The 72,089-nt window shown below is 35.5% G+C and overlaps 1 protein-coding gene across 1 annotated transcript; it reads left to right on the forward strand.

The window, feature by feature from the left end:
* The first annotated feature begins 26,202 nt into the window (after positions 1–26,202).
* On the forward strand, positions 26,203–57,776 carry LOC131074494 (plant intracellular Ras-group-related LRR protein 4). The gene is made up of 3 exons (XM_058011124.2): positions 26,203–27,450; positions 56,024–56,946; positions 57,070–57,776. Exons 1-3 carry the CDS (start codon positions 26,736–26,738, stop codon positions 57,220–57,222), a joined length of 1,791 nt encoding a protein of 596 aa, XP_057867107.2. The 5' UTR covers positions 26,203–26,735; the 3' UTR covers positions 57,223–57,776.
* Positions 57,777–72,089: the final 14,313 nt, after the last annotated feature.

Below are 72,089 nucleotides of genomic sequence, written 5' to 3' on the forward strand. Positions count from 1 at the left end.
AATAAATTGCAAATAATTTTTTTAATCATTAATAATACAAGCAAAATTAATGATATTAAGCAAAAAATGAAGGGCTCTGAATTCAATAGAGTGCCCACAAAAGATGACATGAAAATTGCCTTCTGGGAGGGCTATAGAGCCGTGGTTGAACATCTAAAAGGATTGAGTGGGTAAATAGAAGAATCCAGTGCATCCGTCAATCATGTAAATAAGCTAAATGAAAATTATTTAAAATTGAATACTTCAACAATAATCTATTCGATGTTAATTTTCAACATAATGTGACTATATTTGTTTTAAATAATCAAGCAATCATAACAATGCACATGACATTGGAATGCAGTCTACATAGGGTGGAACACAACTTGCACATGATGAAGGTCATGGTGTGCATCCCAGTACTAGAGGTATTCACATGCTAAACAATATTTTTTTATGTAATGATTATTACAATTAAACATCTTTAATTGAAATTGGTCTAGTAATTAATGTAACATTTTTTAAAATTTTTTTAGAGCATATAGACCACGGTGAGCAAGTTGAGCATGGTCCAGGTAGACAACATCAGGAACGTGATGGGGCCCCACTAGGTAAAGAGGACCATTGTTATTCCTTTAAACGAATTTAATTGCAACTGGTGTATTGATTAATGTAACCTTTCATGTTTCAACTCCAGAGGATTTAGAGGGTGTTCAGGATGTTGAGGATGAACATGTAATGATTATTACAATTAAACATCTTTAATTGAAATTGGTGTAGTAATTAATATAACCTTTTTAATTTTTTATTTTAGAGCATGTAGATCATGGTGAGAAAGTTGAGCATGATCCAAGTAGACAACATCAGGAACGTGATGGGGCCCCACCAGGTAAAGAGGACCACTGTTATTCCTTTAAATGAATTTAATTGCAATTGGTGTATTGATTAATGTAACCTTTCATGTTTCAACTCCAGATGATTTAGAGGGTGTTCAAGATGTTAAGGATGAGTATGTAATGATTATTACAATTAAATATCTTTAATTGAAATTGGTTTAGTAATTAATATAACATTTTTTGTTTTTATTTTAGAGCATGTAGATCGTGGTGAGAAAGTTGAGCATGATCCAAGTAGACAACATCAGGAACGTGATGGGGCCCCACTAGGTAAAGAGGACCACTGCTATTCCTTTAAATGAATTTAATTGAAATTGGTGTATTGATTAATGTAACCTTTCGTGTTTCAACTCCAGAGGATTTAGAGGGTGTTCAGGATGTTGAGGATGAGGCTAGAGAAAATGATTAGGAAGATGATGTGGCCCCATCAGGTAAAGAGCACCCTTGTAATTTTCTTTTTAATTAATGAAATACTTGTAACAATAATAATAAAACTTATGAATTTAACCCATTTCTTTGTTATTGCAGTGGACCCCCCTTTGTATACGTGTCCTCATCGTGAGTACAGAACTAGGTATACATTAACTAGATCACGAGCAGAGGGCGGATGAACTGAAGAGGGGACAAATGATTAAGACAAGGATCGTCCACTTAGTCTTTACCTCCAAGCTTCAAAAAGAAAGAAAAAAAAATGATTGTAATCTTATTATATGTTAACAACTGAATTTTATGTGTTAATGAATTTAATTATGTGTTAATGAATGTTGATGAATGATATGTGTTAATGAATGTTACTTCTTAATGAATATTAATGAATGATATGTGTTAATGAATGTTGATGAATGTTACATGTTAATGAATGCTAATGAATGTTATGTGTTAATGAATGTTACGTGATAATGAATGAATAGTAAACTATTCTTGAAACAAAGAGAAGCTCAATAAGGTAATGCACTTTTTAATATTTCATTATGCTCCATTGTTAATCTTATTGATGCTAAGAATATTGTTTGCAGGTTACATATTTAGTGTTGTAGGTTGTGAACATGCTTCTACGAGACAATTCCCCATTACAAGTGAATGCATGCATCATTGGTTTTGTGAGTTTATTTTGTTCTAGAATAGACACACTTTCTCTGATCATTCTTTAACATTTGTTCATTTTGTTTTAGAATAGACACACTGCCTCATTTTGTTCATTCATTGTTCATTTTGAGTTTATTTTGGGTTTAATTTGAAGAAAGAGCATGCATAAAAGGAGGTGGAACTGTTGGAAAGTGACTGTTAAACTAAGTTACTGATTCTTCACTAAAACCCCTGGATCCTGATTCTGATTCTGCCTGGGTCCTAGTCTGAGCTTGATTCCCCTTAGATTCCTCCAGGTTCCTTCTTATTTGGCTGGGTCTTCACACAATTATCAACTTATTTTGAACTTTAACCCACAGGATTACCAACTTACCCTTCAACACTAAGCCCTTTCAAGGGACCAAAACTTGACTTCAACCTTCCCAACCTGGTTTGCCACATCCTAGGGTCTTCTCATACCCCAAACAAAATTTTTCAACATAATTAAAACTCCCAAATGACTGGTTTATACCCAAACCCCAAACTAGGTATCAACTAGCCTTATTTCCCCAATTAGGTCTCCAAAACCTATTTTTTGGACTTAACTTCCAAACTTCCCAAAACATTTGGAAAAATAATCACATATTAAGATACCCTTTTCATAGTTACACAAAATATAAAAAATAATCACACTACTTCTTTGGACCAATTATACGAAATGATGACTTTTACCCCAAAAATAGTCCTAATTAGGCCACTTTTACAAAGCAAGTACCCACAAAAATTACAAACAAGAATGAAAAATCAAAAAAATTCTTGATCTACCTTCCAAAACAAAGTATTTTCATGCCCATTCAAAGAGACATTCTCATTTGTTAACCCAAAACACAAACCCTCTTTTCTAGGAACAAAAACTAGGGCCTTCTCAAAATGAACCCCACAAACACTTCCAAACCAAAAAAAAGGTTGTATTACCTTGAATTAAACATATCTTCACATATTTCATTAGAAAAACATACCCTCATTAAGAAAAATCTTCAAATCAAATACATGGTACCATGCATCCCCTACTCACACAACACACAACTTGCTCATTTGGTGATCACCATTCAAACATTCATGCTTCTCCTGCACACATATGGTTAGTGTTAGATACTTGATCAGTACCAAAGAAACTGAGAGGGGGGGGGGGGAGGGGGTGTAAATCAGTGTCTAACCGGTAGATGAAAGATTTAAACTTATTTGCAACTTTATAACCCAAATTAATATTCTGGTAAGCAAATAATAATGCAGTAGAGAGAAACAAAAGAATAAGAATCAATGCACACCATAACACATATATTTTAATGAGGAAACCCGATAGGGGAAAAACCTTAGTGGGATTTGTGACCCATAATATTTACTCACTAGGCAATATGAATAAATATTACTTGTACAATAGGGGCCTGCACATGCAGGAAGGCCAACAGCCTAGAGCTCACTGCTCAACACAAAAATGGAGTCCCACTGACTACAATTGGATGGCTAAATCCAATAACAATGTACTGCTCAAAATAGCATCTGCAATGCTGGATTTAGTACTGGTTTAAGCTTTGTCGGATACCTCTGCCATAAACCTTGCTTCGCTCTTCTCAGCTCTTATTCGCTCATAACATAATTACATCAAAATGCATATACAGTTATTCACTCTCATATACCACTTACATTTATTACCTAATTGCATTCTTTCACTCTAAAATGACCTACAAGATATCATACATATATGAGTCTTTACAATGTATCATGTTGGCTATACAAATATAATATTACATTACAAAACATTTCGGATAAACAATATTAATTCCATGTCGGCTCTGGATGCCGGTGTGAATAACCTTTGTAGTAACTACCAATGTCGGTAGGTGAAGTCTATAACTAGTATAACATGTGAACCATGTCTACCAGTTGGTTGCCATCAATGACAACATCAACTATTCTCATCTGAGTGTATAATGCCAACAATCTCCCCCTTTGGCATTGATGGCAACACTCATGAGAAAAATCCAAAAACTGATATCCAAAACAGAAGTCCAAAAAATAAGTGTGCTCCCCCTGAGCAAATGATTTCCTTCAGTATATTTTTCTCATACACCACTACTCCCCCTTTGACATCAATGACAAAGGATGTCAAAAGAATAAAAAATATTCAAAATTTACCTTGAAACCTGTAGTCGGTTATGTACAATCTGGAAAATGTTTGCCAAAACTAAGTTAAGACCTTGCAAAAACTTAGTATCTTCAGAAATTATGGTCTCAGTATGTTGGATCATACCAGTGAGATAATGCATTTGTTTCTCCGGTGATCTCTCTCCTTGAATAGTCGTTTTAGACAGCTCATCCAGTGTGTTAATAAGTTGTCCAATCTAGGACCAAGCTTGTTCTTTAACTCTCGAGTTTTCATTCTTAGCCTTTCTTTCTCCCTTTCCAATTTCTCAATCTTCTCTTCATAGGTTGCCATTTCCTGATCCAAAACTGAAGTAAGTTCTGAAGAACCAGTCATATTATTAGCTATATCATCAATTTTATTATGTGTTTTCCTTATTTCCTTATCAATATCCTTAGTTAGATGGTGAGGCTTACATGCTTCCCTGTACAACTCTTTGTATTCCAGAATGGTGGAATTTAGTGTCGGTGACAAAGAATCAATCTGTCATGTACAGTCTTTTATTGTCCTGTCAAAGAATTCATCTTTCTCCTTATTCAATCTTTCCTTAACGGTCTCCTCATTTATTTTATCCACAGTTTGAATGTTAGAAGCAATGAATTTGGACAAAGTGTCCAATTTACCTATAGATCCATCAATATGATAAACTTTACATGTCGGTGCAATCATTTGCAAAATTGGTAAAGTATCATGAATGGCCTTAAATGCAAAGGCATTGCATTTTGTAATCCTCTTTATTGGATCTAAAAGAACATTTATAACATTCATTGGTCTATAATCCATAGTAGAAGTTCTAGGATCTGCAATAGCTTTCTTCTCTTCTCTAGATACCTGTCCAATTGCCTTAACCACTTCTTCTTTGTCCACTTTTTCTTCCTTCTTATCTTCATTCTTATCCTCGTTCTTATTTTTTGTCTTACTTTTTTTCTTACTATCTGCCTGTTCAGATATATTCTATCCATGCCCTGTTTCTTTTCTAGTTACTGCTTCTGTCGATATTTCAGTGTTAAGCTGAGAGTCAACAGTGTTGACCGATGACTCAGAGACCTCAACATTTGTAGCTTCAACTTTCTTTACCTCTGCAGTTTCCTTATCCAATACAATATTAAAATCCTGAGTGTCCATATTCATGGTAAAAAGAATATCTGACTTCAGATTAATGTCATCTTTTGTTACTTTACCTTCTCTTCTTCAGGCTGACTATCCATTTGTGTTGATGCCTCTGAAATTATTGGAGGGGTGTCCTGTGCTGGTGGCGGTAAGTTGTCCTTAACTGTGATATCAGGTACACTACCAATCTTGCCTTTACCTTTATCTTTCTGATATACTTTTGTAAATGATTTATCAATCTTTTGTCTGTCTTTCTCTCCTTTCTTCTCCTTCTCAACAAAAAATATATCCCATTTATCCACTGTTTCATCTACAATTTCTTTCACTCTGTCGGCCATAAGACTAACTTGTCAGTGACCACTCACAAAAATAGTTCTATTGGCTTCAAATATAAGGTCATCAATTTCCTGCTTGGAATTAACAGGATGCAAAGCTAATAGAGCTTCTACCTTCAATTTCTTGTCTAACTCCATAACATACATTCTCTTTGCTTCAAGTCTTAAGTATAAATCATTAGGTAGAACATCTACAACTTCAATAAGGACCTTTTTATATATATCCAGATACAAAATAATACTTTCCTCTATATTATCCTTATCTGAATCCTTAAAAGAATGATAAAATTTATTAACATTACTAAGATTACCATCCTAAGTAATTTTATTTACCAATTCTTCCGATGAAAGAGTATCCGGTTCCTTTTGTTCAGATTTCTTCTTTGGAGTAACTTTCTTCTTCTAACCGCTGGGCTCTCTCATAACCTGTTGTTTCTTTCTCAGTGTTCTTGATTTCTTAAGAGATGGAGTAGGTGTCGGTGAGGGTTTTCTTTTCTTTCTGTCCACTCTCTTGAATTCAGTTGCCCTATCACTGTTAGAATCAGATGAAGTAGCCACAAGAGAGATATGTGCTACTGGTTGTTGTTCTGATTTGCTTTCATCTTCCTCGGCTTCTTAACTTCAACACCTTTCTCAATAGTTTCTGCATTTCCAAATATTTCCTCTATCAGTTTCAGTGGAGAATCTAGGATTATTTTAGCATATGAATCCAAGATGTGAGAATCTACCTCATAGCCCATCTCTGTCATCCAGACAATTCTAGGTCTAACTACCTCCATCCAAATTTCATCTTTTAATCACAAAGCATATTTGTTTATCATACTTGTCAACAATTCTTTGAGGAATCCTTTCCCTTTGTCTCATTTTTGCTTGAAAATCCTTGAAGTACTCTTTTACCAGTTTTTCACTATCAGATCCCATACCGGTAATTGCCTCCTTTATCTGTTTTCCAACAGAGATATCATAGGCAAAATCCTTATGTCCAATACCGGGAATCTCCTTTGAGAAGTAAAGCATTAAACACACAATCAAATTTCCAAATTTAAAGGTTCCCTTCTTATCTCCTTTGATCTTCTTCAAATTATCTAACAGTTCATCTTTTAACCATTCATAGATGTCAATTTTAGCATTATTCATAATCATCTCATAGGCACTATGAATGCATAAATTAGATACATAATTCAGTCTGTTAGTATGAGCAACTTTATATCCAATGATCATGCTTGCAAATTTAACATTGTTATTTGTTATATCATTGACCCTAAGTGATCTATTGTCATATGTAGCTCCGGTCAAGCTCATAACTTCCTTGTTTGGAATTTTCTTTTTCTTGTTAGGCCTAGTGCCGGTGGAGGGTAAACCAGTAGAAACTCTTATAGCTTCCTTAGTGATCTTAAATACTGAGTTTAACCACATAAATTCACCATGAACCCTGCTAAGAACATAGCGGACGGTTTTATCAAAGAATTATGGCATATGGAGGATGTTAATGAACCCTAGATCTTCAATAACCTTGTGTTCTCGTTTAGCTACCCCATGCTTGTCAAAGATGACATTCATGAACATATTCCTTAAATCTTCAGACCCTAAACTTTCAATGTACCAATTTATGTATGCCCTAGGGTCTTCAGCAAATGCAACTCCTTTTAGGATTTTTGAAATTGCACCAATGGAGTCATCCAGTTTTGCTATCTTAGGGATGATTTTGAAGACGGTTCTAGGTCATTTTATATTCTCCACAATAGTAGGGTTTGCAACAAATTTAAGAACATAAAATGAAGATGCCATTACATGAGATAAATACCTTTTAGCTGAGAAATCCTTGAATGCTCTGAAAAACCTTTGTTGCTTCGCCTTTGGGATGCCTTTTCTCAATTTCACTCTGCTTCAAATGCTTGAATGCTTTGGTGAATTGAAATGAGAAGTTACCAAGCTTTATACCCAAAAAGTTAACTTACAGTCACATTAAATGCTTCGCCGGTGAAGTGAATATTCCACATGTCTGTCGATAAAGAAGATATATAACTTCTTACCACCAACTGAGGGTAAATGCATGATCTTCAATTAGTTGCCTTACCCCTAAGGATTATTCCTTAGTTGGATGAAAAATCTCCTACCGGTGCAGGATTACCCTGTTCTGTCGGTGCAGAGACAGATTCATCATTTTTCAAAACTCTCTTCCTAATCCATTGTTTAGAAAATTCTTGCTTGATTTCAGTCACCTTTTCTTTTCCTTTGTTATTAGATCCTTTATTGTTCATTGGTACAGTCTTACTTCTACAAAAATTTGCAATATGTCCAATCTTGTTGCATGCATAACAAGTTACATTGTTTCTCTGAATAGCTTTTCCATAACCTTGACTGGTTTGAGTTTCACATTGATTAGATAAATGTCCAAATTTAGCACAAACATAGCATTTCACATTCATTCTGCAATTATCTGAGTTATGACCATTTTTATTGCATTTGGAACATTGATCGGTGGATGAGTTTGTATTCTGATTATTCCTAAATCTGCACTGATTTGCTCTATGACCAAATTTGTTGCAATTAAAAATTTTTCCATTGAATTTATAAGCATTAGGTTGCCTTACCGGTTTGCTGTGTATCAAAACTTTCTCCATGTTCAAATCCAAGTCCAACTATTTCTCCATTAGGTTTCTGACTTTTCAACATATCATCAAGCTTGTCTGAACTATTCTTGAATTTGTCTTTGTATTCATTTGCAGTGACCAACTCACTTTCCAAAGTGTTAACTTGTCTCATAAGTTCCCCTTTATCATGTTGCATGTGAATCAAATATGTTTTAAGCATATCATTTTCATAACCAAGCCTTATAGATTCATTCGATCTTTCATTAAGTCTTCTGGCCAAACCTTCCTCATTCCTCTTTCTATCTTCAATATCCTTGCATAGTCTCATGGTTAAATCTTGCATCTCATTCTTCATGTTACTATTCTCTTGTCTCAATTTCTCTGCAATATCTCAGAGAGTTTCTTTTTCTTCATCATCTTGATTTTGCAATTGCACATGTAATTATTTACTCTTATTCTTTGTTATCGCCAGGTTTTTTTGAAGTGCTTTGATAAGTTCCCGAGCAGTTCTAAGTTCATCTTCTAGTTTGATATTCTTCAATTTTTCTACATCAAAATCTTCAAGAGCTCCTTCCAACTGTCGTCTCAAGCTTTCCATCGATACCGGTTTCAGAATCTTCCTCAAGTTGTTAGGCTTCTGTAAATAGAGGACTAGGCTCTGATACCAATTGTTAGATACTTGATCAGTCCCAAAGACACTGAGAGGGGGGGTGAATCAATGTCTAACCGGGAGATGAAATATTTAAACTTGTTTGCAAATTTATAACCCAAATTAATATGTCGGTAAGCAAATAATAATGCAGTAGAGAGAAACAAAAGAATAAACATCAATGCACACCATAACACAGGTATTTTAACGAGAAAACTTGGTAGGGGAAAAACCTCGGTGGGATTTGTGACCCACAATATTTACTCACTGGCCAATCTGAATAAATATTACTTGTACAATAGGGGCCTGCACATGCAGAAAGGCCAACAGCCTAGAGCTCACTGATCAACACAAAAATGGAGTTCCACTGACTACAATTGGATGGCTAATTCCAATAACAATGTATTGCTCAAAATAGCATCTGCAATGCTAGATTTAGCACCGGTTTAAGCTCTGTCAGATACCTCTACCATAAACCTTGCTTCACTCTGCTCTGCTCTTATTCGCTCATAACATAATTACATCAAAATGCATATATAGTTATTCGCTCTCATATACTACTTACATTCATTACCTAATTACATTATTTCACTCCAAAATGACCTATAAGATCTCATATATATATATGAGTCTTTATAATGCATCATGTCCGCTATACAAATATAATATTACATTACAAAACATTTCGCATAAATAATATTAATTCCATGTTGGCTCTAGATGCCAGTATAATCTGCTGCCAGTGTAACTGGATGCCAGTGTGAATAACCTTTGTAGTAACTGCCGGTGCCGGTAGGTGAAGTCTACTGCCGGTATAACTTGTGAACCATGTCTACCAGTTGGTTGCCATCAATGATAACATCAACTATTCTCATCTGAGTGTATAATGCCAACAGTTAGTATCTATTATTCTAAAACATATTGGACCCATTCCACAAGCCACAATAGAAACAAAAAGTGGAATGGGTCATTCATCCATAATAAACCCCAAAATCCAATAAAAACTGTCAAATAATAGCCTTGAGGATAGTCAATGTTTTGGTGCACAAAATGATTGATTAAACCTTCAAAATGAATTTAAATTATTCTCAGAACATCCACCAAACACTTTCCAATGGGTACAGATCAATATGAAAAAATAAAACCACAATACGCTTCAGATTTCACTCATGAAATGCAAAGAAAACATTGAATTCTTATTACAGCAGTTTGTTTTCACATAGATCAACCTTAAAATCAACATCAACGACCTCTCCACGTGTGAGAATGAGGTTTTTAAACACTATCATGATTCCTTATGATAAGTCTTCTCATGCATTATTGTAGCTTTTTCATCTTTATCTTCCTGATAATGAAGTACCTACTGTGCTTAATCCTTTGTAAGCTCACTGATGTTAATGTTGTTGATATTAATCCTTTGTAATCTGCAAAAGTCAACCCGATGGTAACACTGACAAGTAGAAGCATGTGATTGGTATAGCATACACCGTTTAAGTCCATTGATAGAACACACACTAGCGGCAATGGAGAAATCTGTTGGCTTGATGATGATTTTTGTAATGGATGACTTCATGTGTTGTCATTGATGGCACATGTATACACACATATGTTCACATTGCCTTAGTCATCTTGGTTAAGATAAACCGATATTACTCCTAAGTCTTTGTATTGCAAAACTGGTATTATATGCATAGTAAAGTTCAAACGGTTTTGAGGGTGTCTAAATGGTATACGTAGACAACTAGTATATGCAGGAATGACATGACACTAGCTTGGAGATTCAGTGAAGATCAACAAAGAAGCAATTGGAGGATAATCGATCTATGAGTTGGAAGAGATTAACTCTTGACTAGTATCGGTGTTCCAATCGGTTTCACTGATTATGTGATGAGTTATCACCGATCGTGATGAGTTATCCCTAACTAACAGATTTGGCGGCAATCTATGATGGGTTATGTTAGATTGTCCAGATACACTGCACCTAGGAAATTATTATACGATTCCCGAGCCAACATGAAATCTAATGTCTATATAATGACATTGTGATGAGCTATTTTAATGATGTGAGATAGAAGTGTTAAGTTGTTGCGATTTACTGAAGGCATTGCAGATTATGTTAGTGATGCAGTTTTGAGTGAGCATAAGAGATTCTATTCAAGCAAGTTGTGCGACTTCTAGATCACATCACCTGTTGTTTTCTAATCACTACAACAGTCAAATCCTCTACCCGGGTAAGCTCTAACAAGCTTCATTGTACAAATCCTCTAACAAGGTGATCCAATAGTTTGAGTTTGAAATCCTCTACTGAGGTTACTCCTAACAGGTACTACCTTTAACAGGGTATAGCTCCTAACAGGACTTTGGGATCTTTAACAGGATTCGCTCCTAGAAGAGCACTTTGTAGACCTTAACCGGTCAGTTACCTATTACTGCAGATAGTTAACTTGTGAGTCCCATCTCACCGTGGTTTTTCCCAGTTGGGTTTTCCACATATAAACACTTGTGTTATGGTGGATGTTTTACTTGTTGTGGATGCTTTAATATTATTTTGGATTGCATGCATAGTATTCAGTAAGTTGGTTAACTGTCTTTACCGGTCAGTATTTTAACTGGTATTGTTTTTGCTGTCATTGATTCACCCCCCCCTCTCAATGCTTTATAAGTCTATCAATTGGTATCAAAGTCAAACTTCCTTAAGTCTTAATCACTTGGAAGGAAACCCTCAAGCCACCATGGGGGATATGAGTTATTTAGAGATGACTAGAGTGCTTGATGCGACTAAGGAAGAGCTTGAAACCCTAAGGGTTAGATTTAAAGCTTCACAAGTCAAAAGGAGAGAGTTGGTTGAGCAACTATTGGAGATATCTGATAATAGCTCTTCAGATGAGGCTAACATTGATGCATTAGTTAAAGAAGTTGAAAATCTGAACAGTGAAAAGCTAAATCTAAGGAGAGAGCTTGAAGCCCTAACCATCCGCATGAGCCAAGAGCTTGAAGCAAGAAGGACAGTTGAAGACCTAATAAAAGAGAGAGATCATGAGATTTTCAAAATCAAGCAGGAGAATGCAACTTTGCATGAACATTGGCATGACGAGAAGGAAGAGAAGGAGGATTTGCAGCTAGATCTTGAAATGGAAACATCTCTAAGAGAAACTCTGACAAAACACAATTAAGATATTATCAGAGAGCTCACTAAGGCTAGTGGAAAGCTAGAAAAGGTCAATAAGAGTTCTTCTATGCTGGATGAGCAGATCCAATCTCAGAGGATGAAAGGTGACACATTTGGACTAGGTTTTAATACATCTGATAAAGGAGAATCTTCCGGTACAAAGAGCAACATACACAAAGGTAAAACTACTCCTAAGGCTAACAAGCCTACTGGTAAGAAATATTTCAAACGTTTTCTTTATCTGTCACAAACCTAGACATACTACTAATGTGTGTAGAAGAAGACCTAATGAGAATACAGGCTACAATGCAAATGCTAGGTATGTAAGATTTGAAGGTCATTGTTTTACATGCAACATGTATGGCCATAGATCAGTTGAATGCGGATATGGAGCAAACAATCTGGCACCTCACATGAATCCAAGATCTAATGGTGACTGAAAAAGAACCTATGACAACCAAGGAAACATGAAGTGGTAGAAACCCTATGTAAACTAGTTTAGTCCATTTGAAATGGAAAAGGTAACTAATGTGATTTGAGCCATTTGTAACAATTATGGAGATGTGGCTATGAATTGTAGAAGAAGAACTGGAAGAGGTAATGCATGACCTTGGAGATCATCTGGGATAGCTTGCTATCATTGTCACAAATCGGGACACATGGCAAAATTCTGTAGAACTAACAAGAACAAACCAATCAACCACTCTGAAGATCAGAAAGGTAAGCAGAAGGTCAATGTTGAGGAAACCAGAGAGGAGATGAACATAATCTAGAAAAAGAATAGTGAGGACAAGCCTGCAGAAGAATCTATCCCTTCACCTAGTGTGGAGAATTTTGCACCGGTGAATTAAGCCTTTTAAAAAGGCCTAAGGGGAGCATAGCGATAAATCTACTTTTGGATCCCTTGAAGAATGTGTGGTAAGATAGTTTTGCATTTTGAGTTGTTTTGTGAGAATTCATGATATCATTGTCTATCAATTTTTCAAAGGATTGTCAACCGGTTATATACCTATCGGTATAAATGAGTTTTGTTCAGCGGTATATTAGGGTTTGTTACCTTATCAGTGAAGTAATTAATGTAGTGGGTAAGTTTATAAAAGCAAGTTTTACTATGTTATTTTTACCCTAATCGCATTCGAGGAAGAGTTCTTGAGCACCTGCAGAGCAAAAAAAGAGAATTGGTAGCTAATTGTAGACGGATTTGTGTTGTGGATCAAAAGATTGAATCAGATTTGAAGATCCGAGAAGGTGAAACGGGTGTACATTCAAGAGATCAACCGAAAACCTTGCCAACGCAAAGGAATTAAGGTATTCTTTTGTTAACATTTCTCAAATCGAGTTTATCCAGAATGGCATTGTCTTCTAAGAAAGTAGAGAGACTTATGATTACTGTTGAACCTATGGAGTCTATGGAATCAGAGAAAATAGTATCATTTAATGCATTGTCTCAAGTTCCTGATGGTGTTATGATCAAAGGTGATTTATTTGGTTACATTGACTGTGTAATTGAGGATTTAGGATCACTATCAATTTATTCTCAATTGAAATCCTTGTGTGATAAAAGCAGCAAAATCAAACCCGAGTTCATTAGGGTTTATGAAAAGGGTTTTCACAATGCGGCATATTTTCTTGAAGATTTTGAAGAAGAACATGTTAGGATAATTCTTAGTCGTGTGCCTGGAGAAAATATGTATCTTGACAGGTCGCACACAATCACGAAGGAAGCAATTCATGCAATGACTAGTTTTTGGCAAATCGGCGAAGTTCCAAAGCTGAGGAAAATTTCAAAAGAGACTTTGATTGTGCTAACTCATACCACCTTTGACGGTCGTGCATTTTCAGTCAACAACATTAAAGACCCAACAGTTAGACTTGCAACTATGGTCAATGGTTATAGGATATTTTATTCTAGCAGGATGAACAATGTGCCATTTGTTGTTGTGCATGCAGCTTACATGATGATTACTCAGAATGCAGATTATGACCTATGAGAGGTAATAAGGAGCCAATTGATGTTGAACCTACAATCAATTAAGAAAGACAACAGTCAAAGGTTCAAATATGGTCAACTATTGATTGGTCTATTCTTTTATTTTCACAATTTCCTACCGAGAATTGGTGACATTCAATGGTCAAAGGACATACCGGTAACAACTCAAATCAAGAACAACATTAAGGTTGTAAAAAACATATTTTATGTTGTTGTAAACAGATATTTTAACAAGTTCCAAAATAAAATGAGCATGAGATTGATGCTACCTGAAGATGTGGTGAAACACTTTGCAAAAGACATCTATTTCACATTTACCACAGACTTTTGTCTTATGGAGGTCGTAGAACCCAGGGAAGATGAGATGGAAGAAATGAGTTAAGAAGTCAACTATGACTTATTAATTGGATATGTCAATAACCTTCTGGAATCTCCCAAGGATAAGAAGAAGAAAAGACTAGGAACCAACGAGGAAAGAAATGCACTTGCTGAACCCAGTATTGCCAAAGAGAAGAAGAAGAAGAAAGTTGAGCAAGTACCTTCAGTGACTACCGGTACAAGGGTGACAAGAAGTGTTCAGGTCAAAAAGGAATCGACACCCAAAGTATATGCTAAGAAGAAGACTACAACGAAGAAGAGAGGTAGGCAACTTATTCTTCAAGCAGAATCTGAGGATACCGACACTGAAGAGGAACCAAAGAAGATGAAAGCAACCAATAAGAAAGCCAAACCAAGTATTCCTATTAATGTTTTATCTTACAAGCCTATGACTGATTTTGAGAAGACAATGAAAACATTAGGGAGGAAAAGGTTTGATAATGTGAAAGAATGTTATGATTCATTTAATGATGAACAAAAGAAACAAATTGTTCAAGAGGTAATCAGCTACTTGTGTCAATACAATCGGTTGCCTCGGGATATTGAAAAGGATATTTCTGATTCTTTGTATTTTATTCTTGCAAATAAGTGGAAAATGGTTGTTGAACATGATCAAGAAATTATTTATAGTATTTTCATTCAATATTTTTTTGAATTACCTAGAGATGAATTATTAGCATTGCTTGATAATTTCAAAGGACAATTTCATTCTAAGGTAAGAAGATTGAAGTTATTGAATGGAAAGGTTCAATTTGTTGAAGTTGAAACTCATCATATAGCTAGAAATATTCAAAGGATGCATGAGCAAATGAAGTCTCATAAAACTGATCAAACAGAGACTAAAGCTCAACCGGAGTTAGATTAAGAAGAAATTATTGCACCAGATATTGTCTATCCTATCAAGCATAAGGATGACACTACTTCTCTACCGATTATCTTTGTAGATGACACTGATGAAATCCAAGATACAATGATACAACTAGTAATATCATTGAACCAAATATGGAACCTTTACAACAACCGGTCATTACTATTACATAGAAAGCAACTGCAACATCGATCATTCAACCTAGTGTGGATATTCAACCACCACCAGAAAAAGAACACCATGTGAAAAATCAATTGCCACCAGTTATAATAGATACACAAGAAAAACAAACAAAGACAGAAATAGAGAAAGAGAAACCAGAGAAAGAGGTTGAAGTGAAGGAAACTGGACAGAAAAAGGAGGAAGTGAAAGAGAAAACAGAGGAGAAGATAGCAGAGAAAATAGATGAAAAGGAAAAAGCAAAGATAAAGCAACAAATTGATGATGAGGATGACACAATAGGCATCAAAGGGCCTATAGATGTAGATAATATGAGTGCATCTGAACTCATGGAGATTGCAACAATGGTGCAATCTAGAGTTCAAAAGAAAAGATTGAAAGAGCAGAGGAAGGAAGCATAAACAATACAAACTGTCGTTGAGATCCTGTCAAGTCTTCTACCAGAGACTGACATTGGAAATTTGTCAACTCCTATCGGTAAGCTTGGCCACTTGGTTGCTGATGCTTTTGACCAACTGAAGTCTCTTGAAGAAGCTACTCAGACTTTAGCTGAGAAGAATTACAGAAAGAAGAGAGGAGAGCAAATAATGAAAGATATTGATACATGGAAGATTGCCTTATCTCTGAATAAAGATCTTTTGAAGACTGCTATTGAAATTGGAGAGAGGATATTGGCCTATACATCTAACATTTCATTTTTCTATACGGATTTGATTAAGAGGCATGAAGAGACAGAACAAGAACTGGAAAGGATATGTAATGCCTACACGCCTTTACAGGATTCAACCTTAGCATTTGGCAAATCAATTGATGATTAGTAAAATCAGTTAGATGTCTATGATTATGAATAGGCTAAGAGACTCTGATCCTTGAAAGAACTAAAGAACCAGTTGAGACCTAAAGTGGATATCTTACAACGGGCATACAGGGATGCAGAAGCGGTTTTGGCAACTCCAGAGATGAGCACAATGGATGCAATAGAAGAATTCGCTGCATAGGTTATGACAACCATTGAGATCACTGAAACATTATTGAAAACATGGGAAAATGATTTTACTCATTTGAAGATCATTTTTAGTGAGATTTTCTTGAAAATTGTAGTGAACACTCCTTGAAAAGACTTATATTTTTGTATATCTAGTTTTTGATGCAACTTTTGATATAATATACATGTATTTTACTTTTTAATTTCGCATTGTTGTCAAAGGGGGAGTAGAAATATGTATGTGTTGTGAAAAAATTGTATGTATTGGTAAGGGGGAGTAAAAATATGTTTGTACAAATTTTGTAAGCACACTTGGTTGTAAAGTTGTAAAATTTTGTAAGTGTTGTCATCAATGCCAAAGGGGGAGATTGTTGGCTTGATGATGATTTTTGTAATGGCAGACTTCATGTTTTGTCATTAATGGCACATGTATACACACACATATGTTCACATTGTCTTAGTCATCTTAGTTAAGACAAACTGGTATTACTTCTAAGTCTTTATGTTGCAAAACCGGTAGTATATGCATAGTAAAGTTCAAGCGGTTTTGAGGGTGTCTAACCAGTATATGTAGACAACCAGTATATGCAGGAATGTTGTGACACCAGCTTGGAGATTCAATGGAGATCAACAAAGAAGCAATTGGAGGAAAATCGCTCTATGAGTTGGAAGAGGTTAACTCTTAATCGATATCGGTGTTCCAACCAGTTTCACTGATTTTGTGATGATTTATCACCAATCGTGATGAGTTATCCCTAACCGACAGATTTGGTGGCAATTTGTGATGTGTTATGTTAGATTGTCCAGATACACTGCACCTAGAAAATTGTTATATGATTCCTGAGCCGACATGAAATCTAATGTCTGTATAAGAACATTGTGATGAACTATTTTTATGATGCGAGATAGAAGTGTTAAGTTGTTGCGATAACTGAAGGCGTTGCAGAGTATGTCGGTGATGCAGTTTTGAGTGAGCAGAAGAGGATCTATTCAAGAAAGTTGTGCGACTTCTAGATCACATCACCTGTTGTTTTCTAATCACTACAACAGTAAAATCTCCTAACCGGGTAAGCTCTAACAAGCTTCATTGTACAAATCCTCTAACAAGGTGATCCATTAGTTTGGGTTTGAAATCCTCTACCGAGGTTACTCCCAACAAGGTAATACCTTTAATAGGGTATAACTCCTAACAGGGCTTTGGGATCTTTAACATGATTCACTCCTAGTAGAGCACTTTGTAGACCTTAACCAGTTAGTTATCTATTATTACCGATAGTTAACTTGTGAGTCCCATCTCACCGTGATTTTTCCCAGTTGGGTTTTCCACATATAAACACTTGTGTTATGGTGGATGTTTTACTTGTTATGGATGCTTTAATATTATTTTGGATTGCATGCATAGTATTTAGTAAGTTGGTTAACTGTCTTTACCGGTCAATGTTTCAAGTGGTATTGTTTTTGTTGTCACTGATTCACACCCCCCCCTCTTAGTGCTTTATAAGTCTATCAAAATCTTGTCTTGCCGATAGCCGATGAGGCTATCGGTAAGACTTATCCCGATGGACACTGGCAAAAAGTAAAATGCATCGGCAAAGGTTACGATGATAAAGGGTCATCGGTGTAGGCAAAAGTACTCTGGATTTTTTTTTAAAATGTTGGGGAAGGTCAGAATTCCGATGAACACCTCAAGACAACTGACGATGTTTCCATACCTGTGACAAAAACGTTGCAGGATGCAGCCTCGTCTGTCATCGTAATTGTCAAAATTCTGACATCTCCTTGAAGATGGTCCATCGACAGAACACACACTAGCGGCAATGGAGAAATCATGTCTTACCGATAGCCGATGAGGCTTTCGGTAAGATTTATCCCAATGGACACTACCAAAGTAAAATGCATCGGCAAAGGTTACAACAATAAATAAAGGGTCATCGACAAAAGGTTACAACGATAAAGGATGCAACGAGATCATAATTTTGACATCTCCTCGTAAAAAAAACATGTCGCAGGTGTATAAAAAGTTTCAACGTGGTGTCGTCTAAATTTCAACGTTAATCCCATCGTCGGAATCACCGACGAAAAAATAGCGACGAACAAATACGTCAGAATTCTGATATTTGCTTGTATGAGTTTCGACAAACGGTCGTCGGAAAACTGCTCCAAATGTACTAGTGTGTAATCTGATTAAAATAAGATTTATGAATGCAAAACTGAAATAAAATGTTCACAAATCAGATCTGAAACAATTAATCCAAATTAGACAACTCATAAGCTCAATTTCAGAATTAAAAATTAAGGTTTTGTGAATTTAACCTATAAATTTATGAAATTCAATTGGAAATTAAACTTGTGTGTAATAACCCACCATAAATGAATCAACAAAATTGAGTATTCTTCTTCTTTTTTGTTTTGTTTAATGTAATCATTATATTTTATTCAATTGCATACTCTGGGCATCCATCCATTTAGGATTAGGCATTCATCCATCTGGGATGAGCATCTAACCATACGGGTTAGGCAATTGTCCATACAGGACATAAGAGTCCATCTATCCAATACGGGATAGGCATCTACCCATACGGGGTAGGCATCTATCCAAACGGGATAGGAGATGCTCTGGCCAGAGACTTAGACTCATCGGGACCATTCAGGTCCTGAGCCACTCACTAAGTACTACACTCTTCTAACAAGAGTGCACCAAGGTCGCCGTCCTTAGGAGTAATTAAAATAATACAAGCTTGAATTCCGCCTTGGAATTTGGCTTAAAGCCTCGGGAAGTCAAGCGAATCCATACAGGATTCCTTCCGAGTATGCATTGAATTTCTTTTTCAATTTAATTATCTTATCTTTCAATTAGGATTCTTACTCAACCAAGCCTAGATCCCACCCATGAACGCCTGAGTACGAGGGACAACTCCGTCCCAAGACTGCCTACATACCCGCTTCGGCACGGGATCAAGGCGTAAAGTATGTAGTTCTATTTTCTATTCTATGGTTTGATGTAAACTGGTTTGTGGGTACGCAACCCTTTCTAGGGTCAGTGTCCCATACAGTTTCTCTGCGGTTGCTACCCACGATGGTAGTGCTTAAGCGAAGGCTCAAGGTGGCCTATCGCTTGTGGCCTAAAAATAACTAGATCCTAATTCTTATCATGAGCATCACCCTTGACCCAATTGTAAATCACCAATATACCTTCAAGATAAAAAAGAAATCAATTCTATGCGAGCATTTAACTTGACCATCCCTAAAAAGGGGTTTACTATGGTTTATCTCAACGGATGTGAAAATCATTTAAAAGTTATCTTATTAAATTATCAATCCAAGGGGGATTACCCACCCCTTGGATTTTAACTTCCAAGTGTCCCTTATTACTCCCTGACGATTTATAGGGACGATGCCACAGATGTCGTTAATGCAACTTTATTAGGCGTTAAGTGCAGTAGTTCAACATGATGGCATTACCCGTAAGCATGACCCATAGGCACCGTATATACCGAACGCTGCTAGTTTTGGTTTTCCAACTTCCTTTGTTTAGTTTCTAAACTAAGAGCTTATGAACATCATGCTTGAAATATAATTATGAAATGGATGTACATAATTTAAACTTTAAATACTATTTGAAAAGAGAAATATCCTTATTCTACAATTAAACGAATTAATACATGTATTGGCATGGTAATGATAATTGTGAACTTATGAGTAATTGCATGAAGATAAAGAATGTGAAATAATATAAATGCAATGCAAAAATAACGTCATTTACATACAAAATACAGAAATGTTTTCTCTTATCGCGAGACTAATTAATTATAGAGTTACAAATTCCCCATGAGGGATTAGCTTATACTTTCGAAATTTTGGATCAAATTGAAATAATAAGACTTATTTGTTTTTTTTAAGTAAATCAAAATCATTGATTAAAAAAATCCAATAATTCCCTAAAGGAATTGAAACAATAATTTGATTTCCATCTTTTGCTAATTTTTTTTTAAAGGAATAAATTTAACTAACCAATTATATAAAATAAAAAAATTAACTTAAATTAAATTTGAAATGATATAAAAAAAGTAACTTAAATTTTTAATTAATTTTTTTTTATTATTAATTTCATCAAAATTAATCATTAACAAGTTTAAAAGTAGTAATTAGGGGGAGGTGGGGACCACGGGTCCCATCATCCCCTATGGTCCTGCATGTGCAGACCCGTAGGGAATGAGGGGGCCGTGTGGTCCCCTCCACTCCCCTGCGGCCACTTATGGTGACCGTAGGGTAGTGGGGGTACCATTAACCCCGCGGTTTCCAATAAAACTTGCGGCGGTTGCATTAAATACCGTGCGTGCATGCCTATGTCAATTTTTGAATGCCGTGTGTTACCATGGTTTAAAGTTTGAAAATAAATTTTTATGTTATATATGTGTGTGTGTGTGTGTGTGTGTGTGTGTGTGTGTGTGTGTGTGTGTGCGTGCATTTTTATATGCAAGAGAATTACATGTCCAGATTATTGAAATTCACACAAAGAAGAATAGATAACAGGTATGTAAAAAAAAAACATATTAATGTTAGAGAGAATACAGATTAAGTTCTAGGAACAACATAAATAGAGAAGTAACCAGAGATGGATTATTTATTCCTTTGTTCTTTACACAGGGAGATTTATTCACAGAGAAGAGGGATAAATTTATTTGTACACACAGAGAAGAAATGTTAATTATATTTTTACAGAGGATTTAGATAACCAGAAAATGAGAAATCATAGAGAGAATGATCACAGCGAGATCTCTTCAAATATACGTTTCAGATTTTAAATCAATAACCAGAGAAATGATTTTGGAGAAAGAAGATAAAGATAGTTCTGATTTTAGTTCTTCAGCAAGAATCAATCTAAACTTAATAAGAAATTTTAAACGATTTAATCTAATTCCTATCAAGAATTTGGAGTATATGGATCTAACTTCTTAAACAATGGATCTAATACTCATCAAAATTTGGAACTAATGGATCTAATTCTTATCAAGAATCTGAAAATAAATGAATCTAATACTCATCGAAATTTGAACAAATGATTCTAATTTCTTAAACAATTTAGTCTACTTCTAATTCTTATCAAGAATTTGAAAATAAATGAATCTATTTCTCATCAAAATTTGAAACAAATGATTCTAATTTCTTTAAACAATTTAATCTACTTCTAATTCTTATCAAGAATCTAAAAATAAATGAATCTATTTCTCATCAAAATTTGAAACAAATGATTCTAATTTCTTCAAACAATTTAATCTACTTCTAATTCTTATCAAGAATCTGAAAATAAATGAATCTATTTCTCATCAAAATTTGAAACAAATAATTTAATCTACTCTAATTTGCAGCAAGAATAAGTTGCATGAAAAAAACTAAATTTGAAAGAACTTGGGTGCTTGAAGATGGTGTAGAATCCTCTATGGATCTCCCTTGATCCTTCAAACTTGAAGAGAAGTCCTCCAAAACAAAAATCTTAGCTGAAAAATGAAAATATGACTAAAAGAGGAAATTTTTTTTGAAGAATTTCTCTATGGAATTACCAACTCCTTTTTTTTGAAAACTTGTGCATCTTTTATAAGAAAAAACTCCAAATTCCACTACCTAATTTTTAATAAAAAAAATAGAGATTCTCTCCCAATTTGGCCTTCATGCAAATTGATTAGACTTAGTGGGAGGAGTTACATGCAAGGTGGTGGAGAAGCCTCTAGAAGCTTCTTATTCCTCCTACAACATCTGCCATAATTTGGGTGAGGAAATTTAAATAAATAATTAAAAAAAAGTATATTTTCCATGTGTGTGTGTGATTTATTATTTTTATTCCTTTATAATAATCATTCAATAGTTTAGCCAAAAGAAATATAATAGAGTTTGTATTTTAATCCAAAGGTGATAAAGGAGGGTTGTGACATTGTGAATGTAAATTTTAATTTTAAATTGCATAAACACTCAGATATGAGAGCATAAATCAGAATTAAGGGTGTAATGAGTTGGGCTCACCAAAATGTAATGGTGAAAAATTAGGGTTTTCAACACTAGATGTAGTAGAAACCACTAATTTTAGGCTTAGGAACCACTACATTAAAGAGGGGTGAACCTAATAGATCTAGCCACAAATCAACAAGGAAAGGGCCTAGAATCCTTATTAGATTCACTAGGGTTGGATATTGATTCCCTCTTTTAAGTTGAATTGTTGAAATGTTGAAATTAGTGTAAATGTACTGAAATTGAAGTAATTATGTGCAAATAGTGAGTTACAGTCATCAGATTGAGCCACAAACTTAGATATGAGTAATATAAGAGTATTTGGACCTATTCCCAAAAGGAGCTACTGATTCGTTGGGACCACAATGCTTGTCGCTATGGTGCTCCAGCACTTTTCTCCATCCAAAGGGGAACCTATTTGTCTTTGTAAATAAAGCCAATTTTGAAGATTGTAGCTTTGTACATGTTCCTGCACACACTAGAGAAGAGAAATAGGTTGGGAATAGGGGTTTTCTTAAGTCAAACTTTGGTTTAGGAATTAAGCTTCAATGAAAGATTGCAAATACTAAAATAAATAATGAAAAGGTATACATTAGATCAACAATTGTTGATGATGATGCTTTGCTTCTTAAATATAATCACATATGTTGTATGAAATGGCATGAACATGACAAAACCCTAATTGCACACACATGCTTGCATATGAAAGATGTAATTTTGCTCCACAATGGTTGAATGAAGAATATGCAGCCTTAAAGATCTTTGAAAATGCTTGATGATGAATGCTTCACTAATGCAAGGATGGTAGGTTGATCACTTGGAGACTTAGATTGAAATGAATTGATTAATGTCTATATATAGGGGATCCTAGGTCAATTTGTCGATTAGGCCAAAATCCAATGGTCATGTTGAGCCACTGATTTCATTTCCCACTAGAGAGATAGGGTCCAACTTATATTTCAAAATAAGGCCTGCCCAAGGGGGACCAAGGTGCTAGCGCCCTAGTCCTCGTCAACTAGGGACTTGAATAAGCCCCAAGGAGAAGGATATCCCTCTAGGAAATAAGCTGGCAGGTGCACATGGTATTAGAAATGGAGTCAAGGCACTGAACGAACCCATATAGGAGATGAGGGGGAGACATGCTAAAGTAGGGGTGCTAACATGAGGTATAAATTGGCCTAGTGATAATTTACGACGCTATAGTTTAGACTTATTATCACATGCATTAACTAAAATATTTTTAATGATATAAGATTTCCTCAATCCATAATTTGTTTAATGTTGCTTCCAGATTAGACTGCGTGCAAGTTCTTAGAACAACAAGATCCTTCATAAGAAAGGCATTCATTGTGCTTTCAAACCTTGTGCTACATTGAAAAATCATCTTCCCTCGCTTAAAGACTCAAGGGACATATTTCTAGACTCAAGTGTCTACAAGGTGGTTTGTTCCTATGGCATCCCCTACATAGGTGAAACAAGAAATTCCTTCTCCACCAAAATTAAGGAAAATTGTGCAGACATCAAGCATGATTGAGTTTACAAGTTGGGCCTTACAAGAACTCATCTTCCACCAAACACCACATTTGTTTAGAGAACACCCAAATCTTATTCAAGGAAGATAATTTCTTCAAAAGGAAGCTTAAGGAAGCCATTGAAATCAACAATCATCCCACTAACTTTGATAGAGATGATGAGTGGAGTCTCAGCCTATCCTAGCGACCCTTACTCTCTAGCCTTATTAAGTGTCATCCCCCCTCCTTAGTTGTTCTTTTTCATCCTTGCACAATGCTTTCTTTTTTGTCGTCTTATTCTCTTTTCCCTCTCCCTCTTCTTGTGCCCCTCCTTTCTCACCCCCTTTTGGTTCTATTCCTCAAGCCTCCATTGTTTGTATCTCCTTCAATCTTCTCCTTTTGTTTTCTTGTAGCTCTCTTTTTAGGTTTAATTATATTCTTGGGGTTGTTTTTCTTTTTGCCTTGGCCTTTGGTAGTTGTTAGTTTCTTCTTCTCTTTTTCTTTGTTTTTGTTTCATTTAGTTATTTTGACGTGTCATTATATTATTAGGATTAGTGTGTTCTATGTTGGTAATTTATTCATTTTTTCTCTTTTGTATTTTTATTTATTGTTTGTTTAGCCTTTATTCTATTTTTATTTTTGTTTCTTATTCTTTTTAGTTTTGTAATTTTATAGCTTTTGTTTTATTTATGTTGTTTATTTCTATTATATTTATTTTTTCTCTTTTGTATTTTTATTTATTGTTTGTTTAGCCTCTATTTTGTTTTTATTTTTATTTCCTATTCTTTTTTAGTTTTTTAATTTTATAGCTTTTGTTTTATTTATTTTGTTTATTTCTATTATCTTCATTTGTATCCCTTTTTTTATTGGCTTGGTTCATTTTATTTGTATTTTTATTTACTTTTATTTCTCTTTCATGTTAATTTTTTGTTGTTTGATTTTCCTTCATTTATATTTATATTGTTCACTTTTGAGTTTTATTTTTATTGCTTTTGTTTTTATATTTGTTATTTATTTCTATTATTTTTTGATCTTTACCTCTCTTTTGTTATTTTATATTAGCTTCTCTTGTTGCTTTATTAATTGTATTTGTATTAGTCAATTTTTAATATGTTATTTTAAAATAGTTTATTTAATTTATATTCTTATTTTTATTTTTCTATCATGAGTATTGATTATTTAGTTCTTTTTATCTTTTGGTAGCATTTCCTTATTTTTGTTTTAGCATTTCCTTATTTCCTATCCTTTCTATTTCTTTCTAAAAAGATTTAAATATTACTTTTTTTTTTTTGGTTTTTCTAACTTGTTATTTTTTTTTGTTATTGTTCAATTTTATTTTATTTTGATTCATATTTTTGTGTTCTTATGTTCTTTGTTTCCATTTTATGTCACTTCTTTCTTGGTTTGTTATTTTGTGCTATTGTTGGTTTTTCTAGTTTAGTTCTTTCTATTTATTTTTTTGGCTTTGCCTTTCTTCTTTTTATTTTTTAATATTTTCCTTGTTGTGCCTTGATCCTTGTGTCACCTTTTTTCTACTCTTTCCTTTTATTTAATCTTGGCTTGCAACTTTTCATCTTTTGTATTTCTTAGCTCTCTTTCATCCAGAGTGTGATTTGAAACATTGATTTAAAAACTTACACGCACTCATTACTATAAGCAATATTAAATAAATTTTTTATTTTAATAAAAAAATAATAAATTTTATTTTTTTATGTAAACTTATGTTTAATTAGAATAAATAAAAAATATTAATTTCTAAATTTAAAAATATAATCATCATGAAAAATTCCTATCTAAAATATCTTTAAGATCTTTTCTTTAAATTGACAAAAAATTGATGGTAGAAAACTCTCACACAATCAATCTAGCATCAACCAACATATAGAGGGGATCACCTATTAGTGTAACGATGAAATGGTTGCATTGTTTGTAGTGCAACCTAGGTTCAAGTCTCCCCCTGGACCAAAGCGGGAAAATAGACTAACATCAAAACTTTCTCTCGTGATGCTGACCAAGTCCCTTATAGTGTGAGAGCCTTACACTCAAGAAACTTCACTAACATTAAAGAACCCATTAACAAAACTTTGAATTAATTAATTAACTCAAATTATTAATATATTGGATATAAACTTTAAATTAATTTAAGGTATGTAAGCTTATCCTTGAAGATTTATAATTATGAAGCGACATCAGTTAAATTTTTTAATATTCCTCAAGGTTTTAACAGTTATAAAACTATTAGCTCCCTGGAAATTCTCCAACAACTTGTATATTTTAATATCAGATATTGCTATAAAATTCATGAGAGCACCTATTGTAAAAGACCCCTGATTTTCCGGTTCCTCCATGTAGGACTGATATTCCACCATCCACGTTTCAGGTTGTCAACCATGGCACGCCAACTACATACTAGGCGTGCGTTTCAACGGTTTGAGAGCATTTCAACTAATTGGGCACGTTAAGAAAGTAGTGATATGTAAAACCCAGATTGATCTTCTTGTGGAATTGATCTTGGAGCAGAAAGAAAGTCTACAGAGTGATGAAAGATTGAAGGCTACAGGGAAGAAGAGGAGCTGTGAAACTTTTGTGTTCATGGTGGGCTTCATGTGATGAGATAAAGTTTTCACACCACCAATTTTCACGTTGCAGACATGGAGAACGTGAGAGGGTAGATCGGGTTGTTGGGAAGCAAACAAAACGAGATATAAAAGGACGGTGTGGGTCTTTCTGTGAAAAGCAATTCACTTGTGGGTTTTGGTCGCCTTGTTGGTCCCGGGTTCGAGTCACAAGAACGCACAAGAGTTTGCATCCAAATGCAGGATGAGGAACTTGGAGGAGTTAGTGGAGGAGATCACAAGAACGCACAAGAGTTTGCCTCCCAGGCCGAGTGGAGACGAGGTGGAAGCAGCGCTGTTTCTGATACGAAATGTGGACTCTACAAAGGACATACGGTTGCAGACTTTGAAGAGGCAGGCAAAGCCTCCAGATGCGCCGGAGGAGCTGTTTGCAGTGATGCAAGAAATGCGAAGAATTCGAGCTGAGATAGAGGCAGAAGAGGAGAAGCGCGAGGCCTTGGCATTGCTACTGCTGGAGGATCACCATAGGCTTTTTGATTATCTTGTCCAAAAAGCATTTTGTGCTCTGCCTTCTTCCTCTTCTGCTCCTACTTATGTTCCGGACGCCCCTTTTTCTGTCAGGAATTCTGGCAAAAGAATTGCAAATGGTGCTGATGCTGATTTTGTAGGGAACTCAGAGCACAGGGAGAAAGAGATTTTGTATGTGCCTGATGTGAATTCTAGCAAAAGAATTGTGAACGGTAATTCTGCTGACTTCGCAGTTAGCGCAGAGCACAGGCAGATTGAAATTTTGGGCAGGGATTCAAAGCAATCTAGAGACGATAGTTTTATACAAAAGCCCAGGTCCGTTTTCCCTGATGGAAGGTCAGAGGCGGCACCCATAAATCTGCTGGCAAAATCAAGAAGGATTACTTTAGAAGAGCGCCAGTCTTTTGGAAGACTTTCGGGAACTATCACTGGTGGGTTGGAATCTCTTTACCATTTGCTTTTTAAAGGCTTGCAAATTTGTATATCTCTTTCTTTACAAATATCAAGAGACCCTGATGCAACAAACTTGAAATTGTATTTGACTTTCTTTACTGCAAACATGTTAGGCCCATATATGACTTTCTTTATACTGTAGCGAATCTCACTTACATTCACAAAAGCCTATTAACCAGCAGTTTGGAGTTTGTAACTTGGTCAGGACTGGGACTAGTAGGCTTTTTGATTCGATGCAAAAGGAAAATTCTGAACCCTATTTTTGATCTGAACCCTATTTTTGATCGTTAAAAAGGTCTATCAATCACTAGTTTTGGAATTTGTAAAACAGGGAAGACTAGGATTAATAGCATTCTGACGTGAGGCACAAGGAGAATCCTGAACTCCTTTTTTGAGCTGTTCAAAAGTCTATTAACCAGTAGTTTTGGAAGTTGCCACGAGACTTTTTGACTTGAGGTGAAAGGAGAATCCTAAATCCCTTTCTTTGAGCTGTAAAAAATTCTATGAACCAGACATTTTGGAGTTTGTATCTTAGGCAGGATTAGTATTAGCAGGCTTTTTGATTCAAGGCACAAGGAGAATTCTGACTCCTTTTCTTTAGCTCTAAAATTTACTGTTCGTTACGAAATAGGGGATATACTATGCAACCAATTATACCTACTGTGAATATGCACGCTGTATTTAAAGTCTAGAAGAAAAATCATACGATTTGGAGTATATCATCATTTGCAAATTTCGGCTTCATATATCAGTAATTTTAATTTGCATATAAAAATCGCCCACTTGCTAGTTATTACATCAAAATCAACTCATAACTGAAATGAAAAGCACGTTCAACATGTTCTTAGAAGAAAAGATGGCACATGCAATAGCTTCTGTTTGAAAGGCAAAACATCAGTTAAAGCAATGATTGAAACATTGGGTACAGTGATAACTAAAACCTCTTATTTAGATAATCAGATATCAGATTCTCTTGGACTCTTAGATCTTATGTAAAATTGCTCAGCAGGATCTAGTAGGAGGTGGTATCTGAATTCGGAGTCCTATGACTGAGATCTCATATTGAAATCCCGGCAAATGCTTGGCAAACAAGAAGATACATAACATATTAAAAAAGAAATCCTCCTAATCAAGTGTTATATCATATGGGGCTATAGCCTGAAAGCAGTATATATTGCTGATTTAACCAAAAAATGCTATATAGCATTTTATATGCACAATACTATATGAATGCTATTGTTACGAAGCGGTCATACATGTAACATTTCAAATGTCGTATAGCCACACAAGGATTAGATTATTGACAAGGATTCATTTGTAATACAACAAACAGCAGTGGCAACCCATAATATGTTACCTATGAAACATTCTACAAATTTAATAATTTTACAAATCTAACAGTTTGACTAAGGACCATCCACTATTAGAAACTGCTGATTCCGAACAGTAGATAAAAAATAAATTAAACATGTCAATCTACAAACATAAACAAGCACGTAAGCCTTGTGGACAATTTCTTTCTATTTCTCTGAAACAAAGTATTGTATCCCATCTACTAACAATATTTTGCACTCAAAAACAAAATTCAAGAGTTATCAACTCTCCTTTGCTTCTTAAATCAAACATAACATCATTCATGTTGGAAACCTAATATAAGTATGTCCAGGTTTTGGTTCAATAGTCAACAGACCCATAGGCCCATTAACAATTTGCTTGTCAAGAACCGACGAGCAGAATATACGGATGGAGGTAATTCTGGAAGTTCATGCATGACATTGTGCATGGCTTGAAGCATCTTCCTTAGAAGGTTTGCATTGTTGTTGAGTTGGTGAACTTCTCGTTGATGCTTCTATCTCCTTGTGGTTATGAGAATGCTTATTGACTTTCATTGTCCGAAGGAAATCAAGTATCAACATCTGCTTCCACTTAGTCTTTGGACAACGACTCTTCAGACTCTTGGTCCTCATTACACAGATCTGAGAAAGCCTTTCCAACTAGATTAATAATAAATACAAGTTAGGGATGAAACAGAAGACAACGGAGGTTTAAAAATCTGTGGAACTTTGCATGTATCTTTTTTTTACTTGCAGTATCAGCTTGAGACAATTTCTGGAGAAGTGACCTTATGATAGATCATCATCTAGGAGGCATGGATTCGAATCTATCAGTTGTTCAAAGACATAATTGAAGAAATTTAAACAGCTCTTCTAAGACAGTGTCTCTCAATATCACAAAATATAAAAACGTGAGCACAAGGTGTCATCTCAAGATTGAGTAAAATCTGCAACTGTCACATGTTCAGTAGTGCAATGACACAATAGATGCCATTGTTCCAAAATTAAAGTGGGAGAACAATGATACAGGCCCAAACTAGCACTGTGGAACAAAAAATGTCCATCCACCTGGGGTCCCATTGGGGGGCTTCAGGATCTATTTTTAAGGAGGGGGGGTCTCATGAAGCAAATTCAAATTATGCTACAGGATGAATTAAAATCTTTTCCTGAATAATTGCAATCCCTACTTTTTAAGGCTGTACATTTGAGCTGATGAAATTGGGGTGGGACTAGTAATTGCCCCACCAGCTTAGGAATTTTTTCTGACACTTGTCAATCATCTGAAATTTTAGATTCCTGCCAGGAAAAAAATTGAGGAAAAATGATCTTTATTGATTTATTTATTTTTGTTTTTGTATTTACATTTCATTTTTTCAGCTTGCCTAAATTTTGGTAAGCTGAACTGTGCTACTAAATTCATGGGACCACCAGCTTTAAAATATTCCTAAAAAATCTCAGCTGCATCTACTGAATTTTTTTAAAATCTCCCATTGATGGGGCTCCAGCCTAAGATCAGGAGTCCAAAGTTGCATGTAAAGTCTCAAGTGACTAACAAACCAAGTCTATGTTTAAACATCCCATTCCTGAATTACCAAGAAAAGAACATTTAAATTACCATGAAATGCTATTGATTGGTAGTCATAAGACTTCTTTTGCAGTGATGTCTCCACCACCGTGTTACCATTTATCGTAAAATTATCTTTTAGAATTAGAACTTGATGGATGGACAAGCCAGGGTACAAGTATAAAAAATTGAGATTCAGACTAGAATTCAAGAGTTGGATTAGCCTCCACGTTAGACAAACACTTTACTAAAGACAAGAGGTGGGACAGTTACGTGCTCATATTTCAGCAAACAGTTGACACTTGATTTCTAGTCCTAAAACTTACTTTTTGCAGTGATGCTTCCACCTCTATGTTATTATTTAATATTTATCTTAAAGTTCTCTTTGAGAGTGAGAACTCTGCAAACATACAAAGCAGGGCACAAATATAGAAATGTGAGATCCCACTTTTTTAAATATCAGGTCACAATTAAAGATTTGAAATGGCATCTATTTGGAATTTTGGACAACCATTTTCACTTAAGGCAAGAGGTTGGACACCTGCATGATAAGAATTCAGCCAAAAATTGCCACTTGTATGTGTTTAGAAGTTAGTCTGTTATGATATTAAAAGATAATCTGTTTAGAAGTTAGTCTATTTGATATTAAAAGATAATCCACCTCACTTAATTGCAGTATTTGTGTGGATCACTGGAGATTTTAGCAGCGAATCATTGTTTTTGTTTGTTCAGAGTTTTTATTTATTCAGTTGTATTTTTCTGTTAGCTATTGTAGTTTTATGTTTCTCACTTGCATGCTAGCTGATAGAATTTTATGTTAGCCAATCGAGTCTTATGTTAGCCACTTTTACATTCTTTTAGATAAAGGAGTCTTATTTCGGTAAGTTGTATTTTGATTTTTTTTACTTTAAAGGAGTCGTATGTAGGAGTAACTAGATCACATGCACAAAGGGAATAATTCCTATAAGGAAAGTAGCGTTAAATAGGCTTCTTGACATTCAAAATTGCACAACTAAGATCTTTTGCGGTTCCCCAGATCTGTCCCAATCTATGGTCCAAAAGGTTATTAAAGTTTCTGGTTCATTCTGTTGCCTTCCCAAGTTATCTCACTCTATTGCATGGCCTTAGTCCACATTTGAGAAATGAGACCAAGTCACTAAGCTAATCCTGCTATCTAGCTTCTTGCCATCTTTCCTCAATTCACATTTGGCCAATAGACTTTAGCCTGGAAAGTGTATTCAAGGCATTGATTATTCAATGCAAACTGGATACATTACCCTGATGACTGACTGTATTGTCCAATACTTAAAAAAATGGATATCATTTTTTTTTGGTTTCAAATTAGTTGTGGGGGCATCAATAAAGGACTAGTATCGTGTTTCCTATTAACCAAACACATTTATATTAACCATGTAATTTGCTTTTACATCTAGGTTTCAAACACTCAATCCACACACATTTCAGCAAAAATAACTTGCTGATTTTATGCAATTAAACCATTATTCTGTCACGGGGACAGCTAGGTCAGATATACAATCTGTGTCTATCTTAAGTTAATTTCAGCAAGATGAACTTGCTGATTTATTGCATCACGTGGCCAGCTAGATCAGATTTACAACCTGCGCCTATCTCAAGCTAAAAGCTTTAGTAACTAACAGTAACATAGAACATTCTCAAATCAGAATCTTACATTTATGTAATTAAATGAAATGCTACCATACAGGGTTAAAGAGAAGATAATCATTAGTAATAATCAGTGTTGTTCATCTGGCAACAGTAATTAAGGTCATTTACAGCTGGAAAGAAAAAACTGAATCAAAGAAATCTTACAATTTTAAGTTCATTCATACTCATCTTGCATCAGATGCATATACTTGTAACTTTTCCCAACATATTTCATAATAAATACATAATCACAAGTCTGTTTCCCTCATGAAAGGATAATCAAATTGAACCAAAATGATACTAATTCCATATGTTTCATCTATCCAAAACGAATACATGGAAAAGCAATAATAAGTGTTATCCGCCCCACAAAAATATGATAACAATGATCCAAAAAAGTTCCAACTATTGCATCTTGAGGTCAGCTACAATTGGAAAGAAAAGGTAAATCATAGAAATCTTTCGATTTCAGTTTCAGTCATCTTGCATCAGATCCATATACTTTTCCCAATATATTTCATTTGGTCCAGCGGCAACAGTGGCCCCCTACTCTAAATTGGTCCAGCAGTTACCTTAGCTGAGTCAATTTTCCCTCAAAAGAGGACGATCAAACTGAATCAAAATGGTATTGATTCCATATATTTCATCCTTCCAAAATGAATTACATGGAAACAATTCAATATTTGTGGTAGTGCTACGGCTACCAAATGGAACCAAATGCGTTATCAAGAGGAATCATCTAAGCACTGATGCAAGCCCATGTGAGCTCCAAAATAAGGTAATCATGGAGGTGCTTTTTCCTCCAACCACTGAGTCATAGGTTCTCCTGACTAGCCGCCCTCCAATATGAGGCAGCCCTTCACTTCATGAAGGACTTAAAGTATGGAAATTTGGAAGAGATAGAGAGAGATGATTGTCAACCACATGCATAGCAACAATGACAATCAAGCAGGGTTAACAATCAATGAAATAATATGATATTGCTTTAGAAATAGACTTAGGAAATGTCTCATCATGGGTGCCCATGAGACCTTCTAGTTTGGAATCTTAACATTCCAAATGGTTCAGAAACGAACCCATGAAATTTCAGCTATTCCCTCATAGATTCCTGCTGTCTAGGTTTAATAGTTTAGCCAAGTTCAATCATAAAGAAGCAATTAAAGAATATAGAAATAAGTGGGTTTCTTAAGAGGTAATTTGGTTCGAACCATTTATTGCAAAGGTAATAGGTCTAATATCAAATATGATTTGAAAGAACAAGGTTAGGACAAGGTCTACTTTATAAGCCCCTAGGTTATGTACAGTTCATTCATTTGAGCAACATGCTTTATTAAACACATGTATATGTGAAAGATAATGGCAGCCAAACAAGAACAGCTATATAATCATGCAAGACTGATCAAATCAATCGACCTGTAATAGTCTTGCAACTTTAGCAACATCATTTTCTAGATTTAGTTTTCCTTGTTTAACATTGGAAGGTGCATCACACTCAGCACAAAATGCACAAATTATAGCTTAATGTCCCTCCTCATACTCTATAATCATCAAGTGCTCGTAAAGGTTATATTGCTAATCACAAATGTATGTACTACTTAAATACAAGGATAAACATATGAAACTTTGAAATACTCAAACATATTTGATATTGCATTGGATGAACAATGAAACTGCCAAATATCTATATATTTATATTATACTCAAAATGATGATTACATTGAAAAATACAATTGGCCAATTGCTTAATGCTTCAAACCATCATTTATCCCAAAATTTTGCTTGCATAGGCTCCTCAAGCTCAATATCCTCCAAAGCAATACCAACCAACCTTGTTTGTGCTACATCTTTATCAACTTGTGCTAACTCTTCTACCCTACATACCGTTGGCTCTCCTTGTACATAAGCATGTTGTAGTCAATGAGACACAAGGCACTATGTACAGCTACAAGCTTCTCCGCCCTCTTAGAGGTAAGTTGGGTTCCTTATAATATAGTGGATGAAACTAGAAATAAACTAGTTCCTTGTAACAATAGAACTTGAAACCTGGGACAATAGGCAAATGACTTGTGTGGTAGTCAAAGAATTAGGCTCATGTATAGTTCATCATAGAATTGGATCCTTCTATGCTATAGTCTTCCTATCCATCTTGGCCCCTTTTGAATATCCCATAAGAGGCAAATTTTGTCCACTTAGTACGAATGTTGCTAGCTTGTGTAGAATCACACATCTTCCAAATGGCTTTCTGGCCCTTCACCTCACCATCTTGTATAGGAGTAATTCTCCTTGGCCTTTACAAATACCACTTTGAGTTCAATGCATAGGCAACCATGTGCAAGGGAGTGTTGAACTTCTCCCATTGGCAATGAATGATTCGTTGTAGAAATCTGATGTGGGCTCTTTCTCTTGTACAATGGCCTTCATTTGGCCAAGCATACTATTAATGCACTTATACACCTCTCCAAGGCTAGGTGCATTTGCATCCCTATAGTAGTACAAATGTTGCTGGCTTGTGTAGAATTGTACATCTTCTTAATGGCCTTCCTAGCCTTCACCTCACCATCTTGTATAGGAGTAATTCTCCTTGGCCTTTGCAAATACCACTTTGAGTTCAATGCATAGGCAACCATGTCCAAGTGAGTGTTGAACTTCTCCCATTGGCAATGAATGATTCATTGCAGAAATCTAATGTGGGGTCTTTCTCTTGTACAATAGCCTTCATTTGGCCAAGCATACTATTAATGCACTCATACACCTCCCCAAGGATAGGTGCATTTGCATCCCTATATCTAATAACTTTAAAGAGCGGAGTAATGAACAACAATGTATCTTGCATCAGTTAAAAAAGTATCACCCTTCAATACTTCCTTCACCCTCCTCCCCCACTTTGACTTAGAATTGAGCCATCAATTCCAGTTTGTTGTCATGACCATTAGTTGCAATGCCTCTTGCAAATCAAATATCATCTCCAAGATGAAATATGATGCATATTTAGTTTCTATAGGTTTCAAAAACTCCTTAGAGAATGTCTTAAAGGGTGCATATGAAGTATGGTGGCTGTAGATAAACATGCACACATCTCTAGCATCATTAACCACCTTTTTGATCCATTTGATTTTTCCCATGTCTTTGAGTGCATTATTCATGGCACACACACAACAAGGAGTCCACCAAATACGCCTGTGGGTCACCTCAATCAATTTTCTGATAACTTTGCACACATATGCTGCATTTATCACTATTGGCACTACATTCTTTGGTGATGGTGTTTGATAACCATCTACCGATCCATGATTATGTTGCATCCACTAGTGACCCAAGTAGCTTTCATTTTCTCCATTATAATATTAATCTTGGAATAGTTATTATCTATGATTCTTGTCCTCAGTTTTGTCTCCCCTAGTGGGACATATGATGGTCTTACTCTAATTATTTTGCCGCAACCTTCTTATAATAAAAGAGCAAGGCACATGAAATAGAATGCCATTGGCAAAGAAGAATTTGCCAATGGCATCATCTCTCTCATCTCTATTCTACACATTGATTAGCTTTGCCATTGTGTTTGCGATATCACTAGTGGCCATTCGATGTTTCCCCTTAGGCTTTGCTATGTCTGCCCTTGATTTAGATGGAAAAGTATAAGTAGAACGAGTTGAAACATATGGATCTAGGGTATCCCTAGTACTAGTAGGAGTAGGAGCCTTCAATGGCAAAGTGACAAGTATAGGAATTTGATCACCAGCATAACCCTACAATTTATTTGTTTCAATTATTTATTCAAGTGACACTCCCAAACATACTTCTACACCTCTGCCTATGACATAATGAAGGTGTGCATCATTTTTTGTGATGCTGCCTTGAAATTCAAATTGACAAAAATGACATCTCCATAGTCTAGTGCCCATTTTGCAATTCAGTGGCAAATAGTTTTAAAGGCAACTTATTCTCAAAGGGACCCTTGTCAAAATCCCTCAATAATTTGGAAGAGCAACTACAATGTGAATCACGAGTAGAATTAGTTGCATCACCCCTCCCAACATTTGTACTTGACATCTCTCATCAAATCCCCATAGGCTCTTCCTAATCCTCTTCAGCACTCATGCTGTGAGAAGTAGAGCTCATAGTGACACTAGAAGAAAGAAAATTTATGGTTATCATATATGTCATAATGTCATTAAATAAAAAATTATGCATAGCTTCAAGACACAAGGATTTTCTTTTTATTTATTTTTACTTAAATTTGTATGAAGTACGAAAGCAGAGAATACACAAAAATATGAATCCTTGTTCTTCAACCTTCATCAAACAAGGATTCTGCTTTTGTTTTCTTACTTTAGGTCATATGGAGTGCAAAAGAAAAGAGGATACACAAAAGACAAAATTCTTATTTGAGTTGTAAATATTAATATATATATATAGATAACAAACAGATTTGAACACCTAAATTTTGCTGTTATAAAATAATTTCTTAAAAAATTTGATCATTTTTAAAACTAAAATTTAAATCATAATTATAACAATGTAAACCCCTAGGGCCTAAATTAATTACTAAATTGGTCAACTAAAACTAAAAAAATTGTCATGAAGGGCCAAAACTTTTCTTGAGGCTTGAAGAATGCATTGATTCAATATTAGATTGGTGATTTTATGAATTATTCCCAATTTCTCTCTCTTGCTCTTAATTTCACTATTCCTAAATCCTAATGCCCTCTATTGCAATCTTTCTGACTCCTGCAACTTCTTGTTGCAACTTTCAACCTTCTTGTTGAAACTTGGGAGTGGTTTGGAATAAGGCTTAAATGTCTATTATAAGTTTTTTGTGAGTGTTTAGGGTTTGGGTGGGGCCCATAGACCATTAATATTAGGGTTTGTGGCAAGTAGATTAAAAACATGATTTAAAAGAAATATTGACTTCAAAACACTTCAAAACCACACAAACTTTCATGGTACACACTGTTTTCCTAATATTTTAGAAGTCAAAAACCAATACTTACAAAGCCAAAAGAAACATTTTTGGAGTGTTTAATCCATGTTTTTCATGTGTAGTGGGAGCCAAGGGTTCAAACTCGCCAAGCACCTAGAGAGAGTACTTGCTGTGAAATAACTCTGCAAGTTAACTCTAGAAAAACTTGCTGTTTTTCGGTGAGTACTTGGCGAGCTAACCATGTCATAATCATTTGAAGGCAGTGAAATCGGAGATTTAAGTTTAGAGTCAAGTTTGAGCATTGTCTTGCAATATCATAAAGGTTGAGGCTTAGAATGATGGAAGCCCTTGTGGCAGAGAATGAGGATTTAATTTTGACTGTTGATTATATATATATAGAATCAAGTTGAATTTGATGAGAATATATTGGTTTTGAGTATATATATATATATAGAATCAAGTTGAATTTGATGAGAATATATTGGTTTTGAGTATTGTTGTCCACTGGTTGTATGGATAGTCCTTTATTGGCTTCTCTGTCCATGACTGCATTAAAAGGTATTTACAGTCCTAATCATAGGTTTACATTTTATTGCATGAAGGAGAGTACAACCAGTGTCTTACCGGGCACACTGAAGTATTGCTCATAAGTTCCAAGGTTCATAACATCTTAAGGTTTTTAACACTATCCCCATGATTGTTGCAGCCAACAATCAATCTGGCAATCTCTTTAATAGTGATAGTCAATAAGCTTTCGTTTTAATCTCAATAATCAAGACAATCAGTATGTAGACTCCAAGTTCACAGCAGTCATGTCAACATTAACACAATCTATATCGCAAGGCAATCGGGTTAGCAATGTGGTCCTAGTACATCCCTAAAGACCATTTACCTTAAGTTATGCAACAGTTATGACAGGAGACTAATTCATATGTAATATGATCTCATAAGAGCAAGCAGCTGATTATATAACTGCCATGTGATATTCCATTCCAAAGATCATTGCTGCCAAGTACATCTTGCATAGTCAAAAGTTTCCATACTAAGATCAATAGGATTTATATTTTGCTCATAGTTGTAACAGTTACAAGCCAATACAAATTTTTTTCTCCATGCCTAAATATGTACCTATAGCATAGTTCTAGGACTCGCCGAGTCCCGAGCCGAATGCCTCTAGCCGAGTCTCAGGGACTCGGGACTCTCCAGGACTCGCTCTAGGCAAGACTCACTAGAAATTGTTTTTTTTTGCTGAGTCCTGCTGAGTTTTTGCTGAGTCTTGCCGATTTTTTGCCGAGTCCGCACCAAGTCCGAGTTTTGTTTCTATGACCTATAGTCATTTCAAAAGACACAGGATATTCCTGTATGCCCAACAGCCATTTAATAAGGGGGCCTAGTGGTTGGGTTGGGTAGGTACTATGCCTCCCAACCTAGGTTACCGGGTTCGCCTCTGGGCCCCCCTGGTATGGGTCCAAGTTCGACCGGGTCCGTGGTACAGGTCTGGTTCAACCTGGGTTCGACCAGGGTTCGAAAAACCCAGAGTGGGTTCGACGCTGGTCGAACCCAGTCGAACCCGGGGTCGAACCCAGTTGAACCCGGGCGGACCCAGTCGAACCTGGGCGGCTGGGCAGCCCGTAAAGTCAAAAAACAATGCAAATTTAATTTTTTTTCAATTCCGCCTTGTAAAAAGTGAAAGTTATAACCTTAAAAAGCAGAAAATTAGACGTCTTAAAAAAACAGAAAATTGATGCACGCCATGGAGTTCCGTGTGGGTTTGAAGGTTGTGATTTGGTGTTGGCGCTGCCCCGGGACCCTGCGAGGGGCGCTGCCCCTCGACCCCGCGAGGGGCTCTGCCCCTTGACCCCGTTGGGGGCGCTGCCCCCAGACCCCCGCAAGGGGCGCTGCCCCTTGACCCCGTTGGGGGTGCTGCCCCCAGACCCCCGCAAGGGGCGCTGCCCCTTGACCCCGTTGGGGGCGTTGCCGGCAAAATCCAGGTCCTCAGTTTGAAAAATTAAACTTGGATGTTCTTAGTTTGAATCCATTTAATGATCAAACTTTAAATTGTTGAAAGTTGAAACAATGATACTTGAATATTTTATCATTTTGATATTAGACTTGATGTATATGATGCTGTTATGGTATGATCATGATGCTACAATTACAAGTTTATGTTGGTTTTGTTGTTTATATGATGCTATGTGACATGCTAATCTTAATTCATGCTTATAGGTTGCATATATATATAATTTACATGTTTTTGTACTAACGAACCCAAACGAACCCAAACCCCTTTTCAAAATTTTGCCGTACCGGGTTCTTCGAAGCCAAACCGGTGCCCGAACCCGAACCGGTAACTTAGCTCCCAACCATGCTGGTGGGAACAAGACCACAAAACACAACAACGACACCATCACAAGTTTGCATACAGCAATAAAAAATGACTGCAATTACAAGCATTCACAAACTGATCTTAACACTAAATTAAACAATGATGCAGCCAAAATAATCACACGCCAATCAAATGAGATCCACAACCAACCAACAATAAGTGTTTGTGATAGCTTGCATATGTGCACATCTCTATGTGTCTTATTGTCTTCATCTGAAGGTCCTCTCCTCCATTATACTCTTCATTGGTTCATCTGTCAGATGCCCCTTTACTGATGGGGGTATAGCATTAATCATCATAATAATCAATAAGTCAATAGATGAATGCAAATATCAGCTAAATTTCAATATTGAGAATATGGAGAGATTAAAATGCAATTATTTGTTCAATGGAATGATAAAGCTACAATATATAGCCTCAAGATTCTAATTCGATGAAGATGAAGTGATATAAAATTAAAAAGCAAGGAATTTCTTTAACTAAGTTTCCAAATTTGAGAGGATAAGAAAAGAAAACCCCATAAGAAAGGAAATAACATGTACTCAATTATCTTATCCTACCTAAGGGATAAAATATAAATTACCAAAGGCCTTTGTTTTGTACTTATCCAGCCTCCATTGCTGGTTTTTTTGTATAGGAATAGAGCTATGGTAAGGGGTTTTCTTCCTGGTTCTTTCCCCCTACCGCTCTCACTGAACCAGGCCTTGTATTCTCCTATTTTTTATTAATACAAGGGTGCTGCCCCTCTGCAGCTATTTACTTATTAAAAAAAAAATATATAAATTACCAAAGTAAACTTAAATAATAAGGGGCAATTAAATATTTACATCAACGCCTCCCTTTGAGTGCAACTTGGAGAAATGTGAAATATAAAATGGGTCCTAGCAACTAGGCCTGATTAGGTACCCATGCACAATGATAGAAATCCCACAAAAGATGAGAAGGGCAAAACTTGTAAAACAAAACTCCCCTAAGAGAGGACGAAGAGTGACTGTTTAGCCCTCCCGTCAAGTAGTTTCCTACACCAATAGCAAAGGCTCAACATAGAATGGTGAGGATGGTCTACAATCATTGAAAAATATTCCTCCCCTTGGGAAGAAACAAGACCAAAGAAGTATGTAGGAGATCTTACCATTCCTAAAAGGAATATGAGGGAAGAAAGATCAAGATGTATGATGTCTTTGGAAGCCATTCAGGCGTTGCCATGCGCCAAGAGGTGCCACAATCAGATCAGCAGCCTCAAGCCTAATTGAAAAAGTGACAAATCAAAGCCTTTTGGAAATGGATGCAAAACAAGATCCAAAGATGAAGATGAATCCTCCAAATGTTGCTCTAGGATCTCCAAGCCAATTGCAAATTGTGTCGAATGCTGATAAGATGAATTAGATGCCGCACAATATTTAGTTACAATAACTATAGATGTATGGTGCTTACCATAGGTAAGACAACTAGAATAATGAGAATTTGGCACTCTTGCAAAATGTGTTAACATGAATGATAGCTGACTCAAATCTGTGGACTCATGAATAACTGCAGAATTTGTCACAATAGAAGCAGGCGTAGACAGAGAAAGAACAAGAGGGACTAAATGTGACCTCATGATATGTGAAAAATATGATGGTGCAACTCCATTGGAACTATCATTGAAGAGGAGATTAATGTCCAGATGGGACTTACAAAACAAACGTGCAATATTTATCAAGTACTCATCCCAAGTAGCTGTATCTAAAAGACAATGAAAAAGATCTTAGTGCAAAGAATCATTGGAAGCCATGGATGTAGCAACACCAAAATTTGAAGAAGCAACAAGAGATGGAGATGAGATCTCAATGCATGTCATCTAATGATATTTTTCATCCTTGAATGATATGTCTACACAAGATGTCTAGGTATGAGCATTTGATATATCTATTGATGTTGAAACGGAAAAAGCTGACAAACTATTGTGATTATCATGAATTTGTTCAATTCGTCAATTCGTTTTAGATGACATTAATTTTCATCTTGATTTTTCTTCCCTTAGTAACCACATTTGACTTTGCATGATTTAAAAGGATTATGTAGAACACTCAAATGGAGAGAAGAGAGATAGAGATGATCGTCTCCCTCAAGATTACGCAATCATGAAACCAATAAAGGCAAATGAAATATCATAGGATTACCCTCAAAATTCACACAATCATGAGACCCCCAACAAATTATGATGACACTTTATGCTTAGTGTTATTACAGTTGCCACTTGCTAATCCAATGAAGTAATCTTGATCTCAGTGTATTACAAATGTCCGAAATAGACCATAGAGTTGAAACTACAACTTTTTATACAAAATAGGATAACTAAGACTACACTAATGGGAAATGCATGAAAAAATATGCACTTTTAAAATAATTTGGATCCAAAAATGATATTGCATGAGTTTGAATGGAGCCTCAAAAGTTTCCAAAATGACATTTGCTCAACATCACCTTTGAGAATTTGCAATTTTTGGAAAAACCAAAGGACCATTAAGCTTGTTGAGGTGCATTAAGCTTGTTGAGGCGCATTAACCTTCCAAATAGAGTTGGCTTGCAAAAGCACTTATCGAGGTGTGTTGTGGGTTGTTATTTTTGCTTTAGTTGCCTTTCCCTATTGTGCGCTTCTTTTTGTCTAATATTTACCCTCTAGCCTCCACATTTTCTCTAATTTCAGCCTTCTGATCCTCATTGTCACCTTTTTTCCCCTTTTTCCTTATTCCTTGTTTGGATGGCATCATCAACCTATCCCATATGTCCATAATGTACTTTTTTTGTTCATTTTCTCTAACATAATCCGCTGAGTCAATGATGTGACATGCATACACTTGAAAATGGCCTTCCTAAGATTTTGTTTTGACAATACCTGTAGGCAACTTGACCTCACAAATAGGGATTGGAGCAAATCGGCTGAAGCATTTGCTGAGAGGTATGGTGTCAGTTAATTTTATTTTCCCTTGCCTTTGGTGTCCTCCTTTTGCCCAATGCTAGTCTCATAGCCTATGGCCTTCTAGTGTTCATTGTCCCCTTTTTCCTTTCTTTTGTTCCCTTTGTTTGCTTCCTTTTACTCTTTTTCTCACTTGGTTGACATCATCAGCCCAAGTGATGATGTTCCATTCGGTCCTTGTGCTTGGTTGACATCATCAATTGGGCCAAAGATGTGCTAAACAATTTTACACTTGATTGGCTGCACCAATGACATTGGCTATTTTGGATTTTGTTTCTACGGTTTGGCCACCTATTTATATGTTTTCCTTTGCCATTTTCAAAGTTAGAAAACAATAATCTGTTCTTCTTGCACTTGCATATGGCCCTAGAGGATTAGGAGAAAGAGTAGTTTACCAAAGGAATACAAGTTACACAAGGATAGTAGATTCACCATTGATGTTTACCAGTTCTCTAGAGTTCCTAGCTATGGTCTACTAAGGTTTCTTCGACATGCCTTGACTTCACCTGCAAACACCTTTCTACAAGTTCTTAAGCCAAGGTGGAGGTTACTGAAGACCCAGCAAGCTGACTGCAGAACTGTAGTTTTGGTAGACTACACAATTTTATCGGAAAGAGGTGAGCCAAGTGGACTCCAGGTATTGCTGATTTTGAGCTTCCTGGGACTCTTGCTAAGTGATATCAAGTATATCTTAAGTTTGTTGGTTGAAAATTTTGTACACTTGGGGAAATATACAAAATTGTGGTTTCAACCATAGCACATGAGTAAAAACTCTCCTAATTAAGGGAAGGCTCCCCCTATCTAACTAAAACTGAAATAAAAATAGGATGGTACAACAGTCTTCTTTCTTCAAGAAAGACAATATCCTTTTCTCTTCACAGAAAAGGATAGCGATTGAATATGAACAGCAGTAACTACTTTCAAGTGAAATGAGAGAAAGGAAATGAAGTTTCCTGAAAGCGCAAAGACTTCCGTCACTTCCTTCGGGACGGGACAGCAATATCAAACTCAAAGACTTAACTATTGGAAGTCCTATCTACCCTTTGCTATACTAAATTCTATAACGAATAAAAGACAACAGCTCAAAGGTTGAAATGATTTATTCTTTTAACACAAAGACAAGAACTAATGCAAGCTCAAAGACTTGCTGCTATTTCTTATCAAACAGTAATTTTCCTCAAGAATAGACGCAAGCTCAAAGACTTGCTGCTCCTTCAAGAGAGTTTCCTATTTTAATTAATCTTCTCTACTTGCAGCTCAAAGACTTCAAATCAGATTGGACTAAGCTCCTTTAGAAATACTTTGCATAGAAGAAATAAAAAGATTCAAACTCAAACATGTAGCTCAAAGACTCAAAACTTGAGTAATCCTTCTTTATTATTCTTCAAAACCTTCAATTCACATACATAAGCTCAAAGACTTCTTGCTGTAAATTTGGCAGAGTTTTTGCTTGCTTTCCAAAAGATATATTTACAATGGACCTCTCAAGTATTTATAGAAGAGGAGCCTTGAGAAAAAGGTGGGAGGATCCTAACTAACTTGAGAGATTCTCTCAACCACCAAGACTCATTCAATAAATAACTGAGACTTCATTAACTAACTAAGAGTTACTCCAACTAACTAAGACTTATTCCAACTACAGTCCTAATCGGACACAACTTGTAGTTGCCTTACATGTAATTACAAAAGTGCAAGTAATGTGTAACTTGCATTTTACAAAAAATACTTTAACATGTAACTTGTCAAAACAAAATTACAACTAAAGATTACAAAAGAGGGAAAATCCAACTAAGTATTGAAAAACACTTAAGTTGCATTTTGTGAAGACACGAATCCTTGAAATTTCCGGATGCTCGTTTGTAGTTCCTCGGGATTCGGTTCATGGGTGTTCTTGGCAACAACCATAGTCTTCACAATAGTGTCGTGGCAGTGGAGGAGCACGGAATTGTTTTTATCCAGGGTAAACTGGATCTCATGCAAAAAGGCTTGGTGTTTCATCAATGCTTGAATTGAAGCTGCCGAGAATTGTTCGCTCCTCCATTCATTATGAATCCTCATCTGTAAATCAGCAAGAACTTCTTCTTCTGGAATCAACTCTCCATCCTGACTTACTATATTGCAAGAGGCCCATTCACAATGTGAGACAATACCTTGATAAACTTCATCTCGGAATCTCCTTGCATCACTGATCTCCTCAATGAGGGATTTAAGAACAAGGGTCTTGTTTTCCATGAGTTCTTCAAATTCCAAGTACATGACCTTGGAAGAGATGATAGCGTGTTCCTGCAAAATACTCAACTGTTGTTGGGGCATGGTACTGTTAAGATATAGCCCTCATGAATCTAACTAATGGTAAATCAGTTATTATCTGGAGAGTGATATATTAACAGAGCATACAGTTTGGAAATTAAACATAAACAAACTAATTGTTATGAACGGTTGCCTCTGTAGGGACATGTCCATACGTGGCAACTGCCACATATGGACATGTCCCTACGTAGGCAACCTTTCCTCTCGTATTTAAACCGGATTCAATGATGGAGACGATCAATAACTCACGGCAATCAGTCTTCCAAAATCGCTATCATTATTCTTCGATCCATATTTCACAACATGGTATCAGAGCCGGCATATTAAGAGAATAAATTAGACAGCCATATTACTCATAAGCATTTATCGGAAGTAAATAACAAATCAACGCAGAGGCTATATACGCAGAGGATATATCTGACTAAGAAAATATTCAAAATGTCAAGTAATATGAGAGTGGAAGATAGACTTGAAGGAGCCTCCAACTTCGTTTCCTGGAAGATACGAATCATTGCCATTCTTGAAGAACTAGAATTAGAGTCTTACATAGAAGAAAATCTAGACATGCCAAATGATGAACCAGAGAAATCTACTTGGAAAAGGCGTAATAATAAAGCAAAGAAAATAATTATTGACTCAGTCAAAGATCATATTCTTCCATCTATAGCCAGACTGCCTAAAGCATATGAAGTATTTAAAACCATTAAAAATACATATGAAGTTAACAATGCGAGCAGAATGTTAACCTTGAAACAACAACTTTTAAACATAAAGATGAATAAAGATGATACAATATCTACATACTTTTCAAGGATATCTGAAGTAAAAGACCAATTACAAACTATTGGAAATGAGGTAGATGATCAAGAAATCTCTCTCATAGCCCTAAGAGGATTACCAATTTCATGGGAATCCTACATTCAATGTATTAGCAGAACACCCCCCTTACCCAAATTTGAACAACTTAAGAATGAGTGCATTCAAGAGGAATCTCGACTAATCTCAAGAGGATTAGGGACAAATAAAGAAGGAGAAATCCAAGCAATTAATACAAATACCTTAAACAAAAAGAAAAAGTTCTCCAAACGGAAGAGAGGAAATAAAAACCATCAGAAAAGAGATATGTCTAAAATTCAGTGTTACAAATGCGACAAATATGGGCACACTCACAGGAATTGTCCAGAAAGGAAGAAAACACAAGCTAGTCTAGCCGAAGTCAAAGGAGAAAACTCACTTTTCTTCTTAGCCCTATCAAGCGAAATAAATACAAATAAAAACACTTGGATCGTAGACAGTGGAGCATCAAGGCATATAACTGGATTCAGAAATCAGTTTGAAACACTTAACGGGCACTCAAGTGAAGAGGTTACTATTGGAGATAACTCCACATATCCTATGAAAGGAATTGGGACCTGTACTATCAAACTAAGAAATGGAGTATCTCTACCATAGTTGAACTACTCGCGACTCGACTCGACTCGCCAAGCCCCTTAGAAAAAAACTCGGTGAAAACTCGGGAAAAACTCGAAAAAACTCGGCAACGTAAAAACACGCTTAATTTTAATAAAAAATGCATTTTTTTTGCAAAATTTCATGAGAAGATGCATCTAATGAGTCAATAAATGATAACACAAAAGAAACAAGTTGATTCTAGCTATATTTAAATGCAAAGTGTCTACAAAATCGCATCCTCATGAGAAATGCTGATGGCTGGAAGCAAAATAGTAAATAGTTTTTGTAAAACTAAAAGTAAATACAACTTTCTCTTCCCAGCTCTAGCTAAAACTACTTTCAAACTTTCATCATATTTGAAATTTCATCATTCATACTCATAGTTTCAAACTTTCAACTCTAAAATGTATAATACCAGGATTTCTTCAATGCTAATTATGTTGTTATATGGAGCCTAATCCAACTCGAAGGTTAAATTTTCCCTACTTCCATCAGCGCAGTTTCCCCCTATATTTTTCAACGAGGGTTTGGGGGCAGCGCCCCCAAGTTGGGGTCAAGGGGCATCGCCGAAGGATCCTGAAATTTGACTAAGTCTGGAAAATTGAAGAATCCTTCAAAAACTAGATTTTGCATTATAACTCCTGGAGGTCCGAAACCACTTTCAAACATCTTGACAGTATATATGGAATATAACTTAAAGTATAAGAACTTCTTTCTTATACTTAAATGTTATATTCCATATATGAATCCTGACGGACAGACCAAAAAACTCGGCGATTACTTGAGGGCATAGTGGGCTCTCAGCGTGGCCCTTCCAAGTGAGTTTCCCCCTTCTCAGCCCAAAACCATATAGAAAAACAAAAAATGCATGTATTTTTGGCCATTTTCTGCTGTTATGCTAACCCAGGCGAGTTTTTCTTTAAAACTCGCCGAGTTTTTGACAAAATCTTGCCAAAAACTCGGCGAGTTTTCCTGGCGAGTAGAAGTCATTACTACTCGCCAGGTCCAAAAACTCGGTGAGTTTTTGTCACTCGCCGAGTTTTCGGCGAGTGTGCCATCTATGATCTCTACAATTAAAGGATGTTCTGTTTGTACCTGGAATAAAAAGAAATCTAGTCTCAATCTCAGGTCTAGCTGATCAAGGATATCGGGTTACCTTCAATGAAGATAAAGTTCTACTCTGGCCTAAAAATACAAATATCAAAAATGCCATAACAGTAGGTTCAAGAGATGGTAGCCTATACAAACTATGCAGTGATCAAAAGGAAGCACTAAATCTTGAAGTTTCAAATAATAATGAATTATGGCACAAAAGATTAGGACACCTAAGATATAGTGCTCTATCCAACATAAAGAAGATTACTTCAGGACTGCCCCAACTAAAATCTGAACACACAAGCATTTGCAAAGGATGTGCCTTGGGAAAGAATGTGAAAGTTTCTTTTCCCTCAAGTGAGCACAAATCAAAAGTTATTTTAGAACTAATTCACTCAGACCTATGCGGTTCCATGTCAACACCATCCCTAACTGGATCCTTATACTACATTATCTTTGTTGACGACTACTCTTGAAAAACATGGATATATTTTCTAAAGTGCAAAGACTCGGATGAAGTACTATCTAAGTTCAAAGAATTCAAGGCACTAGTAGAAAACCAGTCAGGGAAGAAAATTAAGGTGTTAAGATCCAACAATGGGGGAGAATATACATTTGACAACTTCAAAGACTTTTGTAATTCTGTTGGGATTAAGAGGGAGTATATTGTACCATATAATCCACAACAGAATGGAGTAACAGAAAGAAAGAACAAAACCATAATTGAAGCAGCAAAAGTCATGATGCATGACCAAAACTTACACGCTTCATTTTGGGCAGAAGCTTCAAATACAGCAGTCTACATTCAAAACAAATGTCCGCACTCAGTTCTAGAAAACATAACTCCTGAAGAAGCTTTTACAGGGAACAAACCAGACTTAAGTCATTTAAGGATATTTGGCTGTCCCGTATAGATACATGTTCCTAAAGAAAAGAGGACAAAACTAGAACCATCCGGAAAAAGAGGTATCTTCATTGGCTATAGTGAAAATACTAAAGGATATCGCATTTACATTCCAGGGAAAAAATCTGTTGAGATAAGTAGAGATGTAAAGTTTGAAGAAAACACTACACTCAAAGAACCTGAGGATGATAACATTACTAAAGAAGAAGAAGATCACATAACTGAGATTGAGAGGGAGAATATCATAGAAAATTTCAAACCTTCAGACACTGAGAGGGAGGACATCATAAGAGCTTCTGAACCTCTTGTTGATGAAAATATTGAAACACTCAATGACAAGAAAAGACCTCTATGGGCAAGGAAAATGATTGAAGAGAATAATGTAGAACCAAATGAAATTTCCAAAGAAAATAAGAGAACAAGAACTCTAAAATGTTATGCTGCACTTCTAACCGAACTCACAAATTCTGAACCAACAAATGTCAGAGAAGCCTTATCAAAACAGGCTTGGAAAGATGCTATGGTTGAAGAATATCAATCTATACTAAAGAATGATGTTTGGGATATAGTGCCTAGACCAAAAGACAAATCAGTTGTCTCATCCAAGTGGTTATTCAAGATCAAATATGCATTTGATGGCAGCATTGAAAAACATAAAGCTCACTTTGTGGCCAGAGGATTCTCTCAGAAAGCAGGAATTGATTATGAAGAGACATTTGCCCCAGTTGCCTGGTATACGTCAATAAGAACAATCATTGCAATTGCAGCATCCAAAGGATGGAAAATTCACCAAATGGACGTAAAGACTGCCTTCCTAAATGGTTCAATTGAAGAAGAAGTATATATAGAACAACCAGAAGGATTCACCATACGTGATAAAAATTGCTATGTTTGTAAACTAAAGAAAGCTCTCTATGGGTTAAAACAAGCACCTAGGGCCTGGTATGCAAGGATAGACAACTATCTCTCCAAACTAGGGTACTCCAAGAACCTAGCAGATCCCAACATCTACTTCAAGGCTTCAAATGGCAATATGATTATATTGGTCCTTTACATGGATGATCTTTTGATAACAGGAGAGGATAATCTCATTGAGAAATGTAAGCAAGATCTGGCAGCAGAATTTGATATGAAGGATCTAGGGCTTCTACATTATTTTCTGGGATTAGAAGTATGGCAGAAGAAAAACTATATCTTCCTAAATCAAGGAAAGTACACCACAGATATTCTAACTAGATTTGGGATGATGGAGTGTAAGCCATTAGCTACACCAATGGAAACTAATTTGCACAAGCTGAAAATTGAGGCAGAAGATTCAGAACCTACAGATCCCACACTCTACAGACAAATCGTCGGTTCACTCATGTATTTGGTAAATACCCATCCTGATATCTGCTATGCTACAAATGTATTAAGTCACTTCATGTGTGAACCTAAGAAGATACATCTAGTGGCTGCTAAACACATTCTAAGATATTTACGAGGCACAATCGGACTTGGCTTAAAGTATGAAAATGTTGAGATTCAACTTGAAGGATATTTTGATTCTGATTGGGCCGGAAGTACCACTGACCGTAAAAGTACTACAGGGTGTTGTTTCAGTCTTGGTTCTGCTATGATATCTTGGTTCAGTAGAAAATAGTCAGCAGTTGCACAAAGCTCCACCGAAGCAGAATATATGGCAGCCTCCATGGGAGCTCATGAAGCGGTATGGCTAAGAAAGTTATTATTTGGATTATTTGGAAAAACTCTGAATTCAACAATAATTCACTGTGATAATCAGAGCTGTATCAAGCTCTCAGTAAATCCAGTTTTTCACAATTGATCCAAACATATTGAGATCCCTTATCACTACATAAGAGATATGGTAGATCGAAACGTCATAAAACTAGTGTACATCAGTACTGAAGAACAAAATGCTGATATCTTCACCAAGCCACTTGCAAGATTGAAGATAGAATACTTCAGAAGTAAACATGGTATGACTAGATTATAATTGAGATTATTAGGATGAAATTCCTACCATGTGTAATTTGTTCATGAATAAATAAATAAAATGTATATTGCAATATTCTAACTGTGTTCAAGAAGATGACGATCTTCTTATGTTTAAGGTTACTATTTCAAGGTGACGATCTTGACAATAGTTGACCAAGTGTCAAGATTGACTACATTAAGTTGTTGTCTCGAACTGTGCCGGATATCTTGATCCTAAAGTATGTGATCATCTCATGATTGACTTCTTAAGTGATTGTCCCGGACTGAGCTGGATATCATGATATTGAGTTTATTGTCATGGCAAGACTATATTAAATGTTGTCCTGAATTGTGTCGGAAGTCATGACAGAATATGCTCCCAAGAAAATTACTTAGATCCACTCCTGCTAAGAGGGAGTGTTAAGATATAGCCCTCATGAATCTAACTAATGGTAAATCAATTATTATCTGGAGAGTGATATATTAACAGAGCATACAGTTTGGAAATTAAACATAAACAAACTAATTGTTATGAACGGTTGCCTCCGTAGGGACATGTCCATACGTGGCAACTGCCACGTATGGACATGTCCCTACGTAGGCAACCTTTCCTCTTGTATTTAAACTGGATTCAATGATGGAGACGATCAATAACTCATGGCAATCAGTCTTCCAGAATCGCTGTCATTATTCTTCGATCCATATTTCACAACAGGTACGCCAGATTGCCAGACTTTTCTCAACACTTTCCAGATTCTTTTTGAAAGTGTTAGAAGTCTGATCCAGTTTCTCCTCAATGGTTTCCAACTTAGACATTATTTGAAAAATGTCTTTTACCACTTGTACACATTGATCATGAAGCTGATCAACCCAGGAATCCAGTGCTTGTACTTTTTGAGCAGCCCTTTCCACTCCACAAATCGATTCTTGGGAACCAAAAGAACCTATGGAATTACTCCCTTCAGCAGCAGTTTTTGTGATTTTATGAATGGCTGCCATAAGCTGTCGGTTTTCTTCTTCTAGCTTGTCTTTCTTCGCAAGAAGATCGTCACACCTTTGCACTAGTGAAGCAACAGAAAACTGAGCATCATGTTTAATGACCTCATGTGTTTGCTTGCCCAATTCTACCCTTGTAACCTTATAATCAGCAGCTAACATTTCATCAAGTGGTTTATCTGCAATAGGTTCCACAATTTCAGCTACTTTCATCTTGTTGCTATCAACAATTACCTTAGAGATAGTCTTTGCCTTCTTAGCAACTTTGGATCTGGACTGTTTGAGTTGCTGGTAGTCAAAGGCATCAGGTGAGATCTCTTGCTTCTTCCATTTCGGGGTGAAAGAACTAAGCCATGGAGGCAAAGTCATCAACTCACTTCCAGTAGCAGCCGTAGGCAAAGGAGAAGCAGTTTCTGTTTGAATTACCGTGGTCACCCTGGGAGGAATATCTGTTTGAATGGCGACCACGGTTTGCTTAGTTACCAATGGACATGAAGATTGCCTCATGAATTCTTCAAAACTAGAAGTGGAAGTATCAATTTCTGATAACTGAATGCAAGTGGGATTATCTTCAGGAACTTTCAACACACTTTCTCGTTGTTGATCAGGAGAAGGCTTGTATGCTGAAATGGGAACTGCATTCTGAGGAGACTCATCTACGAGCAAATCAGGAGGAGAAAGAGGCGTCTCAATGGAAACTGGAGGAATGACCTCGTGAGGCGAGTCTGAAACTGGAGACTTAGGCGCATCGTCAGATTGCTGCCCCTCTTCTAGATTATCCAGATCGATCACCCGAACATGGAACCGTGATTTCTCCTTCCCACGAGTAGTCATCTCCTCAGGAGGAAGCACTACTGCACGACTAACTCATAACTTGATCCTTGTGCCTGAAGATGAAACACCCTCCTTGTTATCAATCTGAATCTCAGACTTCCGTCCAAGAGGCCCTGTAGAATCATCTTCTTTACCAACCTTGATTTTGATAAGTCTAACAGCATTACTTTTCAGCCATGCGTTAGTGTTGGCCAAGATAGGCTGAAATCTGTCAAGGATGGAGACGCACTCCTTGTGTGACCATTGGATCAAAGGAAGTGGAGCTTCCTCAACCCTTCGTGAAGTGTATTCAGGATCAAGTATATGCCCGTCATCGATCATCCCTTGTGGGATATCCGCCAAGTTCAAGTCAACAATTTGCTCAACAGTGAGCCTGCAGTAATCCATCTTCAGAACTTCGGCTTCCGTGCGGAGATCTACCCAGATGTCTTCAATGCGATGAACATGCATAAAGGATTTCTTGATCTTCTCCTTCATACCTCTATAATCAAAATCAGCTCTAGGTTTGAACCTCTTAAGCTTGATTTCCTGCAATTCAGCCTCCATGGCCTTAGCCTTCACAGATGTGACAAGGGAGTATCGACCAATTTTCAATGGGTTTGTACTAGAGATCCCCATTCCAACCTTGTGTCTAACAGACTGAAAAGTATGAACAGCCATGATCTGTCTTCCCAACTCCATAAGAATTATCTTATCGGTTGGGTATCTTGGAAGCATGTATGGCTGACCATCATAGCATCCAATCGTCATATAGGTGAAGGTGGGAAATTGCAGGAACAAACACCCATACTCAGACACCTTGACCCATGCCTCATCTGATACTCTTTTGTTTCTGAGATCCACGTCAAACTGACACATGAAATATCCAAAGAATGCATCTTGGACTCTTCTGAAATGCAGTCTGCTGGGTTTCAATGGCAATTGGTCATAATATTCCCAAACTGGTATAAGCGAGCGATCACCCTTGGTAGAAAGACCTGGAAAGTGTCTAAGTGACGCTGCTAAATATACCAAATAAGAATTCATGAAGAAGGTCATAGTGGTAGGAACTGCTGCAAGTTGTTCGCACAAAGCATCGCTGATGATTTCACCCCATGAAATGTGATGCGACTGCCGTATGAACATAATGAATTGATACATCCATGGCTCAAAGACATTGGAGTGCTCAAGGCCCATCATCCTGCTGAGAAGAGTGATGGTGTCTCTTATCTCCCACTTGAAATCACAGCGGTACAACTTTGCCCATCTTGAGAAGGAAGGACGTGGCTCTTGGATCCACCTATTGATGTGTCGCTTGCAATCTTTTTCCCTTTTCACATAATACTCTGCTGCACTTTCTTTGGTGATTTCCATATAAACAGGTGCAGGAGGTATTCTGAAAACCTTCTCGATTGTATCCGCATCAAGGCGAATTATAGCTTCACCATCATCATTTTTGATGACTCTTAATTCCTTATCGAAATGATGGGCGCATGCAAGAACGAACTCAGGTTCTAGGGCAGCCACTGGGAAAGAAGATGCATGATGGATATGGCTGTCCAACAGCCGCTGCAAGTTGTTATCCTGTGGATCTTCTACCCTGTTGATGAATTCTGCCATATCAACGTGCCCTATTTCCGTGTCCTTGATGCGATCCAAAGGAGAAGAAACCTGGGAAGGTGCAACCTACTTCTGGTATTTGTCATATTTGTATTTCATTTTCTTTGGAGTTGGAGATGCCGACAAATTTGAGATTGATTGTGAACCTGGAATGTTGTGATGAAGACTTAAAAGAGTTAAGGCAACATCATAGTCAGCTGCAAATATCATTCTTCCTTCTTCAAATGGGTAAAACTTTGATTTCTGAATTTCACGGTTTTGTGAGAGGAAGAGGGGAGATATGTAGAAATGGGAAAATCTTGACTTTGACCAATTTCGGATCTTGGGAGAATTTTCGCAAGTATACAAGTTGGAAAGGACATACATGCAATCGGGGTTTTAAAACCCGAATACAAGTACACTTGTAAATTCGAAAATGGAGAAATGGACGAAAAATGAGATTTTGACTTGCGGGAAATGATGGAAATAGAAAGTACGGATATGGGGAACGTGAATGGATAGAAACGGGAATATCCGGGAAAGTCATTTTCATGAAAATGGGAAGAACTCTTCAACATGTAATCCGGTTTTTAAAACCCGAATTTGCAAGGGAGGGGTATTTCACAATTTCCAACTTGGAATTTTAACAAAAAATGATTAAGTTCCTTAACCATAGGGGAAGAACAAGAATTTCCAGCGAACTTGTAATCGAGATTAAAAATCCCGAATACAAGTTAAGAGGGAATTTTGGGAAGAACAATGCAATTCAACAATTGCATATCAAGGGGAAGATTTCTTTCACAAAAACCAAATTTTGGGGGGGAAGAACAACACATGCCAAAAATGCAAAACTAATAACGAAAAATAAAGAAAACAAGAAAATAATAAAATGAAGGAAAGAAAGGAAAGAGAACATACCTTTCTTAAAAATGCAAAATGCTTCTCCAATAATGCAACAATTCTTGAAATGAAGAAGCAAAACCGATGAAAAAGAGCAATCCAGAATGTCAAACCCTTATCACGCTTTTTGTAAAAATGCCCCAAATTGATAAATATAGCAGCAATCTCAAACTTAGAGGACCAAAATGCCAATGAGAGTGTGCATCCAAGTTTATTAGAGCAAAACGCCTAAGGTAGAAGAAGAAGCAATGATGCCAAATGTTTGAAAACGTTGCCAAAGGTTGAAAACGTGGCCAAAGGGAATCACGTGGCCACCATTATAAACTCCAATGGCATCATTAAATGGTGTGAAAATCCTCTCACCCTCGACGCCTAAGTAGGAAAGGGCAAAACGATTTAGGAGTGTGCAAATTTATGGAGTAAAAAACGCCCAAATGTGGATTAAAAGAACCACGTTTTGCTGATTTGGCACCAAAAACCAGCAACAATAAACTCTAAATGGCGAAAAATGTGTTTGTGAAAGCATGAGAATAGGATAGAATCCTAAACGCCTTGCATCTCCAGCAAATCTCCCCAAAAAATCGCTTTGACATCTTCAACAAATCCATTTTCCATGCAAATTGGGTTTTAGAAGACATATGACAAGTTCGAATTGCCCAAAATGAAGCAAATCGGGTTTTAGAGAGAAAATAACAAGTTTTATTTTCACTTTTTCCACTTACATACCAAAATCGGGTTTTTTAAGACAAATGGCAAGTTTAAAAATTCACTTTTTCACTTACCAAGCCAAAATCGGGTTTTTTAGAGCAAATTGCAAGTTTTAAAAAAATACTTGTAAAAGGGAAATAAAATCCCTACAAGAAGTTAGAAACACTTGCACATATGTAATGGGGATTTAAAATCCCTATTACATGTAAAAACCATTAAAGTAGGGGTTTTTTGACCAAACTGCAAGTTTACTTGCAGTTGAGCCAAAAAATCCCTATTTTAACTAAAAATGACCAAAAAACAATAAAAAGATAAAAACATCAAAGGGGAAACTTAAAATAAATTACAAGTGGATTAAGCCAGTCCAAGGATTAGTCGAAATTCTGCCTCAGGAAGCGTGCCATAATGTAAAAATTTTCATTTTTTCATAGAAATTTCACCATAGTGGTCCTTCATTTTTGGAAACAAAAATGAGGACAACAAAGTTTAACAAGTAGGAAGAATTAAGAAATTATCTGTTAGCCCATAATTCACTAGGGATAATGGACTTTCAGTCAATTTTGTATATTGTAATATCGTTCTTTTATGATGATAGTGTTGTTTGTGTTTACTGTTTAGAAATTAGAACTTTAGAAGCACCTTTTTGCTTTCAATTAAGAAAGGTACACTCATCCCCTCGATATGACATGTCTTCCTTTTTCAATAATTGATTTCTATTTTCATTCACATTTAAACTGGAGACATCAACTCCTTTTAGATTTCAGACATTTTTTTTTGTTTTGGCTTTTTTAGTCATGATCAATCTCAAGAATTTGAGTATAGCCTTGTAGCTGTACGTCTATGCAGAAATTTTAGATGATTGTTTCCTGAATTTATCGTTCTTTCATGATTGCTCCATTGTTAAAAGTTTCTAAGCAAGGTTATAAATGATCCTGAAGCATTCTAAACTTTTCTGGTTGCCTGAACAGATACAAAAGCTGAAGGTGGGCAGAAGCTTAGTTTAGTAAAGCTTGCCAGTCTCATTGAAACTGCTTTCAAAGATGGTGCTGAGAAGTTGGACCTTCGAGGAAGATTGCTTGACCAGGTCGAATGGCTTCCTGAATCAATTGGAAAGCTTACTAATCTAACTGAAATGAATCTGTCAGAAAATAGGATTATGACCCTCCCTAGCTCAATTCAAGGGCTTTCTATGCTGACGAAACTGGATTTACATGCAAATAAGTTGATGGATATTCCAGATGCCATTGGTGAGCTTTCCAATCTAACTATTCTAGATGCACATGGTAATTGCTTACAGAAATTGCCTGCTTCAGTTGGGAATCTTTTCAGGCTGACATGTCTTGACTTGAGTTCAAATCAGCTTATATCACTGCCAGAGTCTGTTGGTAAACTGGTCAATTTGAAAAGATTAGATATTGAGACAAATGAAATTGAAGAGCTGCCATATACAATTGGTCAATGTGTTTCTCTTACTGAGCTACGAGCAGATTTTAATCATCTCAAAGCCCTTCCTGAAGCAATTGGCAAGCTTGTCTCTTTAGAAGTCCTAACATTGCACTATAACAATATAAAAAGCCTTCCAACAACAATGGGTTCTTTATCCAACTTGAGAGAACTTGATCTAAGCTTCAACGAGTTGGAGTACATACCAGAGAGTCTTTGCCTTGCCACCAGTCTTGTTAAGCTGAATGTTAGCAGGAATTTTGCCGACTTGCAGAATCTTCCTCGGTCTATTGGGAATCTTGAGATGCTTGAGGATTTAGATATAAGTAATGATCAGATAAAGTTCCTTCCTGACTCATTTTCCATGCTTACAAAGCTTCACATACTTCATGCTGAAGAGACACCACTGGAAATACCACCAAGAGAAATAGCTGCAAATGGAGCTGAGGTGAAGTATACTACTATATACTATATACCATATGCTTGCAAATATGTATGTTTTGTTGAAATATCTTTCGACATAACTTTTCCACACTTGTGACAAAATACTGATATAATTATACTTTGACAGGCTGTGGTACAATTTATGATAGAACATGTTGCAAAAAGGAATGATGATGTAATAGAGATTAAACCAAAATGGAAGTGGTCGATGTTTTGTTCATGTTTGAAGAAACGCAAGCGGGAAGAAAGCAATGCACGCTATACAAGGGCTGGCGCATAATGCTAACTTGAAAATCAGGTCAGGGCTTAGTTTTAGTGAAGTTTATATGGAGCACATCCAAATCAGAAACTTTGATAACATTATAGAACTTGACTACATGGTTGCCAGGATCAATAACCTTATGAGGATCTTTCTGATTTACATCTTATGTACCATATTTTTTATTCTTTTGAGAATCGTCAAGTCAACTGAGTCTGCGGTCCCTTTGTCATCATTATGGGATTTAAAAAAATGTCATTCAGCCATGGAACAAGTGATTCATTTGGAGCAAGTCTGTATGATATATATTTTGTGGTTGCATCAAGTGCTCTGTTATATGGTTTTTGTGCTTGTTAAGCAATCACATTTCCATGCTTTTCCAAGCTCAACTGTAAGTACTGAGGACATCAAAAAGTTCTGCTATTACCATATACTCTGTTTACCAACATTTGTAGACAAACGATATGTCATGGTGGTAGTTTGTGCTTTGAGTTTTGACTATTTTCATATGTTGTAACTTGTATGTAATAATCAATTGCAGTCATTTCTCAGGAGCTGTAATATTTTGTTTGTTATCTGTTGTTACCCAAATGTTGACCAATTCTCTAAAATGTAGACCTACATATTCTTCAGCTTGGGTATATGTTATAGTTCAATTTTCCATGTCTGCATCTAAACAGAAGTATCACCCAATATTAAATTTCCACAGTTAAGAATGAAGTATCTGATCTTCTCATTGTCTCTTACAATTGGCATATATTTAACAGAATCAACATGCAAATTCATGCTTCAAAGGGTAAGATTTCATTGAATTGTAACTCTATATTTAGGTCTGGATTGTCTAAGATATGGACTATTTACAATATATTGGTAATTTCAACCATTTTCCAGGTCAGCTTAGAATATAGATATACCTAATTGATATCTCCATCGATATGTTGACAAAAAAATGATGCTTGCATTTATCTGCAGTAGAACTTCTGGATTGGTGCATGTATAAACTCTTTTAGCTTCACATCTTGCTTGTTAAGTGGAAAGCAAAGCTTCTAACCTCAAAATGTGTTCAGAGGTATTGTGTTGCTTTGTGCTGGTGACTCAGGAATGGCATCTAATGGAAATGCATAAAGCACCCATGTTATTGGACATTTGCAGGATTTGTTTCTGTGTTTCATGGAAATTAAATGCAGCTTTCAACTGTCTCTCGTAATGATACTGTTATTGTGTTTTGTCTATGGGCTGAATTATGATGGTAAGTAACATTGATAATTAGAAGAGACATTTGAATGCACGCTGATGTAACTTGCTTTTGGGCATTGCTCAAATTTCATATTGCTCTTTTAGAGGCTTGGTCCTCCATGTTAAATTCTTAAAAATTGAAATTGGATTTGAGTTTGTTTTGTAATGCTACATTGTAATAATTTTCATTAGCAGAATGGTCTGTTTCAATTCTTGCAATTTTATTGCTATTACACTTGGATGATGGCTCAGTTCCGAACAGGTAAACGGTAAAACAGAATTAGATTTAAAGATGTTTCAGCAAGTAGTGTGAGTAATCTAATCTCCCACATGATAAACCCAGAAGCTTGGAAGATTTTTTCGTTTTAATGAATATTTCTGTTTTCAACTATGGTTTGCATATCCGGTTTTTCTGTTTTAGCATTAATATTTTGGATTAAGTGTACAGTTAAAAAATTTACGGTTAGCAATAGTACCTGTGGGTACATTAGAAAAACAATAGGCACATGAGAAATATACAACTAGCAATAGCAATAGGCACTTTCATAATTAGATGCATCATCATGGAAAAACAATCTACTTGCCACCGAATCCTTGCTTTGGGGGTCTCATACCAAAATGGTGTGTTGCTTGGTGGCCACCTAATGTGTTACCTTTATAAAAAGTTATTCAAGTGTTTTGCATGCACTTGTAATTGTGAATCTGTTTATGTTCAAGCATCTTCTCATGATAATTATTTTTCTTCATATTATGTTTAATTGTAATCTCTAGTTTGCTTCAGAGGACACATTATTTTGTAGACTGACGTTTAAATGTTTTGTACACAGATCTAAATATGTGAACCTGTGAATCCAGTTATGTAAGCTATTTTAATAAATCTCTGCACAATTTTTATCTTCAAATTACCTTATAATACATTGATTCATCTCTTTAGAATGGTTTGGAAGACACATAATTTTGTAGAGTAAATTTTGAATGTTTTAGTTTTCTATACAATCCTGAACTTGTATCTGAAATAAGTGTCTATAATACAGTGTGTTAATGGAAAAAGGCCCAAGATTGTAGACGTCATAGAAGTCATTTATTTTGCAATTGCTTTGGGAAACAATATCAAGGAATTATTTTAACGGACAATGTAGAAATTCCCTATAGAGGGGTGTGATTGTAGAAATTATATTTTATATGGTTGGACACGATGATACACATGCAAGTTTTTGTTAGAAGTTAAGGTTTTAGCCATTGATCATGACTTTCCTGTGCAGAGACCGTGTTCAATGTTAGTCCCTTTTTCACAATGGTGTTTGCAGGGTCCTTATGGGTAAATGTTGCTGATGAGGAAATCAATCTCAGGAGCTCCAATGCAGAAAGTGCAAGAAAATGACAAAAGCTTTTGGAGTTGATATAGATGAATAGCAGTGGAAGCATATTTTGAAAATGGTTGAAGAAGAAAGAAATGAGGTTATAGAGGACTATGGTACAAAATTTCAGTGACAAATGGTAGACGAGTCTCTTTTGGTTCATAAATAAGAAAGGTCATCTTTCTAGCAAGGTTTAGTGTTAGTACAAAGTCCACCCAGTTTTCAGAATAATTTTATTTTTAGATATTGTTATTTTAGTACTTATGTTTTTTTGTGGGATGGTGAGGGGATCTAAACTTTCTATTTTAGGAATTTGTTATTTTTAGTATGTATGTTTTTTCAAGGAATGGCAATAGGTGACAATGTCAGAAGTTACTCAAAAGTAGGTTTAGGCTTCAGCACAAGAAAATGCAATCCAAACAGGAGAGCAACAGTAAAAAGAGATAAAAATCCATCAAAGACAAAAGGATTTTGTGACAAAACATTAAAAAATGCTTCTCAGGAACAAGTCTTGCAAAGTGAAGAAACTGAAGAAAATGTTAAATTTATGTCAGACAGAATTGTCCCATGACATATCCATTCAAAAATTTCTTCTTAGACTTTGTATCAGAAATTGTTTCAAGTTACCAAGCAGTAGACTTTCGAAAGGGTTTCCACACCATTTTTCTCTACTAAAGGAGATTTCAAGAAGGTACACCAATCTCAAAAACCCAATAGACATAAAGTATGTAGAATTGGTTAAGTGTTGGAGGTTTTGTTTTTGTGGTTTGCCATGTCAATATCCCTGCCAAACATAGTTGAGCACCCAATTTTCCAATTTTCACTTAAGTGGAGGTTTTCCTTTGGCACGCTAGCATCATATCACCACCAAATAGAATAGAAGAGAAAGCTGGGTGCCCAACATAGAGGGAAATTGGTTTTGCTATGGTGTGACGGTGACCATCAAAAAGCTCTTAAGTTGGCGCCAGAGCAAAAAACCCTACTAGATGGAAATAAAAATGGCAAGAGGTCAGAATGATTCTTTAGCATAAAATTTAAATATATAAATTAAGCAGGACGATTAAATAATAGATTCAAATGAGAAAAGTATTGAATTTGAGCCCGCCCTTAGCACCAAAGATGGAATGGAAAATGGAAAGAAAGCATTGGAAATTCAATTTTATATTATTTATTAGGATATAATTGCTTAAAGTAATTATTATCATACGAGGTTCTAGAAAACGTCTTTGAGAGGTTATGAATGTCATTTACACAATATGTAATAATCCCTCAATTGAGATACCATTGTGGGATCAACGTTGTGTGATGGAAATGGTAACGCTATTGACATTCTCTACCTAAATTTCCACTTCAACAAAAATGGCTGCATTTGATAGCCTATGCATTCTTTTGAGTGTGGTGTAACTGTAGACATTCAAAATTGGTCATTAGTCTTACGTCGCTAGCCTAATTTTAACATGTCTCCTATGTCGCATTTGATCTTTATCATATGTTGACATTGTGTCATTCCTCTGGTTTCAGTTCATTTCGAATCCAACCCTAATCAACCTTGTTCATTCACATTTGGTCCTAAATCATTATGATTGACATTTTATCATTTTCAAATCATTCGAATTGGTCTCATCTTGACAATCAGACTTAATTCCCTCTTTGTTGATAATTGATCAGTCATTAATTATCAACCTCTTTATTAGTCAATTTCAATCAGACTTAATTCCCTCTTTGTTGATAATTGATCAGTCATTAATTATCAACCTCTTTATTAGTCAATTTCAATCAGTCCTCTGTGACACTCTATCAGCCTTTCATGGCATTTTATCAATCGATCTTATCAGTTCATTATCAATCTTGGGTCTTTTTCGATCTTTGTCCTATTTTGTTGTCAACCTCAGTCAATTGTCATTAATTTTTATTAATTATTAGTCAATCAATCATCACTATTAGGACCTAATTCAACAATCGGGTTGGTATCTTGAATTATGCAAACCATTTCCCCTAGGTTGATTAATTAAATAATTATTCTTTTGTTAACATGTCCCCTTTTTTAATAAATAAATCTACATTTATTTATTCACCCTATTTGTCTATGTCACAATTAATATTTTTATATATTAATTGGCTAATTTGAGTTATAAGTGGAATTATTAGTTCCACCTCATTTTCCCCTCTCCCCTTTTCTCTCCATTTCTCATAGTTTGTGTCATAGTCTTCTATAACACTCATTCGAGTTTAAATGGAATATTTGGAGTGCAAATAGAAGCTTCCATTTTCTTTTTGACTAATTCCTTTTTTTTTCACTTCTAATGGCAATTTCCCTTTTAACTCATCCTTGCACGAAATCTCAGCCGCCGGATTGAGCTGATCTTGTTCGCTCAATGTGATTTCAAAAGTCTATAAATCGGGCTCTTGTCTCCTCATTTGGACAGCTTAGCAGTTTACATTTATGCTATCATTCTCTTGAGTTCATATACTTTCAAATCTTCAAGTATTCTCACCTATCACGCTTTTTCCCTTGCTTAATATGAGTTCCGCAATGGATTGAGCCAACATACCAGCATAATTAGAGAAGAAAGGAGTAGTGAAGCCTTCGTCAAAGGAGCTTGAATGGTTTGATTGTTCATCTATTTATTTTGTTTATGCTTCGTTTGATGATATATTTATTTTGTTTATGCTTCGTTTGATGACCTTATTGTGAATGTGCCCAGCTTTACATGGTTTTGTGTATTTTCTTGCAAGCAGTAACCATTGGAAATCTCTCTCAAAAGGAAACATAGACTAAGCTACAATTAGATATTCCTAGGATAATGAAAAGACAATCTAAGAGACAAGTTTAAAGGAGAGAAAGGTGTCTCATTCAATATGCAATAGTCATCTAGAATAGGTGCTATGCATAGGGTTTTCAATTGACATTTGATAGTCTTCATTAAAATTTAGTATTGGTCCTCAAGGCTGCCCAATTTCAACAAACCGAAACTTTCACATGTTTATTTGATGCCTATAGTTTCAAGGGCAATTTTTAGACATCATGATGTTTATATTTTCAAAGTTGACTAGAATTTGTGATTTCCATCTAAGATGCACTATCTACAACAATGTTTTATATTACAATTATAGACCTAGAACAATGCTTTCATCATTTTGGTTACCTTTGAAGAAGATTTGTAATCACATTCAATATTTTAATAAGCTAACAAACGGATATCGACATATATAAATATCATATTAGAGTTTATAATGTAATAGCTGTCCTCATGGTGTTTCATTCATCACAAAAACAAATAGTAATTTGTTATTCCTTTTACTATTCATTAGAAGTATTTTAAGGCCAATAATTTCAATTATATTAAAGAATATCATTGAAGAGGTTTGGTGTTGTTAAGTTTGCAAAGGTAACATAATTCATTAGGGATTTGTTTTTCAAATTCAATGCCTAAAAATAAAATTATCAAGGTTTTCGAAATGTTAGGAGGATTTGCAAATTTTAGTGCAAAAAGTGTTATAGATATTAGTGGTCGCTCGTGCTAGATTGCTATTTCCAGTGATTAGTATTTCTAGTAGTGGCTATTTTTGGTATTCTATTTTGCATAGTGATGAGGACCTATTTTAGGTCACTTAGTTATAGTTTTCCTTAGGATGTGGCTTTGTATACAACTATTTAATTTTTAAGTTGTGTTGTCAATTTTGTGTACGGGGAAATTTATCATTCTTAATCATATTCATGGGTAACCACCAAGCCCAATCCAATTAATTAAAATCCGAATGCAACATCAATGAAAGCCTACTTAATAAAATCCAACAATCAACAAATGAATCAAAACATAGAAAAAACCCCTTGTTGAACTCAAGTATGATGCTTCCATTGTTCTTCTACTTCTTGTGTGATGTTGGCTCTCAAAGTTGCGCTATGAAAACCTGCAGGATGATGATACAAAAATTTGAAGATAGTGGTTGTTGAAAATTAGAAATTGATGTTCAATTTATAAGTTTTGGAAGGATTGTTTGAATGGTTGAGATTCATTTGAGAATTGAATCGGTCAACGGTTAGGAGTTAATGTGATAAGTTGGTGAGAAAGAATTGCTCATTTGATTGAGAGATCAATTGAATTGATTGAGGAGTTAACTAGTTTGATTGAGAGATGAACAAAATTGATTTATTAGTCAAGGAATTTGATTGAATAGTTAACTGACTTGATTGATTAGAAGACTCATTTGATTGATCAATTAGCTGAATTGATTGATCAGTCAGAAAAAAGTGATTGAGAGTTAGACTCAAAGTCAGTGGCAGTTAGAAATTCGACATGTGATGTAGGAAATTAAAAAAATGAAATGAAATTAATATTAATGAGAAACTCAATTAAATTTGAATTTGGAGGGAATTTGCTTAATTAAATAAATTTAAGAACTTTATTTAATTTGGAGGAGATAAATAGATAATTAAATAATTTAAAGAAATTATTTAAATATGAAAAAAAAAATTGATTTTAATTAAAATAAAAAAAATGTTTAATTAAAGTAAATAATCACGATTAATTAAATAATGAAACTATTTGATTAATTTAAATTGGAATGGTCAATTGATCAAATGATTAAGATAGAAATTGAATAATTAGTTTATGATGAAAAAGATGAATATTAATCTGGAGGAATAAAAAATTAAATAATTAAAATTATTTAATTAATATAGAGGAATAATTAACGATGTTAGTAACAAGACAATTTTGAGTGTACACAAATTTATTTGTTGCTATTCCTTTAAAATGCTTATGCTTATTTGCACTAAGCAAATCATCTCTATTTTAGCTATCTTGAAGGTGTCATTTGTATGTGAATAGTTTAATCATTTTATCTTTAATGCCTAAAATCTTATTTGCAAAGCATGACTATTAACAACTTGGTGCATCTATTTGAGGCAAAAACATACACAATCAATTTCATGGTAAAGATTGATCATAATAGTTTGAAGTTCTTCCTAGATAAAAAAAATCTTGATCATCGCCAAAAAAATGGGTAAGCAAACTAAAAGCCTACAATTTCCAAATGGAGTACATGAAGGGAAAGAGGAAAGTGGTAGCTAATGCACTTTCTAGGAAACCTACTCTATGCTTGTCTATTCTTAAATTGCTAATGAGAGTGTTTCCATTAATGTTAAGTATGCTAAGAATAATTTTTTAGTTGATATCATTGATAAGGTTGTGAAAGATGGCAGGTTTATTGTGAGGGAGGGATTATTCCTCTACAAAAATTAAAAAAATTGGTGTTTGTGTCTAAGATCAAGGAGGAGATTTTGGAAGCCTTTCATAACATCCCAACACCAAGACATCAAGGATACTACAAGACATACAAGTAGATTTATGCAAGTTTTTCATGGAAGGAATTAAAGGAGGATCTGCATAAACGTGTTACCAAATGCATGACCTACCAATAAAATAAAGTAAGAAAACATTTTCCAGCATTTATGCTTTAGCAACTACCAATTCCCAAGCAGTAATGGGAGAGCTTATCCATGGACTTCATCATAGGTTTACCCAAGGTACAAGGTAAAGATATATTGATGAAGTATGCACATTTTATTGTTGTTGCTTCAAATTTCAAACATATTTTTCAAAGATGTTTTTAAACTTTATGGCTTGTGCAAGAACATTGACAAGGATAGAAAATTTAATTCCTTTTTGCAAGGATTATTTTTCTTGATTGATATAGAACTCACATTTAGTACTAGCTACCACCCCAAATTGGTGGACAACTAGAGAGAGTCAATAAATAGATCAAGGCACAAAACTGCATCGATCCAATGGTTGCACCTAGTTGGTTACAACACCTTACACCATATGGCTATTGGGATGACACATTATAAGGCTTTATGTGGTTACAATGCACACTCTCTCATGTTGAACTATTGTTTTCATATAATAGGGTACCAACGCCAAGTTATTTAATGGATCACACTAAAAAGATATTGAGAGCATTGAAGAATAATCTACAATGAGCACATTATTTATGAAAATTAGAAGAGAACAAAGAGGACCTTTGAGGTGGGAGATTGAGTTTTCCTAAGATTGTAGCCATATAAAAAAACCTCTATTAAGAATGATGGAAGAGAAATTCAAACCTCAATTCTATGGACCATGCGAAATTTTGAAATGGATAAAAGAAGTGTGGAGCTCCCACGAGATAGAAGGATTCATAATGTCTTTCATATGTCATGTTGGAAGAAAGTATTTGGTTAGCATATTATTCCCTCAAAGGAGATAGCACCCATAGATGATGAGATAAAATTGATTATGATCCCAAAAGAAGTGTTGGACACTCACATCAAATCTTAAGGAACGAGAGCATCACAAAGTACCCAATCAAGCCAAAAAACAAATTGATTGAAGATGCCACATGATAAGGGCCCAATATTCTTAAGCACCCTAATTGGTATTTCTTGAGGGTAAGCAATCTTAGAGAGGGAGGACTTGTCATGTCTCTTTTTTCAAAACTAGAAGAGAGATTGTTCGCACTAGTAATCATCGGGGTCTGGAGATCGGAGCTAGCATGCAATACCAAGGAATCATCAGGGTTAGAAGTTAGTGGTGCGGAGCAACACATAACAAATCACTATTAGGGGTCAAAGTCAGAGGTGAAGGTCAATGTGTGCCCAAGAACCATGAGTTGGGGATAAGGTGTGTGACCAACACACAAAAAAAAGAAGGAAAATAGTGGTAGTGTGTGGAATGACAAGAAAATGATAGTGTGTGGAGTGGTGAGAAGATTGCAAGGTTATGAGGTTGACCCATGATAGAGCGTGCATTTCAAATTGGGCCTTGGATAACTAATTAACCTTTTGAGTATAACATATAAAATTAGAAAGATTCCATTACAATCATGACAAATGTTATATATTTTTGGGCACATTGTGTTCAATCTTCCATGGACAAAAACCCATGGGAGACTATGATCAATGTAAAAAAACCCATTGGTCACTTGAATTAGAGGATGAAAATCCCCTTGGTTTTTTTTGAGCATTCTCACTTAGTGAGTAAAGCTTCAAGGCATTATAAGAGAGTTAGGTGAGACCTTGTGTGTGTTGTTGTTGAAATCGTTGTCAAATAGTCCTATTTTAAAAAAAATTAGAATAATATCAAAATAAGTGTTGTGGATTTTTTGAGTCATTTGTGTTAACTCTATTAATTAGTATTGTTGTAGTAGCTTGGTGAAGTTTATCTTTTTGTATTGATCAGATCTAAACTAGCATTGAAGCTATGTAATTTATTTGTGTTGCTAGTATTAATTAACTACCCTTGTTGATTTAGTTGATAAAATTGTGTTATGTGATTTAGTAGATGTTTTAATTACTTTTGTTGATTTAGTTGATAAAATTGTGTTATGTGATTTAGTGGATGTTGATGGTATTGCAAATATGTTATTTTACTTAAATTCTGGAAAGGGACATTACATCTTATTCAAAGTTGCATAGTCAATGTACATCATCCAAGAACAATCATTATTTCATACTAAACCACTATTAATAGATCACATGGTGAAGTAGTAGGGCATATAATTTCCTGTTAAAGAAATTTCTAAGGTTGTTTCTTGATCTCATTACTCTTTAGTAAATATTAACAATACAACTTGATGTTTGATAGATGAGATTTTGGTAGGTGTTTTTTTATCGGTAAAGTTTGTTTATTTATAAATTAATATATCAATATTTAACCTAGCCTGAACCAAGTGGGGCTACATCCAGGGAGCCACCTCCCTTGACCAACAAGGCACCAAATAGCAAGACCCATTAACAGGTCCACAATCACATATTGATTTTTACTCCACCCCTATCATGTGAGCGGAAAAGCATATTGAAGGAACCTTCCTCCCCTCTCTTATCTCTCTTCCTCTTCACCTTTGTCCATCCTTCCTCCTGTCTATCTATTTTTGGCATCTCCAGCTTTGATTCTTTCACCAAAGTCCTCCCTCTCTCATTCGTACTCCTTGTACAATCTTGTTTTTTAATTTTCTCCAACCCATCAGACCGCCCAACCTTTGAGCTATGTTTTGCCCTCGAACCCAAATTGTTGCCATTAAGTTCCATGACAACTCTATTACTAGTATCAACACTGTCAGTAGTCAAAGTCCCTAATTCACTCGAGGGCATGGAAAATGAAGGGCCCTTACACTATGTTGAGGTGTCTTTGAACTATGAGTCATGAAAAACACCTTTCTCATTTAAGGCTCTTGGGGAAACATTTTGGCTATCATTTTCCACCACATAATGCTTATTAAAAACTTCCTTCTACCACATTCTCTATTTGTTTGATTTCTTCTTTTCACAATTGCAACATTATGTTTCGAATGGAAACATTTGCGACATCTAAAAAGGATGCCCTCACAATCCACAAGTTCCAGCCAACTTCTCTCTCCAAGTTTCAAAATTAAATCAGTGGGAAAACCTTTCTTCAAATCCATTTCGACCAAAATACAGGCAAAGGTTGTGTGTTGAAACCCTATGAACCCTCATCTACCCCCAAATTTTTTCCCAAAGAGTCTCCAATAACTTCAAAACAAGATTCAAATTAGAATTGGAAAGGGAGGTATGAAAGTCTTACCCATGTGGGAATTTTGTCAAAGGATTTCATGGTAGGGTTGAAAGGAGGATACCACAATTTCAATAGAAGCAAATACTTGTCCTCCCAGCTCCATTGGTACTCAAAGAGGATCTTATTCCTATCATAATTATAAAAAACAACCACAAAATAGCCTCTCTCTCCTGAGAAGATCTAGACATCCCCTTCAAGGATGGGGTTCCAAAACTTAGTGATCCACTAGTGAAGTTAACCCAAGCTCGACCATAAACCCTTGAATCTTCCAATCAAGCCCAACTTGGAGAAGTATTTCTCATTTTCTCTAACATCACTTACTATATATGCCCCAAGACAAACTATCGGTCTCTCTACAACTGGGACACCCCAAAAATTACCCATTAACCCCCACAACTCTGGCCACCCTCCATCCCTTCTTCTCTAAAGATTTCCTCTAAAATTTGCACTTTCTCATGCATCCTTCCTCGTATAGCCTAGGGATAATTCTAATGAATTCCTCTTCTAACTGTGTTAATGTAGTTATACCTATTGTCACTTCCATTGCTAACATAAACCACTACCCCATTGGTCGACAGGTGCCAAGAATGTCTCCCTCTAACACCTGAAGCAATGAAAGATTGATATGCTCCACCAATATACCACCAAGGATTAGGATCTACGCCCCAATAATGAGCTCCAACATAAACCCTAGCTACAAGAGGGCACACTAGAGACATCATGTTCCTTCCTTTTAATCAAGAGAGCGATACTTGTTGATGATTATTCTATAATGACATGGGTTACTTTTCTAAAAGAGAAATCCAAGATTTTGGTAGGTGTTGAATCTTATGCTTCACCTCCCTTCTTGGTGGCAACCTTTTGGTTATTTGAAAATTTTATAAAAATATAACAAGAATTTTGTTAGAGAAAAGATAAAATCACGTAATTTATTAATTAGTTCATTTTTTTTCTTTATTTCACTTAAACTAAACTATTAGAAGTGCTTTTCTATTTTCAGGTCATCTTATTTTTTTGTCTCATTACATAAGATGAGGAAATTTGTCATGATCTAATTTAATCATTATCTAGGGTTGATTTTTTCTTTTCCCTTTTATAAGGATTCATTATTGTACATCAATTAATCCAAATAAATTTAATTTTTCATTCAATACAAAAGCTCAATCATGTTGCTTATTTGGATCAATTTAATTCTCAAGGTTGCATAGCATAATTGATGGCTTTTATCTCTTCGTGTGATAGGCATTTTGGTTGTAGGTGAATCTTGGGAGAAACTTGGGTTCAATTATCAACTCCAACATGGTAGCAAAGCATTAGATCTATGACTTCCTATCCTTTTTTGAGAGATTCATCCTTGATGAAAAAATTGAAACATCTTGGAGTAAAATGGACATCACTATTGAGTCTAGAATTCCCAAAAACCTTAAGATTGCCTATTTAAATGCTAAAACTAAGCAATTATTAAAAAAAAATTAAAATTAAAAAAAATAAAATCAGACTCATCAAAATTTGTGTACAAAAATCTATACAACCATATGGATTTGTATGATTGTATCATCCATATATAGAGCCACTATTAGTGTTGGTACAAGTTCTAGAAAACTTGTAGCAATAGAAAAATAAAAATAGTTGAAAATAAAATAAAATAGTGATGAATAGTTAATTCATTATACCCATGGAACCCCACTTTACTTCTAGCAACCAAAAATAGTTTTGCATTGATTTTATCAACAAATTCAATATTAAATCGAAATTATTTTCAAATAAGAAGAATATTCTTGTAGATACACATATTTCAATTGTTTAAATAAGTGTGGTGTCAACATAGTACCCTAGGAAGCCCCTCAAACCCTAAATGAGCTATTTTTTTCTACTTGACACAACTAAGTTGTATGAAATTAGATTTTCACAATGACATATACTTGGAAAGTTGGTTCCACATACTTTCTATTGGTGTAGGTCTCATCATCAGATTTTGTTAGTGGTAAATTTTATCGCTTGTTGAATTTAGATCATTATTTTGTACTTTCAAGCTTATAAGTTTTTTCTTGTATCTCCAATTTTACAATTCTTTATGCATTAGAAAGGTACTTTAGATCTCTTTAAATCTATTTTGCATTTTTTTAGAATCTGCCCTAGGTAATTTGTATTCAATTTGCCATTATTTCACACTTTGTTCAATTGCTTGAACATCTTAGTATCTAGAAATGTTCTATTTGTATGAGATGACTTAATTTGATTTGATTTATATGCACTCAACTTATTGTTCTTTTTTTTGTATCATTTGAGGAAGTATCGTGATTTTTTGGTACATCTTTTTATGGTAATCCTAGAAAAGGATAAGTATGTCTTGACAAAAGGACATCTCAACACATCTCAAGTGGTTTAATTTAGTACCTTGTCTTTATGGACTCATACTTGAACAAAACCCACCATACACTAGATCAACTTTGGGTAACATCATTGATCATGTTGTAGGTTTGATTTGTTATAGTGTTGCTCATGACACTATGTGTGTTGTAAAAGATATTGATTATGCCCACACACTTTGGACTATACTTTGGGAGATTCATGGAGGGCGTTATATCTCACCATTCCCAAAGTATCATGATTTCGATTGCATACCCTTTGATGATGATACTTTAGAGGAGCTTGAGTATATAACAAGTCTTGCATGTTCCGATAGATCATAGACTTATCTCTTTGCTCCCACTCTTCATGTTAAGACCCAATCTCCATCTTTTGTTGTTCCTAATAAAGTTAGTATCACCACATCCATGGCTCCTTTGGCTTTAGTAGAATAAGTCATTCATCCTCTTCTAGACATAGCTACTTGGGATTCATATCTTTTAGACATATCATCCTTGTTTGTTGAGTCTCATATTGCAAATTTGGAGGATGCATTTGAGAACTTTCATCTCCTCCTCTTTCATGATGGCCACATCATCATTGTTGGCCTATTTTTATTGTCTTTGGATCTTTCTCTAAATTGGTATCACCTAATTTCATTATGTGGATATTTGAGAAATTTTTAGAGATACACATTTGGATTTGGTTCCTATTCATCTAGCTTATGAGAATGGCTTCTCCAATCACCAGTGGATCTATTTCTTGGGCTAAGGGAAGAAATGCTAGTTTTAGGTAGTGTATTGTGTTCTATCTTAAGGCTTTCATCATTAGCACAAGCACTTCTTTTTTATGTGGGAATTCATATTCTCATTTTGTCTCTCATATTGGGGGAAATTTAATATATGTATGTGACAAAAGTAGTCCTCCTTTATGTCTTTCACTAGTATGTATTTATTATTTTTCCTCTTTTGGAGAGGAGTTTTTTCTCACATTGATATTTTCTCTTTTTCTTTAGTTACGATAGATTCATTTGTTTATGCATGGGTACTTCATCAGGCCTTGTAATCAAGACCCATCCATGCATCCATCATTAAAAAAAACAAACTAGTTTTTCCCTAAGTAGTACTTAAGGGGGTTGTTAGAGTAACGTAATTGAAAATCACTTAATTAACTAATTAATCGTCAATTAATTAGTCTAGCCCCATTTTTACTCTACTACACTTAAGCTAAACTAAAGAGTTCTTTTCATTTTTTAGGTCATGTGTGTTTAGTCTCATAGTACAAGATGAGGACGTGCTTATTATAATATAATATAATTTTGCATGGGGTTTCATCTAAGGTTACCTTTTTTTTTTATAAGGATTCATTA

Source organism: Cryptomeria japonica, chromosome 9 (genome assembly GCF_030272615.1).
Source record: "Cryptomeria japonica chromosome 9, Sugi_1.0, whole genome shotgun sequence".
In the NCBI taxonomy this organism is placed as follows: domain Eukaryota; kingdom Viridiplantae; phylum Streptophyta; class Pinopsida; order Cupressales; family Cupressaceae; genus Cryptomeria; species Cryptomeria japonica.

Bases quoted from the DNA above. Each gene is read 5' to 3' on its own strand.
- LOC131074494 (XM_058011124.2), top strand. From the start codon at position 26,736: ATGAGGAACTTGGAGGAGTTAGTGGAGGAGATCACAAGAACGCACAAG. The intron at 27,451-56,023 runs GTGGGTTGGAAT...TTGCCTGAACAG, and splicing joins ACTTTCGGGAACTATCACTG to ATACAAAAGCTGAAGGTGGG. The intron at 56,947-57,069 runs GTGAAGTATACT...ATACTTTGACAG, and splicing joins TAGCTGCAAATGGAGCTGAG to GCTGTGGTACAATTTATGAT.